At 42.2% G+C, this 72,089-nt stretch overlaps 7 protein-coding genes across 7 annotated transcripts; all 7 read right to left on the minus strand.

Moving 5' to 3' along the window:
- LOC100521285 (olfactory receptor 52E5-like) lies at positions 3,444-4,499 on the minus strand. Its single transcript, XM_003129472.1, has one exon. It carries the CDS (start codon positions 4,497-4,499, stop codon positions 3,444-3,446), a length of 1,056 nt encoding a protein of 351 aa, XP_003129520.1.
- LOC100515042 (olfactory receptor 56A4) lies at positions 14,208-15,149 on the minus strand. Its single transcript, XM_003129438.1, has one exon. It carries the CDS (start codon positions 15,147-15,149, stop codon positions 14,208-14,210), a length of 942 nt encoding a protein of 313 aa, XP_003129486.1.
- Positions 23,275-24,946, minus strand: LOC100521466 (olfactory receptor 52L1). Its single transcript, XM_021102717.1, is given in 4 exon segments — positions 23,275-24,092; positions 24,095-24,193; positions 24,196-24,274; positions 24,911-24,946. Coding segments are annotated over 4 exon segments (1,032 nt in total).
- Positions 30,741-31,682, minus strand: LOC100521636 (olfactory receptor 52E5-like). The gene has a single exon (XM_021102648.1). The coding sequence runs from the start codon at positions 31,680-31,682 to the stop codon at positions 30,741-30,743; it is 942 nt and encodes a 313-aa protein (XP_020958307.1).
- On the minus strand, positions 45,208-46,143 carry LOC100521811 (olfactory receptor 52E4). The gene has a single exon (XM_021102649.1). The coding sequence runs from the start codon at positions 46,141-46,143 to the stop codon at positions 45,208-45,210; it is 936 nt and encodes a 311-aa protein (XP_020958308.1).
- On the minus strand, positions 52,201-53,166 carry LOC100515396 (olfactory receptor 52N2). Its single transcript, XM_021102650.1, has one exon. The coding sequence runs from the start codon at positions 53,164-53,166 to the stop codon at positions 52,201-52,203; it is 966 nt and encodes a 321-aa protein (XP_020958309.1).
- On the minus strand, positions 61,869-62,831 carry LOC100521984 (olfactory receptor 52N2-like). The gene has a single exon (XM_003129476.1). It carries the CDS (start codon positions 62,829-62,831, stop codon positions 61,869-61,871), a length of 963 nt encoding a protein of 320 aa, XP_003129524.1.

Genomic DNA, 72,089 nt, shown 5'->3' on the forward strand with positions numbered 1-72,089 from the left:
GTTTTTAAAAACGGACATTTTAACGCTCAAAAGAGGATGATCAGAAGTCTCAGAATTAAAAAATTCTTTGCATCCTATATACTAGTATTTTTGCCATTCTTAGTATTTTTCGGACACACAGACCTTTGAAAACTTTGCCATAGAGAGCCAGCAATTCATTGTGGGGCATCTGGGTCCCCTGAGTACGAAGGCACAGCAGCCGAGAGGCACCGCAGAGATTCAAACCCAGCTCCGTTTGACTCTGCAGAAGACATCGCTGGTGTCTGGCCTTGGATGTTCACCCTTCCCCCACAGACCAACAGCGTGCGCTCAGAATTACCCATGAGTCTTTGCTGGGGTGCCTGTTCTGGCCTCAGAAACGGCCTTGGTCTGAGACCAGCGCGTTCAGGAAGCGCAGGCTTGTCAATTCCTACGAGAACCGTCCTCAAGCAATGATTGGCAGGACTTGGGTACCCCAGCCTTCCTGCCCTCAAATGAATAACCTGAAAGATTTTCTAATCAGTCTCCCATGTGCTTCCAGAGGGACGGAGCTAGTTGTTTACAGCAATAACTTCCTCATGATGCCTCTGTCTTGTCCCTGAAACTAACTCCCCATCATGAGCAGTGCTGCCCTCCGCTGGCGGAATGGCACAAAGACCAAGGGGTGCAAGGTAGTGGCCCACAAACACACCCCGATTTAATTCACCAGCACAGTCCTTGAATAAAGCATGGCTACGGCAGATAAAGTTGAAAACAAGTAAATTTTATTACGACGAAGCCCCAGGGATAACTGGTGTGCCAGATGTGGCATCTTTAATAATAAAAGGGACGAGGTCTCTAGCATTTACCAGACAGATATTTTTCTGCTGATGTGGTCTCTCCGGTCGAATTCTAGCAATAGAATAGATCAAAAGGAGTTTCCATTCAGGGGGGGTAGGCAGCAGTCACACGCAAAGACTTTCCCAGGGCTGAAGTCATTTTTGCTCCTCGTCACAACGTAGGTGGAAAGAACCTTGACGGTTTCGATGCTTCACGTCGCACGTGGCTGAGCCATACTAACCGGAGTGGTTAAGCAGAGCGCGCCGAGGTCCCTGGATTCTCTGATAGGACACCTGCATATGGTGAAAGTCAAAGTCTCAGGGAGATTCAGGAGCTTTTGCCACATTAAGCACTTCTTTACATTTCCAGTGATTGGGAACATTCTGCCATCACTCCTGCGTCAAAGGGCAACTTGTACCTTGCACCTCCTACCATTAAGGAAGAGGCCTCTCTGGATTTTGGAGACTGCTCACAACACCCTCGGGGATTCAGCCCTCTTGGGGGTTCTAATTGGATCCATGGTCTATAGACCAGGTGAGACTGAAGATTTGATTGGGACCAAGCGTAAGGGAGAGCCCTGCACTGGGTTTAGGATGACATTCAAGCACCCTTGCTTCTCAGAACATAGGATTTGCAGATACAAAGTCTCTCCTGGTATTTTTGGTAGATAAAAACCTGGGCGGAGTCTCTGGCAAGTTGTCATATTAGAGTCTCAGAATCAACCTACGGTATGTGCAGCAGAGAACAAACCAGCCACCATTCAAAACACAGCTTGGGTTACCTGAAGCACGAAGCAGTAGAGTTGTTCAGGGAGAGCTGTGACCCATCCTAGCATGACGACTGCATTCTGGGGATTGCCTGGAGCAGCCACAGAGGACACAATTTACGTTACAGAACCTGTTGTCCAGACATCATTTCACCTCCCTCATTTGCATGAATGCATTCCCCTCTCCTCACATCACCAGCCTCCAGGAGGCCCCCCATGACCAGATAAAACAGGGAGGTCAGAGTTCGGGACCAGTAATGAATGAGCGAGGTCACCACATGGAAGCAAAAATGGGCTGTTGTCGCATTACAGCCTTAGTCATGGGTGAGCCACAAAGATGGAGACAGAGCTGCAAGCAAGGCATGTCGTCATCATCTTGGTATAAAGAGAGAGTCAGCAAGACTTGAAAATCAGAGGCACAGAGCTTGGGAAAGGAGCATGTGAATGCTTCCTGGGATTTGGCATAAAGCACACAGACCTCGCATGTCAGGGAAGGAAACAGGAGACAATAACTGGGCAGTTAGAAAGAGTGACTTCTAAAAGTGCTGACGGCATGTGAGTGAAATCAAGAAGGGGCAGGAAAGGAGGGAGGTGAAGACCAATGAAAAACACTGGACCACCTGCAGGAGCAGGAAGGTATCTTCTTGTCTTAAATCCTTCCTTAGACATTGTCACAGGCCACTATCTTGAAGAGGTAGTGACAGATCAGAGCCAGTATCGCGGGGAACGAGAAGATCTGACAGTGCGGGGGGGGGTGGGGGGGGAGGGGGCTGTAGCCCGTGATCTTGGTGCCCCGTCCCTCCTGCGCTGTCCTCCTTAAACACCCCCGAGGTTCTAATGCAAACACCTGGGGCTCTACCTGGGTGCGCCCTCTAGCGGTGGGAGTGGGGTAGTTTCCTCGTGGGACATGGCCAGTGCCAAGAGATTAAAGACTTGAGAAACGGTTTTTAAACAATGATGGATAGAATTAAGACAAGAGCTTTCCAATGCTTTTGGGTCTGTCCACTCTCACAGCTATATCCTGATGCATTCTGGTGGCTGTCATTTTAATAACTGTGCCAGAAGCAAATTATGCTGCATAGGATCCCTGCATATGTGCTGGAGAGCTATCTGATATTCTTGGGGTCTCACTGGATTCAAAATTTACCTCTATTGCTCTTGAGGTATGTGGATCACTAGGGAGAACTACAGGATGACCAGAGGCCAGAATTGGGAGAATATTAATAATTTAAGACAGTATGTGATGAGGAAACGGGTTCTTTTTCCAGCTGTCTTCTTCCAAAGAGTTGCACAGATCCACTTGTCTCCCCGGTAGAAAAAATTTTTATCTATAAATAACACATAACATAACTTATTATCATCATCACACAATCTCCTGGCACTAAAGTTTCCATCTATCTTTTTAGCTTCCTTGTTGAACTGATGACTTCTTTTAGATTTCAAATTCCAAAATGGTCTGATAGGAATAGAATAACAGCTAAACCTGTTAAATCCAGCCAGTCTCTGACGACTCTGGCAAGTTTAGCCTGTTGGGAAACACGAGGTTAAATCATACACATGCAATACACCTGTACAGTGAGTCAGTGACCACAGATGTGTGGTCAGGGTGGGAAGATAGTAATTAATGTCTCCAGTAAATCTTTTTTTTTCCCTTAAATTTGGTTCAGAAAGTCAGTTGAGCTAAAGCACATAGTGCTTGAGCCAGTTTAGAATACATGCCTTGCACTAGACTTTTAGTTCTCCTTCTAGATGAATCCAAAGAAGAATACCTACATATGTGTGCATATACACACCCTGTACAGACACATAAAAGCATATAAATATGTATATATACACACACAGGTACACATATGCGTATTTATATTTATATATCCTGTTATCATATATCAGCATGATTGGGACGGCTGAGCATCAAGTCTTTAGGGTTAAGAATTCTTAGGACTTGCATTCGAATTTGCTTTGTCCTGACCCCGTAGATAATGGGGTTGAGAGCGGGTGGAGCAACCATGTAGAGATTGGCCAGAAAGATGTGAAGATAGCCTGGGATGCTATGACCAAAGCGATGGGTTAGAAAAGAGAAAAATGCTGGGACGTAGAAGATGAGCATGACACAGAGGTGGGAGCCGCAGGTGTGGAGAGCCTTGGATCGGGCCTTCCACGAGGGCAGATGAAGCACTGTGCAGAGTATCTTCCCGTAGGAGAAACCAATTATGACAAGGTCCACGAACCCCACAGAAAAGGCTACCATCCCAAACACATGATTGGCCCTGATGCTGGCACAGGAAAGACGGGCAACACCCATGTGCTCGCAGTAGGTGTGGGGGATGATCCGGGCCCCGCAGAATGACAGGAGCAAGAGGAGAAACACGAAAGGGATAACGAAGAGGAAAGATCGCACTATGGTGACGGCGCCGAGAATGGCCACCGCCTTGTTGGTGAGGATCGCGGTGTATCTCAGGGGGTTGCCAATGGCAACGTAGCGGTCTACGGCCATGACCGTCAGGATCCCGGACTCCAGGCCTGTGCACAGATGAACCACAAACATCTGTGCAAGACAAGCCCCAAAGAGGATTTCCCTGGAATTGAACCAGAAGATGCCCAGCATCTTGGGGATGGTGGCTGTGGACAAGCTGAGGTCCGTGCAGGCCAGCATGGCCAGGAAGTAGAACATGGGCTGATGGAGACCAGGCTCAGCCTGGATTACAAAGAGGATGGCAACGTTCCCCAGGAGGGCAATCAGATATACGGCGCAAAAGGGGAAACCAATCCAGAGGTGAACATGTTCCAGGCCTGGAATCCCCAGAAGGATAAAGGAGGAAGGATGGAACTGGGTGGAGTTGTGTGATGAGCCGTCCTCATGGTCACTGGACAGCTTTCCCACACTTTTAAGATGCCAATCCCATGCACGTCCTTCTCTCAGGTCACGGAGATACATGGCATCCCTTGGCCTCAATACTCAGGAGATGCTCCTGGAGGGGAAAGGGATAGAAGATTTTGAAAGCTCCCAATACAGAACTCACCAGATTCTTGATATTCTTTTTTTTTTCCTTGTCCAGGACACATCCCAAACTCGATGCTCAGCTGCACTCCCAGGAATGATATAAACTGCACTTACCTTTTAGAGGGACTTCTGCAGTGTCACCATGGAGAGTGGATTGAAGAGGCAGGTTAGAGTGTGAAGTAAGCTGAGTGAGCTCTGGTGCCAACCGGATCTAGATAAATGGTAAAGGAGAGGGCAGGGTGGTGGCAAACGGGAGTGAACTATGTTTGATGTGATTTAGGAATGAAACAGAGGAATAGGTCTCGCTTAATTTCCAGGGTTCACTCTTGGGCAAAGGGGTGATTATTGCGCTCTTCACGGAGAGGGAGAAGAACCATAAACAAGAGAGCTTCATTTGTTTACTTTAGGCGATGCGTGTAGGTGTTGACATCAGTTCTGAAATATGTAGATGGGAGTTCATGCTGAATCAAAACAAGAGTCTCAGCAGGAAGAATATTAGTTGAGCTCCCAGTTTTAGGGCATCCGTGATTTAATAAAGCACGAGAAAATTGCATGCACGTGACCCCGCAGGATCCCTATTGTGATTAAGATTATTATATTTTGGTCTTTTTCCATGTTCAAAATATGTGCAAGGTCCAGAGAGCTATATTGGGAGGATTAGCACAACATTGCTGACTCGCGTTATGTTCTGAGTCTCCAAAAGTAACCAAGGAAGCAAGAAGTAGAGAAAAGAGCCTGTCTCAGAGATGACAAATCAGATGTCTCCGGGGGGGAAGGGTCTCATACTTTTGTTACACTGGCCTTCATGGATCTCTTTATATATTTAGTTTTCTGCCTTTCCACTGTACTAAGATTTATGATAAAATATTGAGTAGTTCAACTAAATAAGAAGTAGGTTGGATATTGTCTATGGGAACTAACGCGTGGACATATTTTAGATGGACATTATTCTGTTTCGCTCACTTGTTGTATTCCTTTCCTCCCTAAGCTACCATTACAGGTTGAGATCCGAATTAGTGCTCAACATTGGATTTCATTTTATTTTCTTTTATTTTCTTTTAGGGGGCTGCGCCTGTGGCATATGCATGTTCCCAGGTTAGGCGTTGAATCTGAGCTGCAGCTGCCAGCCTACACTACAGCCACAGCCACACCAGATCTAAGCCACATCTGCAAGCTACACCACAGCTCACAGCAACGCTGGATCCTTAACCCAGTGAGCGAGGCCAGGGATCAAATCCGCATCCTCATGGATACCAGCTGGGTTCATTATCGCTGAGCCACAAGGGGAGCTCCAACACTGGGTTTTAAAGATCCCAGTTTAATTGGACCTTACAGCACCAAGAAGAGTGTAGTTATGTCCATTACTGACCTCTCTCACCTTCTGCACCCCAAATCCCTCCTTTGATCTCCGTGTCTGCGTGTTCTCCCTCAGAATGGATGTTAGTCCATGGAAATTATGGTTGTGCTTCCTCTTAGATCATTCCTCGGCTGCTGCTATTCCTTACCCCCAGCAGCTCCGTTGCCTGTTTAGTGGAAAACCTGAGAAGTCAAATTCTGTTTCAAAGTGTCATCGAAATAAGCAGGACACAAGATAACAGCAGTGTCGCATTTCTTTTTCTGCTCTCCTGCCACGATAGATGGGCACTGGCTCTTCACTAGTTTGTCTCCCAAACATCAGAACCAGTGGTTTACTTCTCCTGGACATACATACCCCCACATCAGTTGATTTTAAAGGTCTAATTCTTATGGGTGTCAATGTCTTGTTCTCTATGTTAAAGTAAAATTTATTCACATGGAGATTTAAAACATTTATATGATCATTAATGATCGCCCTAGGAAAATTTCTTCATTTCACTTCTTTTTTCCCCCCTGTGTTTATTTGGCATCTATAAGCAGTGATGGTTGCTCTTACTTTCTTACTTTGAGTTGGAAAGGAACCCTTCATTAATTTTAAGACATTTTCTTTTGCGTGTTCCCATCAGCCAAGCACAACCTTTGCAAAGGGGAAATAATATATTGACGCTGAGAGTTACGTAAAAAAGGAATGCTGTGGTTGGAACAAGGATACCCCAAGACACCTAAGAAGGATATAAAACCCTAAGGGAAGCAGGACTTGAATGTTACTTAATTGAACCTTAGCTACAAAAAGAATGAAAGTCCCACAGTTGGGGAAGGGTTGTTTAATGATATAAACACAGGAAGGAGAGCAACCGATCATATATGTCCACCCATACCTGGGTATTGAAAATACACTTTCTTGGTCTCAAAACCGTGCTCCATTTAATGCAGGCGTGCTGATGTGGATCCTGCTTGTTTAGCTATGTTCTGAGATGAACATTTTGACAACATCGTTCTTGTACAAATGTTTAGTGAGCATCCGGTTAGCGGGGGTGAAAATACTCAGCTAGCAAACATGGTGCCTTGGTGCAGAGATCTAGCTTTTGGTAACTCGAATTTTGAAAGTTGATTCCTTTTAGATGGGCTCGAAGCGTGCTCCTGCTAGACAGACATGGGTCTAAGCCAAGGTGACCAGTAATCACTGCCTCACACCACGTTTGGCAGGGAGTGGCTGAACCTACTCCTTCTGAGCCTGGCCATGTTGAAGGCTTTGAACAAATCCATTTTGTCAAAAAGCTCTAGAAATCCATGAAACCCCTACCAATTTTGCCTTCCTGGGAAGTCTGTGGGCACAGGCCACTCTTTCCCAGCATGCACCTCGGGGTTTTTCTCTCCTGTACTTTCTTCTATGCTACTTAGAAATTACAGTTTTACTGACATCACTCTGTCATTCATTTCCATCTGAATTACTCCTTTTCTGTGTTAAGTGACATTTAGAAAAGCCTCAGAAATGAAAATCTAGAGCACAGCAGGAAACTTTCAAGTGGTAGAAAAGCTGTTAACAGATGATACCAAAACTGAGGGTTCTGAAGGTTAAACATATTTGGAGAAAGTAGAGTGAACAAAATTGAAAAGATTGTTTTCAGTAGGTCTTATTATAGCCTTTACATATACAAATATAAGTGTTCAGACGCTAAGAAATGGAATTTCTGTGATTAAAATATTAAATCATAAACTACATGGAAATAGAGTATTAAAATAATTAAAATGAATTCACAGCAGCATATCCTTAACTTATGATAACAGGAAATCCATTTAATTAAACAGCTAAAGTTTAATTAGCTGCGAGCAGAACAGTGTTATTCTAATGGGAAGCATGTATGTCTTAGGTTCTCTGACTCTTTCTGAGATGTAAATGTTTCAATATTTATTTAATTTTTATTATTGACTTTGTCGATGGTGTTGCTGGATGTGGAAATAGCTAAGGTGTATGGTGGTCATAAAGACACAGTCCTGGAGTTCCCGTCATGGCGCAGTGGTTAACGAATCCGACTAGGAACCATGAGGTTGCAGGTTCGATCCCTGGCCTCACTCAGTGGGTTAAGGATCCTGCGTTGCTGTGGGTGTGGTGTAGGCCGGTGGCTACAGCTCCAATTAGACTCCCGGCCTGAGAACCTCCATGTGCTACAGGTGTGGCCCTAGAAAAGGCAAAAAGACTAAAATAAAATAAAGAAACAGTCCTTTTTTCCCCTACTCTTGCATTCTAAGTTAGCAAGAAAGACAATAGACATACAGAAATAATGAACTTATGCCAGACAATGACAGGTGTTATACAAATAAAATTAAAATAGAATTAAAAATCAACAATAATAATAGAAACAAACCAATTTAGAAGAGAAAAAGACTGAACAGACCCTTCTGTAGAAGGTACCCAAATGGTCACTAGCAAATGAAAAGGTATTCAACATCATTAGTCATCAGGGAAATAAAAAATCATATCATAAAGTGATTCCTTTTGATACTCCTTGAATAGCCAAGGGAAAAGTGATTGATATTATCATATATTAAAGACTATATGGACTAATGAAAACTCTCATACATTAATAATAGGCATATGAAAGTTACAACTACTTTTGAAAGCTTTTTGGCATATTTCTTAGGAAGTTAAAAATAAATCTTCACTATTATTCAACAACTCCACTCCTAGATATTTATGAAAGGGAATTAATATCCAGTGGACATACCAAATAGACAATTAGATATATATTCCTGAAGCTCAGGTAAAGGACATGGTTGGTTATAGGTATCTGGGAGTCGTCAGTGTATCACATGCTCGATACATTTAATCTGCATTTGTATATATGGGTGGGAAAATGAAGAGGAAAAACTATTAAACAATAAGTAGCAATAAATATTCTAATTTGTTTTTCTTCTGCACCAATATTTTATGGTCTAGCATTGATAATATAAATCTTACAGGAATACAGATGGTAGTTCAACTCAATTTGAATTTTGTGTGTGTGCACACGCTCATGCCTGTGTGTGTGTGTACGTGTGAGACAGAAAGAGGGAATATGAGGAAAAGAATTATACTATCACTAGTCGCTATGTGTAGGGTGTAGCTGAATTGCATATGACTGTACTCTATCTGTTCATAAAAATTAGGAATGCTCTATGCCACTCTTTCCCTCTCTATTCTCAACATCAATTAAGCATAATTTTCTCTATCCTACCCCATTCTTCCAAAGACCTTGTAATGAATGCTTCTAAGTTATCTTACTGTTTCCATTATGTCTTCCTTGGTCCTGATTTCTCTGTCTTGAGTTTCTACCAGAGTTCCATTACTCAGCGGGGAGCCAACTTACCAACTGTTTCAGCAGCTCTTCCAACTCAAAAGGGTCCCTTGTTCTGATGCTACAACCTCTGGGCTTTGCAGAGTGATAATTTTAGTGAGTAAGAATTTATAGTAAGATATTATTCTTCCCAGATGTATTTGCCCCTTGGGGCTCTCAAAGTCCTGGATGATGGGAAAAGGGCGTTTCTGGGTTACCAGGATAAACCTGATTCCTTCCCCAGTGTTAGTTTAGGCTTTCGTCCAATCATGGCTTGACATTGTATGTGGGTTTTAACTGCCTTAGAAGGTGTCAGAACCGGTCACTCTATAGGAGCAATACAATTGTAGTCAGACCAGAACTTTTTAAAGTCCCTGCAATAGACTCGAGAATATCAAGAGTAGGAAGAACTTACTTTTTTATTTAATCAGAAATGAGGCTCAGAAAACTCATGGGACAGGAACAGGTCACAGCCAAATGATGCCAGAAAAGAAACTTAAATCAGATTCCTTTGAATTCCTAACCCAGTACTCTTTCTGATGAATGCTTCTGAGTATCCTTTTTGTTCATAAGTTTGTACAGATTTGCACTCAAAGTCATGTTACCAAGTACTAGAATAATAATGAAGCAGGGATTGCTGGTTAGACCGTTTCTTACAAAGTTCTAGCTTAAACATCCTTGATAAGTCCTAGCCCAGTGCTAGTATTTACGGTGTTCAGAAAGCCAGTGGTGAAGTCCTCGTCCAAGCCTGAAGGCCTGAGGACCAGGAGCTCTGATGGTGTAAGTTCCAGTCTGAGGGTAGGAGATGCTGGGGGTCCAGCTCAAGCAGACAGTAAGAGAGAGAATTTCCCCTGGTTTCATCTTCATTCTATTCAGGTCCTCAGTGGATTGGATGGTACCCACCTGCACTGGGAAAAACAACCTGCTTTTCTCCATCCGCCAATTCAGATGTTAGTATCTTTCAGAAACATTCTCATTGACACCCCAGAAACGATGCTCAACCAAACACCTTGTGGCCCAGTCAAGCTGACACGTGAAGTCAACCATCACACTGCGCAGAATGAAGAAATTAGGGAAAGAAACTTCAAGATCTTAAATCTGTCGCATACTGATTAACAATTGCTCCAGCACTTAAATACTGAATAGAAAATCCCTTGCAGTATCTCACTTGCCGTACATCAGGTCACGATATAACTACGTCTCTTTACTTCTACTCCCCACTCCAACCACTGCTTTATTGGCCAATATCACACCAGCCTAATCCTTGAAGTGTGTGGTAAAGTCTTGTTTGTGTTTTGGGTTCTTTGCATCACCACTTGAAAATCAGCATTTGAAAATCAGCCTGCCAATTTCCACCAAAAAAATCTGTTGTCAATTTTGTTGAAATTTCACTAAATCTATTTATCAATTTGGGGGAGAAAACACCATCGCATTACTGAAACTGCCAGTCCACAAACATGACATACATCTTGATTTATCTAAGTATTAAAATTTTTTTTTCTCAGTAATGTTTTCTGGTTTCAATGTAGACAACTTGGTCATCTTTATTCCCAGGTATTTGATATTTTTGATGCCATTAAAATGGTACTGAGTTGTGAATTTTATTTTTCATTTTTTTGTAAAGTATGGAAATATAATTGATTTTATGTATTGACTTTCTATGCAGCAATTTAATAAAATTTGCTTATAAATTCAAATATTCTTTTTAGTGGTGCCTTTGGATTTTCTATCTACAGAATGCCGTTATCTGCGAATAATGATGTATTTATTTCTTCCTTCCAGTCTTTACACCGTGTTTCCTTTTTGCTCGGCATTTATTATTTCCCCACTGAGTAGGATATGGGCCATAACATATTTTTTAGCCATAGGAGAGAACAATATCCTGTCATTTGCGACAACATGGTTGGAACTTGAGGGCATTGTGCTAAGTGATATAAGTCAGAGAAGGACAAATACTGTGTGTTTTCACTGACATGGGACTAAAAACCAAAACAAACCAAACTTATAGAAACAGACAAGTGGTTGGTTCTTGTCAGAGGGGAGGGGGGGACCGTGGTGGAAATTGGGGAATGTAGTCAAATGATGCCAACTTCCAGTTGTAAAATAAGTAAGCTCTGGGCTGTAATGTACAGCACGGTGACTATATTTCACAGCTGTGTGTTGTGTACTTGAAGGTTGCTAAGAGACTAGATCCTAAAAAGTCTAACCACAAGAAACATTTCTAATGATATGAGGTGAAGGATGTTAAACGTATCAGTAAACTTACCATCCCACAATATACATGGCTCACATCTTAATGTTGTTCACTTTAATGTGACATGTCAATGTAAAAAATGGAAATAAAATAAATCCACATTAAAATGAGCAAAGTGATTTAAAAAGCATTATGTTACTACATAGAGCAGGAGGATCTCTCTATAACAACCATGTTGGGACTTGTTTATGAGTGTATGATTATTCCGTAATTCAAGCTTTATAGATCATCTCCTACTGGCTCTAAACTTCTGGGCATCAAATTATTTATTTATTTATTTATTTTTTTTTTTGTCTTTTTGCTATTTCTTGGGCCGCTCCTGCGGCATATGGAGGTTCCCAGGCTAGGGGTCTAATCGGAGCTGTGGCCACCAGCCTACGCCAGAGCCACAGCAACGCAGGATCCGAGCCGCGTCTGCAACCTACACCACAGCTCACGGCAACGCCGGATCGTTAATCCACTGAGCAAGGGCAGGGATCGAACCCGCAACCTCATGGTTCCTAGTCGGATTCGTTAACCACTGCGCCACGATGGGAATTCCTGGGCATCAAATTAATATTTATAATGTATCTACTATAGGTGCCAGACACCAAGCTTGAGCCAGGAGTATGAGAAGCTTGGGAAGCTGTCACACAGGTGATGTTGTCACACACCCAAAGTTGGGACCTGTAGTTCAGGCTTCAGGAACCCAAGAGACATTCAGTTGCTGTGACCCTGGAAGTCATTTTCTCCTCTAAGCTTCTGTTTCTTCATCTAGGGGCAACAGAAAACCTTTGCAGGCCAAATGCATAGGTAAAGTAAGACTGCCTATAAAGTGTATGGCACATGATAGGTATTCATGCAATAGGAACTCTGTGGAATGGAGAAATTAGAAGGGCTGAAAGAAAAAGACAGAGCTCAGCCACCGCAATCCCTTGACCTTTGATGAGACAATGTTGCAAAATGTGATATAATAGACCCTACAGAAGGTTCTTTCAAAATCATCACTTTAAAAACGCATTCATGCAGTGGCATTTATATCTCCCAATATGCAAAAGAATATGTCTAGTCGCAAGAAAGACATGCTGAAACTATGTTCTCATCATAAGAAAAAAAATAACTATGAAAAATGATAGATGTTAACCAAACATATTGCGGTTATCATTTTAGAGTATCGCATATATCAAATTGCTATGTTGTATACCTTAAACCAATACTATGTTATATGTCAATTATATCCCAGTAAAACTAGAAAAAATAAAATGATGTACAAAAGGAAAAATACGAGTGGAAATATTACATTTCAGTCAAGTCATTCAGCAAATGTAAGTTTCAATATAAAAGTAAGTAGGATAGACCAACTGGGAAATTTCTTCAAATGAGTAAAAATGATGGGCTTGAACCTCTTAATTTTCACCTTCAAAAGAGACAGGTTGCTGGTATAAAATAATCCTTGGAAACATTGGACTACTGTATGGCATCATTAAGACGGGGATTGCCAAACGGTTTGATTATCTATGAAAATCAAACCCTACGCCTTCCATGTCTGGAAAACTGTTGACAGCTGTACCAGCCACTCAGGACAGAAGCTAAAGCAAACAGGGAAGCAGAAGGAATGAACAGGGCAGCTGATTTGTGACTAGGATGAGCAAGTCAGAGTTAGATAGGGATGGTGCCTGTGATATGATTGAAAGTTCTAAGTCCCTTACAGGTGGGTAAGATGGGATAAAGTGAAGATTATAAAGCCATGAAGATGAAGATGATGAAGAAAAGAACATAGAACAGTTCAAACAATCCAACTTCTTCCTAGGACAGACATCCCTAAATGTCGTCATTCTCCTTTACAAACAAAAAATGGAGGAAGAATTTCAGCAGAGAGAAGGGAAAAAAATAGGAAATGCTGCACCTGCAGAAAATCTTAATAGGTTCTGGGAGGATCCAAGGAGCCAGAAGATGGCACGTATGCCACAGGTGTCAGAGAAGAGAGTCAAGGATGTTCAGGGGAAAGCTGACAACATCAACAGCCAAAGTTCTGGAGTAAACGTCTATACTTCATCCCAATCAACCCTTCAAAACAAAAAAGCCACTTAGGGCTCTGCCAGGCTGAGTCAGGAGACAAGCAAGGAATCCAGGTCTTTTACAATTCAGGGGACAGGCAGACCTCTGTAAGGCTATCATATACATTTTGTTTCTTTAATGGTCAAATAAGCTTACTCTAATCCAGGTCCATTTGGCTAAGGCTTGGCAAGACTTTCTTTAAGGATTTGGTGAGGGAAAATTCTCAAATAACCACAGAATCCAGGAAAGGGAGGTTTCTGTTGAAGCAATAGGAAACAAAGATTCACAGAAAAATGCTTTCGTGGTTGTCAGAGATGTGAAGAATAAGGAGAATCCAAACTTGTTCAGGAATTAAGGTGAAAAAAATTTCCAGCATCCAGCTATTCCATATGTTTATTAACAGTCCAAGAGGTGGATCTGCTCTGAGGTAACTCTTTTTTTTTTTTTTTTTTTTTTGAGGTGATATCTCACTGTATATATTTTTTTAAAAAAATTTTTAATGGTCTTTATTTTTTCCATTACGGTTGGTTTACAGTGTTGTCACAATTTCTGCTGTAGAGCAAAGTGACCCAGCCACACATATATATACGTTCTTTTTCTCACATTATCCTCCATCGTGTTCCACCATAAGTGACCAGATATAGTTCCCTGTGCTATACAGCAGGATTGCGCTGAGGTAACTTACAACCTGCTCAGCAGCTTCTGGATTCCCTGCTTGACCTCCTTGGTCCTCACCCCATAAACAATGGGGTTCAGCGCTGGGGGGATGAGGTGGTGCAGGATGTTGAGCAGGATGGGGACGTCCGGGGGAATCCTCCTCCTGGCCAGGTTGGTGATGACCAGGACCAGCAGCACCGTGCTGAAGAAGAGGATGAGGATGAGGTGGGAACCACAGGTGCTCAGGGCCTTGGCGGCTGCTCCCTCAGCCCTGAGCCTCAGCACAGCTTTCAGGATGAAGGAGTAAGAGAGGACAACAAGGACGAGGTCAGAGCCCAGAAGGGTCCAGCCGGCCACGAACTGGTAGAGCCGATTGAAGGTGATGTCATCACAGGAGAGCTTGGACACGGAGAGGTTAGTGCAGATGCAGTTCTGGATGACGTTCTCTGCACAGTATCTGAGTCGCGAAGAAAGGACGGGAACAGGAAGAAAAAGCAGGCCATTCCGGGCCACAACAAAGATGGCGGCTCTGGCGACAAACTGGTCAGTGATGATGGATGGGTACCTCAGAGGGTGGCAGATGGCCACATAGCGGTCGTAGGCCATGACCATGAAGGTGCAGGACTCCATGGTAAGGAAGCTGTTCATGATGAACATCTGAAGAAAGCAGGCAAAGAAGCTGATGGCCCTGAGGTCAAACCAGAAGATGGCCAGGACCTTGGGGATGACGGTGAGACAGAGCACCATGTCCAGCAGGGAGAGGAGGCTGAGCAGGTAGTACATGGGCTGGTGCAGAGAGGCCTCCAGCCGGATGGTGACCAGGAGGGTGGCGTTGGCCCCCATGGCCAGGAGGAAGAGGAGGCTGAGGGGCAGGGACAGCCAGTGCTGCCAGCTCTGGTAGTTAGGGAAGCAGATGAGGAGGAATTCGGAGACCGGAGCAGAGGAGTAGTTGCTGGGCAATGTCATGAGGTAAATCCTAAACTGAGGAGATTTCCCCTGAATTTATGTAGGATTAGACACAGGAAATAGGACAATAGAAAACAAAACTGTCAGACTATTCACTAGCACTCACCTGCCCAGAAAACTGATGAGGCAAAGTTCAGTAAAGATACATACGAATGGTGGGAGGGGAGCAGATTATCTCTAAGGTTAATTTCAAAGAACAAGTTAGATAAACAAGCCCCAAGATTTGGAAGGAAATTAGTGAGAATTGCTTCATTAAAACGTACTATAAATTTCCCCAAGTGATGCTGACCAAAGCAAATTGTCTAATTATGGGTCTCATAGGCCAGAAATGCTCACTAGTTTATACAATAATCTAGGTTTCATGAAGATGTCATGAAATCATACTTACCTATCGGTCTTTCTAGTGAATATGGCTGATATAATTTGTTAGTTAGTGGTAAAAAATTAGTTTTTCCTCACCCTTTGTCATACTCCAAAGTGAATTTGAGATGGAAAAATTTCTCATATACTCCCAATCCTATGCAAAAGTAGAAGGAAATAGAAGTTGACATTGATGACATATGAAGAAGTGTCCCCAAAACTCCTCTATGATATTCTGACTTCTTGATCCTCAAGCAGAACCCATCCTGGACATACTTAATCCAAGCCTTCACAAGTGCAGTTCAATGTTCCTGCAGAAAATTTAATGCAGGCTGTTTTCATTAATGTTTACAGCCACTAATCTCAAATGAGTACTTAATAGATATATCCACTTATACCTCTGTTTAATCACTTCTTCACTCATTGCCAGCAATTTTTTGAATTCTCTTTCTTTTTCCTTTCTTTCTTTTTTTGCCACCAACATCATGCAGAAGTTCGATAGCTAGGGGTCAAACCTGTGCCACAGCAGTGACCCAAGCCATAGGGGTGACAACACCACTTACCCTAAGCTAGGTAAAATCTCATAGGACCCTTAACCCTCTGAGCTACCAGGGAGCTGCCTATATTGTCCAAATTCTTTTTAAATCCTAAATCCTCTCCTCTCCCAGAAGATGACCTCTCCAGGTGCACAAAGACTAGGAGATGCAAGTTCCTCCCTTTCCCATGGCAGACTCCTAGCCCATCAATACCTGTACCTTCGCTCCCCTTTGCACCAAGGACACACGAGGCTCTCTTCCTCCTCCTACCTCCAGTCCCCCCACCCCTGTGTGGAGTCCATCCACCAGGATCTTCTTAGGAACTCTGACCTATTAGTTCTTCATTCAATTTCCTATGTATTCAATCTCTCCCTCTCTAGATCCTGCCTGTGGATGTTCAAAACGCAAGTCTCTCTTGCCTTAATAAACTTCTGTATCTACCCTGCATCCCAGTTGGTGGAGAGACCATAATTTCAGTTTTGGGCAAAGAGGCTAAATCTCTCAGTCCCTTCTTCCTCTATCTTTCACACCCAAACTTAAGGAACCAGAGGAGGCAGAGGATATCTAAAAGGAAACAAGCCACTGTTGGACTAATAGCCTTGAGAAACCACCATCTGTAAATAATGGCTCCAGAATGATTCTGAGGCTGTAGAAAAGGGGCACCTTTTAAAGACAGAAATATGGTGGCATAAACAGGGATTAGACTGGGTAGATCTACAGAAGAAGAGAGGGTAGCATTCTAAAATTGTATAGTCTCTTTTGGGTTAATGACAAAATTTCACAGGATAAGCCACAGGCTTTGAAAAGATTTGGTGTATGTTGTAGAGGCCAAAGGTGATGGATCCAGTTTTGACGTGTTAAGTTTATAGTGTCTCTAAGCTATCAAAATATACGTGATCAGGAACTGTTGGACTTGAAATTTTGGAGTTAAAAGTAGAGAATGGGTGGGAGTTCCCATTGTGGTGCAGGCGAAACGAATCCAAATGGTATCCATGAGGATGCAGATTTGATCCCCAGCCTCGCTCAGCGGGTCAGGGATCTGGTGCTGCTGTGAGCTGTGGTGTAATCCAGCAGCTACAGTTCCAATTCATCCCCTAGCCTAGGAACTTCCATACACCACAGGCGTGGCCCTAAAAAGCAAATGCAAAAAAAAAAAAAAAAAAAAAGGTAGAGAATTGGAAATTATTAGCTTCGAAGGCATCGTTCAAACCATTATTATCCTGTTTCCCCATCCTCTCATTCTCTTTTCCTGTCTTTTTCTGCATCTTTGAAAGATCCCTTCCTTGGCTCTTTGTTCTGTCCCTGCCCCTCATCTGCCGTCTCCACCACGATCATGCTTTACTAGGTCCCCGTCTCTCATGCATCCACTCCTCTGTCCTCATTCCTTCTGCACCTAGTAGACATCAATTTTCATTCAACGTATCCTTCTGCTACCTGGATTTCACTAAGAAGGATGCACTTGATATAAAGGGCGATGAAAGAGGGGATAAGAAGGAATCGGTACAGAGACAAGGGGGTCTGGATGTACTGTCAGGTGGACCCACAGACATGAATGTAAGGTAAAGTTTTGATATATTCAGTTAAAAAGAAGATTTAGAAGCTAGCTCTGCTTAAAGTAACAGTGATCAGAGAAAAAGTAATTATTCTATTCCAATTTTCTCTGACTCAGCCATGCATAGAATACTGTGTCCAGTTCAGCGCACCTGGATTTAAGGGACAATGTTGAAACCTTGCCACCTAGAAGAAGGTGTCTAGGATAAAGACGGCCTTAATAATTCAAAATGAGGAACAATTTAGGAACATGAAGATAATTTACATAAGTGACAACTTCCAAACGTATGACTGACACAGGAAAAAAAACTAAGACCACCAGGAGAAAAATCACAGAGAAATCTGTTTCTGTTGCGTATGAATCCTGTGTAATTATCAGAAGGGACTGTTAGGGGAAGACAACAACCAAATTCCCTCACCAGCTTTCTCTCTGAGCTCATGGGCTGGGTGCCGAGTGTCACATTAACCTCTAAACAAAGTCCCTGTCCCAGAACCATTCTTTCTTTTTCTAAACTCCCTAGACTGCTTTTCTGGGCACGCCAGATGGATTCCAATCACATACTTGCATGAAATTCTCAGCCATGGGATCCTTTGTGTTTAATGACATGGGATTGCCGAGACTATGGATGGTCGCCCTCTTCCAAGAGGAACTTAGCATTTCTGAATTTTCATCCACCCAGTGCCTCCACGCCTGGCCTTTTTGGTCTTTCAACCTGGGAGCCAGTTTAAGAAGGAGGAGGTCTCCTACTCTGAGTCTTCCGGCGACCCTGCTGCTGCTGCTTCCCTGCCCTTAGCCCTGAAACTTACGATGCTGCAACAGACTGGGTCCTGCTGTGGCACCAGCTGCCTGCATCCAGTAGCCAGGACTGGAACTGCTTCTTTGGCTCTGCTGATAAAAAGGAGAGGGTTTTATAGTCTACAGTCAGTTCTGCACACTGCTCCACCCCCTTCTCCAAGCCAGCTGGGAACAGCAGCAGTTGGAGATGCTGGGACCCTGCGGCTGCTGAGCTGGATCTCCTGGGAACCTTCAGCTTAACTTACATCAAGGTGCTACCAGGTGGGAGTTAAGAGATGGGAAACAGGATCTTGAAAGTGACCTGAAGTTCAAATCTGTGTCTATCTGCCTAACGCCACAGACCATCCTCTTAAACGCTACTTTATGCCACTTTTGACATCGTGAATATTACGTCAAAACTTTCTAGAATTTCCTAACGAAACTATACTATTTACTGCTTTTTACATTATCCTGAATTCTGCTCTGCTGTTTGATATCTGCATGAGTTGGGGCAGCTAACGCATCCTACGTGAACCCCAGTCATTCAATAAATGTTTATTTATTATTCTCAAGCATATGCTCAACACTAGAATAGTCACAGAGTAAAAGGGGCATAAAGCAGTTGAGGTCTTGGAGTTCCCGTCGTGGCGCAGTGGTTAACGAATCCGACTAGGAACCATGAGGTTGCGGGTTCGGTCCCTGCCCTTGCTCAGTGGGTTAACGATCCGGCGTTGCCGTGAGCTGTGGTGTAGGTTGCAGACGCGGCTCGGGTCCTGCGTTGCTGTGGCTCTGGCGTAGGCTGGTGGCTATGGCTCTGATTAGACCCCTAGCCTGGGAACCTCCATATGCCGCGGGAGCGGTCCAAGAAATAGCAACAACAACAACAACAACCAAAAGACAAAAAAAAAAAAAATAAAGAAGAAGTTGAGGTCTCTGCCGTCATCAAGTTTCCATGGTACTATTTCCGTTGTATCATAGCATCAGTAGCCTCCCGTTGTTCATAACATGAAACAAGTTTTCATAATATGTGCCACTCAAGTCTGCACATGAACAGGACTCTTAGCTGTGAGGAGCATCAGACCCCTGTTGATTCTGTTCCTCATTAAAGTGGTGTTTGCAATATTGTAGAATCCACACGCTTCTTACCTGCTTCATTCATTCAAGGTCCTACCTCATCCGTGTATTTGAAACCATTTCTCTGAGCGGGTGATTATTTCAGTGACAGATATTACTGAGTAGCTCTTGGGTGGCTGTGATGATGAAGTTAACGTAAAATCAGTCCGAGTCATTGCTTGATGTTTTTTCTTCTTCACCAAACCGAATAAGAAAGAGGGAAGGAAGGCAGGGGAAAGAAAAGGGAGGGAAGGGCAGGCTGGGCTTTCTCTGAAGGACAGACTGTCCCTTGAGAATTCCTGATCTCTCATCTGCCCTTAGGATGTTTAGGGGCCCGAATTCATGTAACTCATGTATCCTAACATCTCATGGGTAAACTGTTGGCTTTACCAGCTTAAAATTATTTGTATCCTTCCTTTATTATCCTCCATGTCCTAGGGTGGTCTGTGTGATAACGTCTTCACTCAATGTATTGATCTCTTGTGCGTCTCTCTTTTCCTCCGATAAATCTTCCCAGGGCTGTATTAATGCTATTAGTCTTTCCAAAGAGTCAACTTTACTCTTTGCTGATTTGTTGATTTTTCTCTACTGTGTCTGCTTTCAATGTTATTGATTCAGCTCTTAAGTAATTTCTTAGTACTGTTTACCTTGGGTTTTATTTATTCTTTTTCTAACTTCTTAAGTTGTTAACATAGATAATTGATATTACATCTTTGTTCTTGTCAGATAACAGCACTTAAAAGTACAATTTTTCCTCTAATTTTTCTTTAACTGCATTCCACAACTTTTATTACGTGTCTATCAACTAGTTTGAAATATTTTTCTAATATTCCCTATGATTTCATATTTGAGCCATGGATTATTTAGATGTGTTCTGTTCAATTTCTAAGTGTTTGGGACTTATCATGACATGTTATGGTTATTGTTTTCCAGTGTAATTCTATGTTGGTTTTCTTCTCTAGAAATTGAGACATAATTTACTATCCAGCACAAACACGTACCCTCCCCCTCCCCACATTTTCTCGTCTTCCTGTAAGGTTATCGACCTCAGCCAAAGAACGTAAGAGGAGCCCTGTGCTGCCTCCTAGGGAAGAACTTTTTCCCTTCACCTCCCTTTCCGCAGAGGAAGGCTTTTCTCCCTCTCACCCAAAGGGGGAAATAATAGGAGGGAATTCTTCTGCTGTCTTTCCCTCCCTCCTTTCCCTTGCTTGCTTTTCCATATGTGAAGTAGGATCACTAACACAACTGGACAGAAGTTGCTGGGAGCAGTGGGTGGAGTTATTGCATCCCAGGAGTAGGGAATATGTTCCAAGCTGTCTGTTTTACTGTCTTCCTGGAGAACCTGTCAGGGCAGCAGTGGACTCTCTTTGGTTGTATTTGGATATCATAAACTCACCTGTATAAGAACAGCCTGTGGTCTGCTTCTCAGAGAGAAGCCTGGGAGCCAGTCATCTTTTTTCTTTGACATTTGTATTCTTCTAGGACTCCATCCATTTATGGGGATCCTACAAACCTCCTTGCAAATGACTTGTACTTGGAGCCAAATTTCCAAATCAAAGCCCACCATATCTTGGTGGGAGGGAGTAGGAAGGGACCCTAAGATCTAGAATTAAGGGAATAGATCGATGGCTCCTTCTTTGTCTTCTGGTCCCAAGTACATCTTCCAGTCATGATCCACCAGAGAGCCATGCCTGTGACATGTACTGGCTTCTAATTATTATTAATTTATTCCTCGTGAGCCTTGTCTACTGTTAGGAATGCACAGGGGTTGAGGAGTGAGAATGCTGTACCTTTCATCTCCAGCAGCACTCCTAAGCTTCTTTGTTTCTAACAGGCACCCTGTCTCTATCAGGTGAGAACATCTAATTCTGGCATAGGAGATCCATCCTCCTAGCCTTAAACAGAAAGTCACGATAAAAATTAATGAAGAGGGGACAGGGGAGGGCGTGGGATGGACTGGGAGTTTGGGGTTGGTAGATGCAAACAATTACATTTAGAATGGATAAGCAATGAGTTCCAGCTGTAAGGCGCAGGAAACTATATTTAATCTCCTGGGATAGACCATGGTGGCAAGAAATATTTTTAAAAGAATTTATTGATATAGATATGACTGACTTTGCAGTACAGCAGAAATTGGCTCAGCATTGTAAATCAACTGGACTCTAATAAAAAATAAAAAGTTTTAAATTAGTAAAAGGAAGTACTCTTTGCAGAGGTGTCACATGTATGCAGTCATTGAATCTAATATTACAAATAGTAACGTTGCTCTGCCACTTTCAACACAAGTTTCCATCCTTTGATCCAAGGAAGCTTCTTCAGACCTCACCATCTTATCCACTTCCCAAGTAGGAGAAAAAAAATTACTCTTCTTTATAATATGCCAAGCTAAGCACCTCTAGGGTCAAGATTGTTGTTTTCCAGTGGGTGTGATACACCATAACCTGGGCTTCCCCAGGACAACTTACCAGGGTTTAAGCTCCAGACATAGAACCAAGGCAATGAGAAGGTGTGATTCCTACAGTGTGAACACATGCCAGTCCTCCCTAACTCACCCACATGTGCCCACCATACGGAAGTCTTAATACTCAGTCTCTGTAACAGCATACTCTTTGTTAGGAGTACGATTTACAAAGAAAATAAAAACTGGAAGCACTAACCATCTACTCTACCCCTTCAACCCTGTGGAACCCAAGACAGGATTCTCTCACCACCTGAGCATCCTACCTCTCGATACAGTGTCTTAATTTCTTTCAATACTGAACATAATTGCTACTTTTTAAGAACAGGAAATAATTAAGGCTAATCTTAGGGCATCAACCAACAAGCAGGATGGAATACACCAAGTGTACTAATCCTCTTGTAAGTTTTTACCCCATTCCTGTTATCAGAAGTGGAGGGAGGTCTTAACTGATATCATTCTATATTCATTCCAAAAAGAGAAATTATTCTTTCAAGTGGCTTAGCTATCTAAATGTGCACTGAAAAACCTATGGTTACCAACACCAGACTCTCACACGTTTTATATTTCTCAGATACTGACGATTACATAGTTGCTTTGCTTTGTTAAATTAAGACTAAATTAAGACCAACATCAATACTTGGTCTTATTCCCTCTTTACCCTAAACAAAAAAATTAGTAAGTTAAATATACAAACAGACCTTTTTAAAAAGAAATCCACTCTACACATTTATATTCATTCCTAGGAAATATCTTATTACTCTATGAACCTCCTGAAATGCCTTCTCTTCTTGAATTTATTTTAAATAAATGAGCAACACTCACATTGCAGTGAAAGGTGTCATTTCGCTATGCACCTGTCTCACCTGCTTTGAGAGTGACCCAGTGGGTACTCAGGAGCCCAGCGACTTGGAGATGGCATCGCTACCTCAGAGAGTTTCAAGACAGTCCAAAGTTAACATCTGGCAAAAGTTAGGATTTTCCATTCCCACTTCAGACGATGTTGAAAGGTCAGTTGTTGGATGAAGACAGAAAAAAAAGGACATATTCAAGGTTATCATCTTTCTCCAATACCCAGTCTCTCCATCACATGGAGTAGGAAAATGCTGGGATCAGGAGCAAATGAAAGAATCAGGGAAATATTCACAAGTCAGGTTATCCAGACACATCCCAACCCACTGTGGAGCCAAGTGCTCATGATGCTCTTTGCTGTGAGACCACCAGGCCCTCACTCTGCGAGGGCCTCCATCCACATGGCCAAGACCAGCCACGGGCTCCTGGCAGTGCCTTTGGCGGGAGCCTCTGAAGAAAATGATTGGGATGTGTTCAGATCTACCCTTTTATGTAGAACACCCTGTGGACTCGCTGGCGGATCTGCTGAGTCTTCACCCCGTAGACAAGAGGATTAAGTGCAGGTGGCACGAGGAGGTAGAGTGTAGCCAGAAGAACATGGACGTGATGGGGCACCTGGTGGCCAAAGCGGTGCGTGAGGAAGGAGAATATGCCAGGAACATAGAAAACCAGGATGACACAAATATGAGACCCACACGTGCTAAAGGCTTTAAGTCGGGCCTCACCCCCTGGGACCTTCAGCACTGCCTGGAGGATGAGGGCATAGGAAATACCAATGGCCAGGACATCTAGACCAACCACAAGCAGGGCCACTGCCAACCCATAAGCTCGGTTCACTGTGGTTTCTGAACAGGCAAGCTTGACCACGGCCATGTGTTCACAGTAGGCATGGCCTATGACCGTGGCCTGACAGAAGACAAGTCTCTGCAGCAAGATGGGGAAGGGGAGGAGGAGGAGGAGCCCCCGCACCAGCACTGCCACCCCCATGCGCCCTACGATCCCTGCACGCAGGATGGTGGAGTGGTGCAGAGGGTGGCAAATGGCGACGTAACGGTCCAGAGCCATGGCCACGAGTACGCCTGACTCCATGGAGGAGAACGCATGGATGAAGAACATCTGGGTCAGGCAGACAGTGTACCCAATCTCATGGGCGTGAACCAGGAGCACTGCGAGGGTTTTGGGTGCAGTGGAGGAGGCCAGGACCAGGTCAATGCCAGAGAGCATGGCCAGAAAGAGGTACATGGGCTGGTGCAAGGACGGGTCAGTCCAGATGGCGACAAGGATGGTGACATTGCCCCTAGGGCAAGGAGATAAAGGACACAGAGTGGCAATGCTATCCAGTGCTGGCTTGCCTCTAAACCCGGGATGCCCATCAGGAAAAAAGACGGCCGGATCAGCCCCAGCTGGAATTACTCAGGGCCATTATCAATGTCTTGGAAAGGGAAGAAGCTGAAGAAACCAAAATCACGATTTCTTCATTCTTGATGGGGTATCACTTGGTCCAGATCTGGCTACCATCATCATGAGGAGAAGAAAGAAGCTTAAACTGCAGCACAAGGGAATAAAATTAGGTACGAGGAAGAAAAATCTCTTTTCTTGAGATAATTTTTTAAGACATAATCCACATGTCTGAATTGAGGGAAGTCTAGTTTCATTTGGAGATAAGAGTAAGTATATGCTGCTTTCAGAGAAGTGCTGAAACTCAAACACTGAATATCTTCTAGTTTGGAACTGTCTGCTTGCAAGGCTTCTCTTTGCTACCTCCTGGCATTACCGAACACTCTAAATCAGTCTGTCATTTTTTTAAAGTTGTCTCCCCCAGTCCCCATGGCATAGTGCTCTGCTGTATTTTCTCCTGTCTCCTAGTCCCGCCACCTTCCCATCGACCTATTCCTTACATGCTGTCCAGTCTAAGGTCCCGTTCCTTCCTCTCTTCCTGGTTCTATACATTATCTCTGATTGTGTTTATCCTTTCACATGGGTTTAAGTCTTAGAAATACTTTACTTTCTTCCAAATAGGTTTTGGAGTCAAATGTCTTTCTGAAACACAAATCCTCTCTTCTGTGTGCTTCCTAAATATTTGTACCCCACTCAGCATATTCGAGATGAAACTAACCTTTTCTTCACAAATCCGCCCCACCTCCCTGGCCATGTCTGTGTGAACTGCATCACTGTCGACCTCTCCAAATCAACATACGAACCTGAAATTACCGTTACCTCTTCTGTCTCTCTTCCCTTTTACCTGTTCTCCAGTGCCTTGACTGCATTTTAACCCTTCTTGTATTCTCTCCTTTCTCTCAACCCCCCAATGTCCCCGGCTAGGACACACCCCCAACATCTCCCAACTGGATTGTTCCCTTAGATCTTTCTGCTTTTGCCACGAATCCTTCCAATCCACTCTCTGTACTAAAGTCAACTGTTCTAAAATGCATCAAAGATGCAGATGTCATCATGTCACTCCTATGATTAAAATCCTTTAGTTCATTTAATCTGTGGGATAAAACCACACACTTAAGGCTGGCATGCAAGGCTTTCAAAGGCTATTTCTTTAAACTTTAACTTATACTTAACATATTCCTACATGAATATTGTGCTTTAACCATTTTATTGGGTTTAGGAATTATAAGCATTTATGATCCTATTCCATATGTAATTTTTGTGTGTGCTTTCTCCTCCTCTTTATTTGAATTGGTGTTTCTCAACTTTCAAGATTCAGAGTCCCTTGTCTCCTGCCTCATGGATCGTGGTTGGGCCACCGATTGAGTTGGGAACATTTTATTTTATGACCCTTCTTTGTCTATCCACCATTTTCTGTTTTATCTGTACTATAGAAACCCTTTCAGTGTCTTAATGATTAGCTTCATGGAAAGGACCACATCTCGTTAGACTTTATAATTACAAACCAGCTGGTAGAGGCTTCACAGTGAATGGGATAGCACAAGCTTCGCAGGCAACCAGACGAAGATTTTAATTCTGTTCCATTCATATTCTACGTTGCCTCATCTGATGGTTAAGTAAATAACATGAATCTGACAGGTGTTATAAACATGATTAAATGATGTGTGTAAAGTTCTGGTATAGAGGTTATTCTATAAATTATGCACAAACTCATAGCTGGTTCTGTAAACTTACCCTCAAAGCAAGTCCTTTCTTGATACTTTTCCAAAGCAGTCTTGGTGACTGTGAACAAGGCCCTGGGAAGGGAAGATGTTATTACCACTTGGCAGGTCCCAGAGGACACACAGACTCACTGAGGCGGAGCCAAAGTTAAGCTCCAGATTGGTTGGAGGCACACAGAGCTAAGCCCACTGCCCCAGGGATGGCTGATTGGGCAGAGGGACAAGCAGGGCGTGGCACCTGCCCTGATCAGGTGGCCCATGTTGTCCAGGGTTGCTCGTCATCCCTAAGCCTGTACATACTAGGATAGGAAATCTGATGTCCAGGGAGCTAGGAAACCTCATATTGCTCTGTAAGCTCAGACTTTTTATTTTCACAGGTCACATCCAGACAAAATACATTCTTTAGTGGACTCTACAGTTCAGTATGCTCTGTCTTCTACCTACTGTGGGTGTTGGCTGCCAAAACTCATAGTGGAGTCACTCCCTTTGGACACAGAGAGCTGACTTACCCAAGGTCACTCTTCCTTCCTGTGTGCAGAGGTTGCTCAGCAACTGGTCTATTAACAAATACAGAGACCTGGCCCTCTTTCTTCAATGTGATACAATAGCAGACAATACGAGAGGACTTTTTCAGCTCGGGAGCACCCCTCTTGAATCAGCTCAGGCATCTGGGGTAAATGGATCACAGTTTAACTTCTCCCTTTGCCCCATCCTGCTTCCCTCACTCTTGACATGTTATTCCCAAGTGTACTTCAAAAGAAGCTTCCTGCATGCCAGTCTCTGCCTCAGATTCTCCTTCTGGAGAATCTACTCCAAGACAAAAGCCACCTGTCTCGGGTGCATTGAGTGCTCTACTTATCTTTGGGGCTGTGGCCGACTCACAGACACCAACTCCAACACTATAGCCAGTATGGGAGGAATATAGATCCTGAGACAGTCCATCCCAACAAGTTTCTAGTGAGATGAGCTAAGATCTTTTTTTTCATTTTTAAAGTTTTATTGAAGTACAGTCGAGTTACAATGTTGGGATCATTTCTGATGCCCAGCAAAGTGATTCAGTTATACATGTGCACATCCATTCTCTCTCAGACTCTTTTCCATAGAGATTATCTCCAAATTCTGGATAAAACTTCCTGGGCTATACAGCTAGGACCTTCTTTCTTCTCATATCTTCTCATCCTCACACAAAGCCTTCCCTTTTTCCATCTCAGATAGAGCAGCTACCAGGTTAGCCCAGGGGCCACATTTTTCTTTGGGATAATGTCTCAAGCACGGGCCTTTCATTCTTTCATTCAATAAGTATTTCATCACAGTTAGTAGGGAGCCTCATCTATTCCACTCATTCAATAGATAGTAAATAGCTACCAAGTCCAAATGCTCTGCTAGAGGTTGTATTGCTAAAGCTCTTGTGCATTTGCTATGATATCAATTTCTACACGTTAAAGAGTTTTCCCTATGGTAAATGGTATGTTAATTTCCAATATTTTTAGACAATTTTTGCTGGTGTTGCCAAAACCTGGCCTCTGCTGTGGCTGAATAGAAATGTGGAGACAGAGACGGAGTTTTGGCGGAAGGAGCAAAAGAGAGCTTTATTGCTTTGCCAGGCAAAGGGGGCCACAGCAGGCTCATGCCTTAAAGACAGTGTCCTCCTTGGGTGAGATTAGGGGGTGGTTTTACAGTTTGGGGAGTTGAAACTAGGGCTGCAGACGAGGATCAGGGTAGAGGCAAGCTTGCATTGTCTTTCAAAGCTGGTGTTTCGTGGCCCCAGGACTAAACGTTCTCCTTCTTTCTGAGTAAAGAAGCCTTCATCAAGTCGTTCTTCCATTTGTTGGGGGTTAGATCTGCAGAAAAACTTGAAGAGATTGTTACGTATATTCCGTGACCCTACCCCAAGGCTGCACTATTGTCTCTGCACTGCTCCTCTCTGGTCTCTGCATCCCTCCCTTCTCTGATGAGCAACTGCCCTTTGGAACTTAGGGAAGATCATAGAGGCTGAAGCTTATTCCCTAAAAACAAGAAACAGAGAGGAGCTCCCCATTGTGGCACAGAGGAAATGAATCCGATTAGGAATGATGAGGATGCAGGTTCGATCCCTGGCCTCACTCAGTGAGTTAAGGATCCGGTGTTGCCATGAGCTGTGGTGTAGGTTGCAGATGTGGCTCAGATCCCACGTGGCTGTGGCTCTGGCATAGGCCTGAGGCTACAGCTCCGATTAGACCCCTATGGGAACCTTCACATGCTTCAGGTGTAGCTCTAAAAAGACAAAACACAAAACAACAACAACAAAAAAAACCCAACCCCCCCCAAAAAAAAAACAAGAAACAGAGGACCTGGAAAATCTTGTGCCCAGGAGCCCACAGGTCAGTTACATTACGGAGCCCCTTCATGTGCCAAAATTGTGCCAGCTGTCGTGAAGAATGACAGCTGGTGTATTGGTCACAATGCCCTTTATAAGTCCGTATGACCAGTTGGTAGTATCCGTCACCTTGTGCATCCAATTTAAGGCACGTTTCTCAGAATTATATTGCCATTTACGTTAAGGGAATCTGCATTTTCTTTCTTATCTATTTCTGATTTTGTTATCAGGATCACGTTAATTTTCTAAAATGATTTTGAAAGTTACCAATTTTTAATATTGCACAGCAGTTAACACAGTAGAAGAAATATTTGCAAAGTTATCGTGGCCTCTGCCGTCATTGCTGAATGAGCCTCTGTCCACCAGTGCAAATTGGAATGTGGAGACAGAGTTTTGGGCGAAGGAGAAAACCATAGCTTTGTTGCTTTGCCAGGCAAAGGCGGCCACAGCAAGCTAATGCCCTAAAGACTGTGCCCTCCCTGGGGAGAGATTAGGAAGTGGTTTTATAGTTTGGGAGCAGAAAATAGGGCTACAGATAAGAATCAGGGTAGACGCAAGTTTTCATTTTTCACAGCTGGCATTTTTTTGTTTGTTTGTTTTTTTCCCTGCTGTACAGCATGGGGACCAAGTCACACATACATGTATACATACTTTTTCCTCCCATTGTTGTGTTGCAGTGTAAGTATCTAGACAGAGTTCTCAGTGCTACACAGCAGGATCTCATTGTAAATCCATTCTAAGAGCAGTAGTTTGCATCCGTTAACCCCAAGCTCCTCATCCCCCCCACTCCCTCCCTCTCCCCCGGGAAGCCACAAGTCTATTCTCCAAGTCCATGATTTTCTTTTCTGCGGAAAGGTTCATTTGTGTCATATATTGGATTCCAAATATAAGTGATATCATATGGTATTTGTCTTTCTCTTTCTGACTTTTCCACTCAGGATGAGAGTCAGAGTTGGCGTTTAGTGGCCCCAGGACTGGTCCTGGTGGCCCTCCTCCCTGGCTTTCATTTGCTGGCGGTTTCAGTTCCACAGAAGGACTCAAAGATACTATTATGTGTGTTCCTTAAACAGAACCAGGACACTGCCCCAAGGCTGCACTGTTTCTGGGCTGGTTCTCCCAGGTCTCTGCCTCCCTCCCTTGAATTTCAACCATGTCCAATTAGAGCCCAAATTCATGTTTTTGCATCTCCTAGAATACCCAAAGGATCGATTATTGGTCTTCCCGTTGTGGGTCAGTTAAGAAGAAGATGTGATGTCTGTGAGGATGCTGGTTTGATCCCTGGCCTCTCTCAGTGGGTTAAGGACCTGGCATTGCCCTGAGCTGTAGGGTGGGTCACAGACATGACTTGGATCCTGTGTTGCTGTTGCTCTGGCTGTGGTATAGGCTGGCAGCTGAAGCTCTGATTTGACCCCCAGCCCAGGGGGAACTTCCATATGCTGCAGATGCATCCCTAAAAAACAAATAAAATAAAATAATAAATCACAAATCAATTATCCCATCTGGCTTCCATACTCAAGGAGAAATGACTCTATATTGTCACAGAAGGCACTTGATTACATTCTGCCCTAAAACTTGCCCTGACCGGACCTGTAGGCATGGAGTCTTGCGGAGTCCTCAAACCCAGAAAGCCCCCTCACTCTATAATCTGATTGAAAGGCTCTGCCCAAGGTGAGGGCCCAGTCCCTAAAGACCTCCAAACACTGGGGTCGCTTAGAGCTGGAGACCTCACCTCACCCCAGGGACTGTGTACTAGGATTGCATTTTGATTGTATTCAGTAAGTTAAATCTACAGGCACCAAATTAGCAACCAGACAACAAATACATTTGTTTATTTATTTCCAAAGAGTTTGGGTTTTGGAAGCTGCAAGGATGTTCACAACAGTTTGTTGTTGTTGTTGTTGTTTTGAGTTATTTCATTGGCAAGGATGCTGAAGCCCAAAGAACTCTAGGTGACATTCTCAGGTTAATCTTTCACCAAGGCCAGAACCTGAACTTAAACTTGGATTTCATGACTCATTATGCATTTCTCTCACCGCTGCACCCTGCTTGGTTTCCATGAACGTTATTTTTATTGTCATGAACTTCAGCTTCTGACATGTGGAGGAAGAAAATTCCCCATAAGAAAGAAAATGATTTAAGGTCATTAATAGGGACCCAACTTCTTGCCAACTTTTTTCTCCCTTTGGAAATTTTGTAGTGTCCGCGGGGTTTAAATGTGAGCATTTTTTTGGTTGTACTGCTCCTGTGGCAAACAGGTAGTGGTGACAAACAAGGTAGTGATTAGTTTGGAGCCTTCAGGCTATGCCTTCTAGTAGGGAGTGCAGCTTATGAGTAATGGGGAGAATGTGCTTTGAAGGGCTGGTGTGGGAACGGCAGAGGACTTTGATACAAGAACTTCCAGGGTTTACTTCTATTTTGATCTTACTCTTGTCCCGCTGAGCTATCACGGAAGATCCTCTTGGGGCTACATGTCAGTAGCTTTTAGGGTTAAGCATCCTAAGCACTCGCTCTCTTATCTGCTTTGTCCTGACCCCGTAGATAACAGGGTTGAGGGCAGGGGGAACAACCACGTATAGGTTGGCCAGAAGGATGTGGATGGAATGAGGGATGTTGTGGCCAAACCGATGGGTCATGAAGGAGAAAAGTGCCGGCAGGTAGAAGGCCAACATGACACAGACGTGGGAGCCACACGTGCTGAGTGCCTTGAGCCTGGCCTCCCAGGATGGGAGCTGGAAGACGGCCCTGAGGATCTGGACGTAGGAAAAGCCAATCACAGAGAGGTCAATATATCCCACCGAGAAGGCAATCAAGCCGTAGATAACATTGACCCTAATATTGGCACAAGCCAGCTTTGCCAAACCCATGTGTTCACAGTAGGTGTGCGGGATAATGCGAACTTGGCAGAAAGGCAACCTCAGGATGAGAAATATGAAGGGAGTCACAAACACCAACGTCCTCCCCAGGATGACGCCGCCCAGGATGGCCATCACCTTGTTGGTGAGGAGCAGGCTGTACCTCAGGGGGTTGCAGATGGCAACGTATCGGTCGATGGCCATGGCCGTCAGCACCACCGACTCCAGCCCGGTGCATATGTGGATCGTGTACATCTGTGCGATGCAAGCACCAAACACGATCTCCCTGAGGTGGAACCAGAAGATCCCCAGCATCTTGGGGATGGTGGCTGTGGACAGGCCAAGGTCGGTGCAGGCCAGCATGGCCAGGAAGTAGAACATGGGCTGGTGCAGGCTGCGTTCAGTCTGGATCACAACCAGGATGGTGGCGTTCCCCAGGAGGGCGACCAGATACACTGCGAGGAAGGGGAAGCCGAGCCAGACATGCACGTCCTCCAGCCCTGGAATCCCGGTCAGAAGGAAGGAAGGAGGATGGAAGGGCGTATTGTTGGGCTGCAGCATACCTGAGGGCATGGCTTATAGATGCATGTCCGGCAGCGGGGATCTTGCTTCCGCTGGGAGACCGTAACCTCTTTCACAGTGTTGCCTATTTTCTGGAGGAATAGAAGATCCATTTTCTAATTCCATAATGCGGCAGAGGAGACCTAGAGATGAAATACGAGGCAGCATTAAGAAGCCCCTCTCACCACAAAGTATTTGTCTCACGTGCATAGAAACCCTGCAGAAAACTTGCACCCACTGCTATTCTGCACGTAGGTCTTTTTTCCTTCAGTCTCTAAGGAAGAACTTGCTTAGGGCAATAAAATGGCAAATATTTATTGTCAATTATATCTGTTCATCAGGATGTAAAGCCTACACAAGATGAGGAGGAGGATGACGTGTGTGTGTGTGTGTGTGTGTGTGTGTGTGTGTCTCTCTCTCTCTCTCTCTCTCTCTCTCTCGCAGGACTGGCATTCAGGGGGATGGCTCAGGGGAATGACACTTTCTTGCAAAACAGATATGAAAATGAAGAAGACTCTATGTGGGAGAGAACCCGGAAAAAGTGGAGGATTGAATAGCTGGGGTTTGAATCTGAGCTACAGCATTGGACTTACGAAATTCTGACATATTGAGAGACTATCTACAATTTCAGCAAAACAGTAGCGGTTTCAGCAGAATTGCAAAGCCTTAGTACTAGTCTTTTCCAGCTCCAATTTCCAAAATAGTTCTTGGCCTAGATTTAATTACATACTTATTGGCTTATTTTATGATTAGTAATTCTTTTTGTTATTTTCTAGAGGTCTATTTATCTTTGTTATATTAGCTACCCCTGTTTATCGGTGTGTAGTCCCTGGGCCGTGGGTATCAACATCATGTGCTAATTTGCTATAAATGCAAGTTATGGGACACTCGCCCAGACTCAGTAACTCAGAAGCTCCAGGGCTGGGACCCAGTAATAGGCTAATAAACCCTCCAGGTGATTCTGATGCTCTTTCCACCTTGAAAACACTACTAGACATTTACCATGCGGATACTATTTCTTTGAGGTCAAAACCTGTGTCAAATTGATCTTCAGGGTACACTTGATATATACTGATAGGCAGAGATCAGCATTAATGAGCAAACGAAAGTAAAACGCTTAGCGGAAATGATCTTTCCTATTATGATATCTAGGATCGCAGATAAACACAAACCTGGTTCTAGAGTAGTGGAGGGGTTCTCCAAGGAATTCCACTTGTATAGAAGTTAATAATAGAGGATGGGGTCAAAGGAGAACCTGACTCACCATGAGGTCGCATGTGGGGCCTCCAGTGATCCTCTGGGAAGTTCTGCAGCAGGAATGGTCCTGTGTGTTACCCCGCAGCGAGGCAAGGAAGTCAGTAATTTGTACTCGCCTGGCATCCTGTCCTTGGCCGTGGGTTACCCTGTGCAGTAGGCAGCTCTTTGGCTGAGGTAGCTCCTTGGGTCTGAGGACAATTCCGGGGAGAGGTGCAGGTGTGAGCTCCCAGAATCTGACATTCTCCCAGAATCTAATCATTTCTAGGTGCTTAGTATTGGTGTTCAAGCCACTCAGTGGGCAGAATCTAATCCACCTCCTGTTCTGAGGAACCATAGAGTCTAGCGAGTGGGGCCAACATTAATCAAATCCCTTAAACAAATGCAAAGTAACCACTGAACTCCTGGGAAGAGTTCCTGCAGTTCCCTTATTTAACCCAGACTGGGGTTCACGGGGAATGCTTTCCCGAGGAGGAGTTTACTCAGCTGATAGCCGCAGAATAAGAACCTACTAATAAGTAGAGAGAAAAATGAGCAGAGGAAAAAAAACCTGTCTAGTTCATAGGAATGAGAAGTGCAAAGGCGGAGTGGTGGGACATTGCATTGTAAAGAGGAAAAGTCAGCATGGCGAGGGCTCAGAAAGCAAGCACGGTGTGGCTGGGATGAGCTAGAGGTAGGGAGAGATCATGTAAACCCTTGGGGTCAAATTTTTTTTTTTTTAATTTTCCCACTGTACAGCAAGGGGGTCAGGTTATTCTTACATGTATACATTGCAATTACAGTTTTTCCCCCACTCTTTCTTCTGTTGCAACATGAGTATCTAGACATAGTTCTCAATGCTATTCAGCAGGATCTCCTTGTAAATCTATTCTAGGTTGTGTCTGATAAGCCCAAGCTCCCGATCCCTCCCACTCCCTCCCCCTCCCATCAGGCAACCACAAGTCTCTTCTCCATGTCCATGATTTTCTTTTCTGAGGAGATGTTCATTTGTGCTGGATATTAGATTCCAGTTATAAGTGATATCATATGGTATTTGTCTTTGTCTTTCTGGCTCATTTCACTCAGTATGAGATTCTCTAGTTCCATCCATGTTGCTGCAAATGGCATTATGTCATCCTTTTTTATGGCTGAGTAGTATTCCATTGTGTATATATACCACATCTTCCGAATCCAATCATCTGTCGATGGACATTTGGGTTGTTTCCACGTCCTGGCTATTGTGAATAGTGCTGCAATGAACATGCGGGTGCATGTGTCTCTTTTAAGTAGAGCTTTGTCCGGATAGATGCCCAAGAGTGGGATTGCAGGGTCATATGGAAGTTCTATGTATAGATTTCTAAGGTATCTCCAAACTGTTCTCCATAGTGGCTGTACCAGTTTACATTCCTTGGGGTCAATTTTAAGATGTTTTCTTTTCACCCAAGAAATGAAGGGAAGAAATGGTAGGATTTTAAGCTGCAATGTAACGGGCTCCTATTTGCATTTCAAAACTATCCTTCTGGTTGCCCTGTCTAAACTGTAGTAAAGGCAGCTAGTGCCTCTGCAGTCAGATCCGTTAGGAGTTTTCATAGGTGTCTGGGTTGAAGATGATAGCTTGTGTCATGCTCTTAGTGCTGGAGATTGAGGGAGAAGGTCAACTTTACAGCTGGCTCTTTTCTGGCGGAGTCTTCAGAAAGAGCAATCAGGAGTTCTCATCGTGGCGCAGTGGTTAACGAATCTGACTAGGAACCATGAGGTTGTGGGTTCGGTCCCTGCCCTTGCTCAGTGGGTTAACGATCCGGCGTTGCTGTGAGCTGTGGTGTAGGTTGCAGACGTGGCTCGGATCCCGCGTTGCTGTGGCTCTGGCGTAGGCCGGTGGCTACAGCTCCGGTTCAACCCCTAGCCTGGGAACCTCCATATGCTGCAGGAGCGGCCCAAGAAATAGCAACAACAACAACAACAAAAAAAAAAAGACAAAAAAAAAAAAAAAAAAAGAAAGAGCAATCAAGTCTATTTTTTTCCCTTCACATCTGCTGAGCTAATTAAGGCTTCTATAATCTTTAACTTTTTTTATAATTCATCCCTCTTCGCCAGTGACCTTCAAAATTTTTCCTCTTGAAAAACACATGGCTGCTCAATATAATACTATCAATAAAATGTGATTGAGGACTAGTGAGTCAGAGCATGAGCGATGGCAGTAGGGGGCTCTGTGTAGAACGAGGGAAATGGGATGGAGGTTTTACCTATAACCTGGGACGTCCTCTGTTTGCCCCTCCCAGTGGCACTTAGGGGGGGTAGGAAGGTGGGCGTTATTTCAGTGGTTGAACTTGTCATCTTAATCTTGCAATAAAAGGTTAAGCTCAGAAGCTCCCGTTATGGCACAGCGGAAACAAGTCTTACTAGTAACCGTGAGGACGCGGGTTTGATCCCTGGCCTTGCTCAGTGGGTTAAGGATCGGGTGTTGCTGTGAGCTGTGGTACAGCTGGCAGATGCTGTTTGGATCTGCTGTTGCTGAGGCTGTGGTGTAGGCCAGCGGCTATAGCGCCGATTCAATCTCTAGCCTGGGAATCTCCATATGCCATGGGTGCAGCCCTAAAAAGACCAAAAAAAAAAAAAAAAAAAATCAAGTTCATGTATTAAGTTTCTAAAATCTTATGTCTTCTTACATGTGTTAATAACTGCTTCCAATTACTTACATTTCCCGTCTACCGTATTTAGGATCTTCTGCCAACTTACCCTACCACCACCCTCTGCCCTCATCTGTTATATTGATAAGTGACCAGTTATTAAGCCTTCAAATCATTTAACAAGTAGATCGGAATGCTCATGATCTGCCAAGTACTGCTGCAAATGTGGACAGTTCCACGGATTGAGTCTAGGTCCCCGATTTCATACAGTTTAAATTCTAGCGAAGCCAGTATTTTGCTTCTTGGCCTCTTAAAAGGCTTGTACTGTCATGGCTATCCTTACATTTTTAATCATCTGTGTGGGGAAACATTCTAAAAAGTGCTTTGGTGTCTACATTCCATTACGGATTCAGAATGTTTATCGTCGTTGGCAACAGTCTTTTTTTTTTTTTTTAATTTTCCCACTGTACAGCAAGGGGGTCAGGTTATCCTTACATGTATACATTACAATTACAGTTTTTCCCCACCCTTTCTTCTGTTGCAACATGAGTATCTAGACATAGTTCTCAATGCTATTCAGCAGGATCTCCTTGTAAAGGCAACAGTCTTTGTCTTCCTCCCTCCACTGCCTCTGCGGCACCCTCATCCTTATCGGGGCTGTTATCAAGGCTGTGACCTCCGAGGTGTTGTCATTTCCCCCTTTTGTGTGCTTAACATTTTCTTCTAATAAGCGTGTCCACGTGTACTTTTAAAATTCATCTCTGCCGCTACCCTCTGATGCTCTCTCCTTCTCTGCCTTTCTCAACCCCTCTTCCCTTTCAGACACTCAGTTTCTCAGGCAAACTGATGAGCGGCTCCCAGGTACTGTTCTCCATCCTTTGCTGCACAAGGAAATAACTCTTTGCCCAGGTTTTTGGGTTTCCATTCCCTCAACCCTTCTGTGCCCACTGTTCACCTAGGCTGTAGCATCTCACCAGGATGACTGTGCCCAGTGTAAGGGGTTCTCTTCTGAGAGGGCAAAAGAGGAGGATATAGGGAAGGAAGGACTTCATCTGTGCCAGTTAATGGGAGTTACTTCCGTCTTTCACGTGTGCCTAGAACGTTCTTTGTATCTATATACACACTCTGGGTTTGTGGATAGCACTTTGCACCCTTAGCGCTGTGAGTGCTTTGCTTGTGCTTGTGTGTTGGTGACTGATGTGCAGCTATAAATTCAAGTTCTTCTGCCTACAGCTCCTGACTCTTTCTAGCTATGTTGCTTGGAGACGGCCTTCTCTACGCAGACTGGCTGAGTCGCTGGAATTCCACCAGCCCACGAACCACTTTAGTTCCTGTCCCTGTGATCCCTCTTCCAGCATAACCAGAACCTGATTCACCTGTGACAGCAGGAAGATAGCTAGGCATGAGCAGAGAAGGGGCGCATGGGGCCAGATGGCAGGGAACCATGCATCATGCGAACAGTGGTGTCCACGGGCAGGCAAAGAAAAGCTGAATCTCCAGCATCTGAATGTAACCTGTTGCTCAGTATGCCTTCATTACAATGAAATTATAATATGCTGATAAGTCCATTATGCTCCCATGCACCAAAGACATGACACCTCTGATCAAAGCTAAATAAGGACAAAAATCCCTTCTTCCTTTGGGAAGGTGGAGCTTCAGTGAAAATGAAGGAATATTAAATATTAAATATTAAGTGAATATTCCTCCCATGCGATTGGATGCCCCTTATAACAGGAGTGCCAGAAAAATGCAGAGCGGCTGCTCCTCTGGAATATTAAATATTAAATATTAAGTGAATATTCCTCCCATGCGATTGGATGCCCCTTATAACAGGAGTGCCAGAAAAATGCAGAGCGGCTGCTCCTCTGTCTGCCTAACTCTCTTAAAGAGGTATATTTCTCACTTAAATAAATCCTTATTTTTCTTTCTCAATTTTCGTCTTGTTTCTGAATTCCTTCTGTGACAAGATAAGAACCTTCCCTTTGGGGACACACTTACCCCTGGCAAGCGTCTGAGAAATGGTCCATGAAGAACTGGATGCCACAGACTGCAACCTGCATGTGCCTGAGCTCTCACTTCCAGGGCCAAGTTGTTATACAAGAACTCTAGTCCCCTGGGAAGGGTGTTCCCACTGTGGGTTGTGTCCCTGGGCCTGCAGTATGGCACAGAAAACTTCCACGGCCCGAAGTGTAAAGTTCTGTACCTTCTGGTCAGAGATGCCTTCTGGTCACAGATCATCCACAATTTGCATCTTTAGCAAGTACCCTCCTGAACAGGTCCTGGGAGTCTCACTGGCAGAGGCATAATGACCTCTGGTCAAGAATTTAAATCACCAGGTAAACAGACAGGGCAAGAACACTCCGGGGGAAAAAATCCAGCATGGTCTCAAATTCAGCTCAGAAATACAGGTACATTTAATAAAGAGCAGAGTCAGGATTCTCATGTCAGTTCCACATACCCTGAGCTATATCTGCTGTAAGAATTATGCTAATGATTTTTGTGAGGGCATGGTGCCTCTAACACTGTATGATATTAATTAATGAAAAGACAAAGATACATATATACTTATAAAAGGGGAAAGCAGCTTATCATCTACACAAAGAACATGACCTTTTTGTCCGGCTCTTTTTTCCATGACTTTGGTCAGTTTGAATTGCCATTCTAGCCTTGGTTATCTCACAGGGGAAAATGAGAAAAATATCATATGACTTAGGAGAATTTTGTGATGAGATCTAATAAGAGGATGCCTAAAAAGTGCTCAGTAACAGTTTATTAGAATTCTAATTAATTAATTAATTAATAATAAACCCTGGCTGTTAGAATTGTTTTATGGCATCGCTGGAGTCGATGTTTTAGAGTAAAAACTCTAATTTTTTTTTCTGCAATGCACTGGCTGAGAGATGTTATGCACCTTTCTTCTCTGAGCCTCACGTCCCCCAATAGAATTACCAGGGTGACGAAAATGACAATTCACTTGTCACATGCTTTTTCTCTGAATTCAATGAGACAATGCATTTGCCTGGAATAGCAGTGTTCGATAATGGATCCCAGCTATTATTAAAAAGTTATTATCTTTATTACTTATGTTTAAATAGATGTTTTTGATGTAGAATTTGACTAGAACAACTACGCTACTCTTTAGCTCACTGGATTGCTCTTACAAAGGACTCATTTATTTAAGAAATGCACTTCGCATGACTGCTAGATGTCAGCAATGGCCACGTGACAAGCAAATATTCCTTGATTCAACCTACATTTGCTAGGCTCCTCCTATGAGTTAGTTAGCACATTATTTAGGTGCTCAATAAATATAAGCTAAATCAATAAAAGTTTGCTGGTAATTTTTGCATTATATGTACACAAGGGTCAAATCAACTACATTTCTTGAGCAAATAACAGGATATCTCATGTGAGCTATCAGGTAACTGCAATTTTTCAGGGTATTTTACATATATCTTTACTTGTATAACTCCAAAGTGAATAACCATCTTTTCTTCAGGAAGCCTGATTTATTTTCTGATAAAAGAGTGTAAAGTATAAAAACTTAGCGACTCTTCTTGATCATTTATAATATTCTCCACAAAATGTGTTACATCTGGCTACATCATTTCATATCAGTTGTTTTTGAATTTCAATGCTAGTTAACACTTTAGAAAGCAAATGTTTTTTAAATAGTCATGCGTCTTAGAAAACAAGTAAAAGAATACTGCTGGTGTGTCAATTTTTTCTTCTTTGGGCACCAGGGGAAGAGTGATATGAGATTATATGAGAACATTTGGGAATATAAACATAGAACATTAAGACAAATACATGATTATTTTATTCATTCTTTTAAAAAAAATTAATCCTCGGGGTAAACATGGACGATTTGATTTCTAAGCGTATTAGTAGCACGATTTTTAAAAATCAGCAGCATTTTGGATAATGCCTGGTTTGTCTAAAAAGGTAAAAAGAAATTCAAGTTTAAGGGGACTCTGAGAACAGACAGAAAGAATCAGATATCATTGATGTAATCCTGAAAAAAAAGAGTACAGAATGGCATTTGAAAGAAGAATATATAAAGATGCCTGTTCTCAAGGTTTTGTTCAGGATGGTTTTCCAGCTCTTCCTCTCCGTGGCCCCACAGGCTGGATGTCTTCTCCTGGCCTCTCCAGGACCGCTCCGTACTCTGCTCCCTGGAGAACTCAGAGTCATGGTCAGGACTGGTGGCCCCCTTTGCACTTTGGCACCTGGTTGAGTTCAGAAAGTAGCGCTAGCAGGAGTGGAGGAGGGAGGGGAGTCAGGCTGTTCACTCTGGCTTCCACCTGGTCTCTCTTTGCAGGTGACCTGAAGGTCATTATGGGCTGGGTGGGTCCCTCAAAATAAATCCCAACTCCTGCCAGGTGGGTTTCTCCACGACATCTCGGAATCTTTAGATTTTAGGAACTGCTTCTCTTCTGACTAGGAGTTCAAATATTCCTCATGTTTCCTATTTGTACTGTCTCTTGTGTTTTTTCTACACTGTGCCCGTAGCCTACCATAGCTTAGGGGTCCCATCTTGAGTCTGCCAAGTATTTTTTCCAAAACTGACTAATACAGCCAAAAGGCAGCCTTTTCATTTACTGCATATTTTTCTATTTAAACTTACCTTATATCATAATATACTATACATATAGCATATAACCTATACCTATATATATTTTTTACTAGTCTTACTTTTAACGCAGGCAGTTTTCTCTTTGAACTCCAATTGCTCAAAGCCTTTCAAACTACACTTGAATGTATACAAAGTAGCTAATTTTGTAGTTCTTGGAAAAGACACTTTGCAAATGAAAATTTTAAAATGGCCAATAAGCACTGAAACTGTGATCAACACCATTAATCCCCAGGGGAATTAAACTCAAACCTACGATGAGATACTGATTCTCACTCACTAGAGTCGCTAAAATTCAAAAGATCAAAAAAAGAAAAGAAAACCACACTGGTGAGAATGTGGAGCAGCTGGAACTCTCATGCCTGTTGAGAGGAGTACAAAATCACGAAGCCATTTTGGGAAATTGTTGGTAATTTTGTTCAAAATTTCCAGGTTGGCACCTGGAGGATGGAAGTGTCTGAGAACATCTGGAACTTTCCAAGTTTTTTTTCCCTCCCTTAGGCCAGGCTAACATCAATGCTCTGACTAAATAGTGTGAGCTTCGGATTGATGAACCAAGTGAGGGCATCAACATTGGAAGAGATTTGAGAAGAGATTGTACCTGGATTACATATCATGAAAATGTGCTTCTTTAGGTTAGACTGAGTTGTGTCTGCTCTCAAGGCTGGTGAGGAATATAAAGTTGGAGAGAAAGAGCACTAATATTCGATGAAGCTAGATGGGTTTCTGTGTTCTGGGAAGTTCCCTGGGATTCATAAAGGGTTCCCATAGACAAGGAGTATCTGGGAGAGTAAGGGATGCTATGGGAAATGACTTGTCCTGGGACATTTAATAAAACAGAATAGAATTAAATATGGAGTTTTTTCCTTTTGTCAGTATTTCCTCAACTATTTTTATGTTTCGTATATTTTTTCTTCTTACCATATCATATACATTTGCTATTAAGCCTGTGTGTAAATGCACTTAATATTGAGACACTGGCAATTTCATGCCATGTGTTATCATATACAAAGCATGTGGGCACACATGCTATTACACACAGCTTCACATACAAATCAATAGTCAAACTGCATACACATTATTCCCAGAACATTGGGGGTCTGCTCCAAGTCCAAGACAATATTATTCTGACACAGATCATAGGAGTGAAATGGGAAGGTGGAAATTAGATACACGGAGATTGAATGTAAAAATGTACATAGGACCTGACCTATCTCTGCATGCAGTGCCTGGGGTAAATTTTTGGGGGGGGTCCTTGAAAACATAAATTATATAAAAAATGTATGATAAAATTCATGGACCTAGTGATATCTAGTAATTTATCAAGGACAATTTAAGATAATGAGAATTAATTATATATTTGGTTATGGTCCAGGCACTGCACATTAGGATTCTTTGTAGTTTCCAGATACTATTTCTTTCCTTCTTTCTGTTCAGCTCCATGAACTAAAACAGGCTATTTCTGGCCATTTCATTTCTCATGCTACAAAAAGAAGGTACTAACATGGTTATTACTTGCAAGGCCATGGATGTTCAGAGCAAAACAGGTCATCCTGCCTCTAGGGCTTCGCATTTCATTCCTTTACTTCTGACTGCATCGTGCCTTAGGATGAAGCATCTCAAGTACATCATCCACGAGTAACGGCTGCCAGTGACCCTCTCCAAAGTTTTCTCTGCTTCACTGGAGAGCACCACAAATGCCAGGCTTAACCAGATCTGCCAGGAAGATGTAAATGATTATTCTTTTCTATACACATTAAATCATGTTTACATTTCATAGCATGAATGCAGAAAAACAATCTTTCAACCACTTGAAATATTAGTCCCTAATGACTGCATTAGTTGACTAGAAGGCACACTCTTTCAATTCTGAGTGCTTTGCTTCCTTTCACCCAGTGTCACCAGCTTGCTGCAGAGGTGAGGCTTCTGTGGGCAGAGGGAGAACAGTCTCATTCTTCCATGTCAAACCCCTACACCATCTGGAATTGTTTACCATTGACTCAGGATGGCATGTCATCATATCGATTGGATATTAAAAAAGGACATAGATTGAAAATTGTTGGTGGCATGGCAGAACAAAGGCCTTAAACCCTTGGTAGGGGACAGGTGCCCCCACTTGAGGAGGAACGGCGGGCAGGTAGTGTGGAGCCTGTGGAGGCAGTGGGAAGATCACTCTGGGTACCAGCGCCAGGATGAGGAGGGCAGTGAGGTAAAGGATGTCTGTTGATTTCACTGCCACCTGTGGGTATTGTAGTTGGAGGCAGCATGAGAGTTAACACAGAACATAGACAGTGAGAGGCAGTGAACAGCTTTCACACAGGGAACAAGCCCTGGTTTTGGGAAAGGACCGTTGATAGACAAGAGCCCTGAACTCACCATCCATCTGCCATGAGTCATGAGTAAAAGTCACCTCCTGTCAGCAGGTCAGAACACTTCTGGTGGCTTCGTTTCATGTGATTTCCTGAGAGGAGGTCTATGCCATTCAGGAAGAGTTACCTGCTCACCAAGGCACCCTCCTGAAACATGGTTCCAGCTATGAACTCTCAGGAAAACCCTGTAGACATGGGTTGCAAAGCACCTTAATGCAAATGAACGAGCCAGTGGGTACTGGAAAGAGAGAATCTTAGAGATCTCTGCAGAAGAGAGATGAGGGCTGGGCCCAGGTATGCTTGGTCAACGTTCAGGGCACCAGCCTGGGCACAGACAGGATTGCTCTCCCCCAGCCAGGTCCAAGAGCCAGAAGTGGACTTAGACAATTTTGAGGGGACTACTCCAAAGGGCAGAGGTCCCCGGAGAAGGGAGCTTAGGACAGGGTCTCTGGTTATCCGGGTCCAAGCAGGGTGCGGCCGTTTGACAGTGAACCATTTCAGGGCCAGCGATCCTGTGCAATTCGATGCACGTTGTGTACAATATTATTGCACATTAAATTTTCTACATTGAATTTCCCCCAATATCTTAATTAGGTTTAACCTGAAAGTTTCATTTTATGTGCCACATACCACTTCATATCATTGACAGTAGAGAGAAAACATTGTCTTTATTTAGTCTGCTTATACAAGGTGCAGATATGGCCACCACGGAGCTGGCCAGGCTTTCTCACTCAGAATTCATGGACCATCACGAGGAATAGCATACCATTTCAGTCACTCTTTGCTGCTCTGCTGCTTGCTCCTAAATTCAGAGCTTCTGTTGTCTCTTTTTTTCTCTTACCAACACCAATCTCTGTGCCCCACTTTCCTAGCTGTATCCCTACTGGAAGCTAATGCTGGATCTTCACTTACATACATGAGGTATTTTTACCCATTGTCTTCCAAGACTTAAGAGTTCGTGGTCAAAAAGCTGTAGCTGAGTGATCTTCTCTTGTTACATCAAAATGACGGTACATACCTGGTAGATTGCATGGACACAAATTCCCGCCTCTCCTTGAACCTTGGTTTTCTTGTTTGCAAAATACAGGGTTTAGATTAGATCTTTCCATCTTTAAAATTCTAGGTTCCCAGGAAATTTTAGGAGCATGAGGCAGAGGCTTAAAGTAACCCAAAACAGCTTATAACCCATGCACTCAGACCTAAGGATATTCCACAAGGTGTTAAGAGTTTGCAGGAGTTGTACTTAGTCAGTATTAAATTTCAGGGCAAGAGCTACCAAATTTACATAAATTGCAAAAGATATTGCTGTTTTCCATGTCTTCTTGGCTCTCTCTGTCCTCACTCCCTGATGTGCTTGGACCTTTCGCCTGTCTTTGTCCAACCTAGGCAGTGGTGCTAAAATATAGGATGTATTTGAGACTTCCGATTTCTAAGCAAGGGTCGTAAATTGCCTGGTCAGTCACAAACATCAATTTGGTTCCCTTTTCAATTAGTTTAACCAAACCACACTCTCCAGCTATGTCTAGAGTTTGTGAAAGAGACTACATCTGCAAAATCTACAGGATTAATAAATTAGAGTGAGATTATTTTGAGCTTGATTCTACAAGTGGCCTTGTTCTTAAACCGTAGAATGATTTTGATTCCTTTCCATGTTTTCTGAAGCACTGTGTGGCTGAACTGAAACGGTGTAGCAAACAAGGAAACGTTTAAGTAGAATTCATTTGGAGTTAGAATACACAGGATGTACAATAATTCACATCTAAAATGCCTTTGCTTCACGGGGGGGAAACATATCATAGATTCCTTATGTTCACCAGGTGGACGCGCGTATCCGTCCATCCACAAATCTTACTTTATTGAAGAAAGAGAGAGGGAGAGAGAGAAGGAAACTAATCATAAAGGCAAAGAAAAAAAAATGAAAAGATTGAGGGATCATTCAAACAAAACCGAGTCCATGACTCTAGAGAAGGAAGATAACATCTGAGGATGACTGGGAGGAACCTTTATGTGAAACAATGTATCCTAATTCAGGCATCATGACTAAACCATGGCGTGAGTATTTATTTATTTATTTGTTTATCTTTTTAGGGCTGCACCCGTGGACTATGGAGGTTCCCAGGCTGGGGGTAGAATCAGAGCTGTAGACACCAGCCGACACCACAGCCGCAGCAACACCAGACCCGAGCTGTGTCTGTGACTTAAACTACAGCTCGTGGAACGCTGGATCCTTAACTCACTGAGCAAGACCAAAAACGGAACCTGCATCCTCATGGATGCTAGTCAGATTCGCTTCCACTGAGCCGTGACGGGAACTCCTGTTTTCTTGCTCTATACAATGAGATCAGCCTTCCATCAGATTCTAAACGTCCCTAAAGAGAGGACGTGGAGAAATGGGAGGATTCTCCCTTTTCCACCAACATTCCACTCCCGAACCACTGCTGCTCCAGGACACCTCCTTTTCTGTGAGTCCTTTCCCTTTGTCCAGATATATGGGAGGGGTGAGCAGAGTGGGCAGCAGTGGTAGCTTTGCTTTATCTGGTAAACTGAAGCCATTCCAAATAAAAATGAAAAATTTGGTTAGCACTATATAAGATTTGAGAGAGCTGGGATTATTAAAATTTGAGTTGTATATGATTCTATTTCCCAGTCATGTCACATAACTTTTATTTCTGTACAAGTATCTTTACAACCCGCTCTCGGATGTGCTTGGTCCTGACTCCATAGATGACTGGGTTAAGGGCAGGTGGGACAACCACGTAGAGATTAGCCAAAAGAATGTGGACGTACCGGGGAATATGATGACCAAAGCGGTGTGTCATGAAAGAAAAAAATGCCGGTGTGTAAAAGCAGAGCATGACACAGACGTGAGAACCACAAGTGTTGAGAGCCTTTAGTCGAGCCTCCCGAGAGGGAAGACGGAAGACAGCTCGAAGGATCAGCACGTAGGAAGAGGCAATCAGGACCACATCTACGATGATATTAGAGATCACCATGAGCCCATAGATGACGTTGATCCCGATGGGTGCACAGGCCAACCGGGCAAGACCCATGTGCTCGCAGTATGTGTGAGGAATGATGTGATGCCCACAGAAGGGCAGCCTCAGGATGAGAAACACAAATGGAGTCACAAGAATTAAGTTTCTTCCAACCACAACAGAGGCTAAGATGCTGACGGTTTTATTGGTGAGGATGGCGGTGTACTGGAGAGGGTTGCAGATGGCAACGAAGCGGTCATAGGCCATGGCCACCAGTAGAACCGTCTCCATGCCGGTGAACATGTGGATGAAGAACATCTGAGCAAGGCAGCCCCCAAAGCTGATCTCTTGGAGGTTGAACCAGAAGATGCCCAGCATTTTGGGGATGGTGGAGGTGGACAGCCCCAGATCTATCAGAGACAACATGGCCAGGAAGTAGAACATGGGCTGGTGGAGACTGTGTTCAGCCTTGATCACGGAGAGAATGGTGATGTTTCCCACGAGGGCGATCAGATACACAGCACAGAATGGGAAAGCAATCCAGAGGTGGACTGTCTCCAGTCCCGGTATTCCCAGCAGGTGAAAGAAGGGGGGATGGAACGGGGTGTCATTGAGAGAAGGCATCCTCCTGAGGTGTCGCTGAACTCCGGTTGAGAAGCAAGATCTCACTGTCCTTAAGATCCGTTCTTATCAGAGTCCTGGGAAGATGGAAAGACCTCTGCTCAGTACAGTGGCCGTGTTGGTAGAAGCAGTTAATTTAGAAACACTAGAGATTCTTCTCTTTCCAGAGGCTAATTGAGCAGTGCCCTGAATCTAAGTTATTGTTCCGAAATCCATCATAGGTAATGGTATTTGTGGCTTTTATTTTTTTTGCAATATATGAGATCTTTGAAGGAACCGGGAATATTTCAAAAAGAAGTACATGCTTACCTTTCATGGCATTGCCTTCCATTCTGTCTCCAAGCCTCTTCTTGGTTACTTTTGAGAAATTATTGTACACGGTGGTTTTCAAAGTGCAGTCTGGTGTTAAAGAATCTTCCGTCCCAGTTAGAACTGCTAACTTATGCCCTTGTGTTTTGATATAACTGTAGGATCTGCCTCATGGATCTGGTGCAGTCACAAGATATAAGGGAAGTTAATCAGAGGTTCTCTCTTAGAATTTTCCTCATTCTATTTCTCCCAGGAAACCACGTCTATGTTTGAGGCTTGCTAATCTTAACGAAAGGTGAGTTTCCAGTCCCCTGACTCCAGACTCCTTTAATTCTGTGATTCCTCGTGTTCTTACAGTAAGTACAGTATGTTGCCTTTTGCTCATCAGCTGTCATGTTCTTACTCCTTACAACTTGTAACATCACCAATTACATGCAAAATTACACCTCGCCTCGGATATAAATTGAAAAAATATCTAGTAAATTTAAATGGCACCAAAATTAAAGTGCTGTAAATGAATCTTTCCTGATGTTTGAAAGTAATAAAGAAAATTATTTTAAGTTACAATGTCTCTAGAACATTGTACAAGTCTGCAACACCTAATATAACATGACTTTATTTATGAATTTATCCATTCTCTACCAACAAGGAGGCTGCTACTGTGGGCAAGGAACCCTGGGATATTCATTTTTTTTTTTTTTGTCTTTTGTCTTTTTTGTTGTTGTTGTTGCTATTGTTGTTGCTATTGTTGTTGCTATTTCTTGGGCCGCTCCCGCGGCATATGGAGGTTCCCAGGCCAGGGGTTGAATCGGAGCTGTAGCCACCGGCCTACGCCAGAGCCACAGCAACGCGGGATCCGAGCCGCATCTGCAACCTACACCACAGCTCACGGCAACGCCGGATCATTAACCCACTGAGCAAGGGCAGGGACCGAACCCACAACCTCATGGTTCCTAGTCGGATTCGTTAACCACTGTGCCACGATGGGAACTCCCTGGGATATTCATTTTAATATCCCCAACACTGCCGGCAATATAAGGATATGGTTCCCTGTTTTCAGAAATTAGCTTTTGAATAGAATTAGGATTTGTAAATATGCATATCTTTGTGTATGTATGTACGAGAATGTATGTGAGTGTGGGTTTGTGTGTTTGTGTTTCTGTGTCTGTGCATGAGAGAGAGAGTGAGGGAGAGGGAGAGAGAAGGCCTACGCACTGCTCACTGACATGTCGCTCTTTTCTCACCTGTCGTAATCGCATATGCTCTGTGGTGTTTCTTTGTGGCGAGAATGGAGAAAGACACTTTGGAAAACTTCTCAGCAAAGCAGAGGTGACTGTCTCTTCTCTCCTCATTCGCGTCTTCTCTTCTCTCTACACTGTCTCATTTCCGCTGTCCATACATCCTTACTTTTCTAATATATGACCCCCTGCTCAGCCCTCACTTTGGCAATATCACAGCATAGGCCCTGGGACTAAAGAAGGTGATTGGAGTCCCATCGTGTCCTTGGGACCCAGGTCTGTCCTGTCCTACGGAGGAAACTTTATAGTGAGTGAGGGCTTCTCTCAGTATAGGCATGTTCCAGAATCCCTGAGCTAAGCCCTCAAAGTCCTCTGGGCATAAACATGGGCTCCTGGGTCCTTAAACCCATCTAACTATTCAGAAGTCTGTCTCCATGATGAGAAAACAGTCCTACAGAATTGCGTGGCCCTCAGTATTCTAACATGATCTCAAGGGGGCACTTATGCTGTAATACACACGGAATATTGTGTTATAAGATCTGATGAGTCTTCTAATATAACTCATCTTAGGATACATATGAAAAGTCACATTTCTGTGGCGAATGATCCTCTTCCCAGTTTAAGGGAAATACTAGGAAAAAAGTTTGGTTAAGGAGAATCCTGGCTTAAATAACGACGCTATTACTCCTTTTGTCAATTTTTTCCCCCACACCCACAGAATGTGGGAGTTCCTGGTTGCTGCAATGACAATGCTGGATCTTTAACTCACTGTGCCACAGGGGAACTCCATATCGGCAATTTTGATTACTTGTGTAAAGTAATGATATTGAAACAACTTGCATTATTGATCACATCTATGGTTCTCTATAAATGAATTAACATGCACAATGCACATACACGGTATCATTGGCATAAGCCCTAACTGACAAGTTGGAGTTGACCATCAGTCTTACACAGACATCCTACCAGTACAACCTACCTAACAGAAAAGTAATAACCACACCTTTTTTTTTTTTTTTTTGGCTGCACCCACAGCATGTGGAAGTTCCTGGGCCAGGCATCGAACCCTCACTGCAACTGCGACCAGCATTACACTGTGGCAATGCCAGATCCTGCATGGGAACTTCCAAAGTAATCGGACTATTAAGACTTAACACTGAGGGACATGATGAATCCAGGTAAGCACCCACCTGCCACTGAAGGCCCAAATATTTGATCACCGAATGCTTTCTATCGAAAAGGGGACTTGATGAAATAAAATTATTTTTAAGGCGGGACAAGAACAATTCAACATTATCGTCACTGCCATTTGAGCCACCAACCCCTCCCCTTCCGTGTACATTGTTTATCTGATTATACATTCACTAGACCCCCTTAGAAGACACAAGAATGTTTACTCATCGAACAAAAGAAAAAGAAAATCCTTTGGAGATAGCATTTCTCGATTCTGTAGAGTTAAGATGACTCACTACTTGCTTTGTTGGACCATATAAACTATTAATATGTTACTTTGATGAATAACCTTTTGTCTCAAAAACCTTGTGTTGACCTCTTACGGAAAGGACAGTCCCTAGAATTTTCTGAGTGTATCTCCAAAGTTATAATACTCAGGTTTCCGTTTCTTTCTTAGATTGACTATTGATTGTTTTCATTGACACGTGAAAATCAAAGGTTTCGGAACCAAATGGTCTGAGTTTAAATCCACACTCTTTCACTTACTGGACAGGTGACTTTCCCTCAGTTATTCACCTCTCTGTGCCCCAGTTTGCTTGCCTATAAACTGAGCATAAAGTAATATTTTCGGTTGTGTTTAGAATGAAATGAGTATACAGGCTTACAGAAAAGCCCCTGGAAAATGAATGCTAGTTTGGGTTGTGGTTTTATGCTTATTGTTTTCCTGAAAACCATTCTCTGAGGGGAAAAATGGTCAACCTTTGAGAGAGTGACCATGGGGAAGACACTAGGAGTCTCCACTCTGCAGGGATGACTTGAATGTTGAGGCGTTGGAGTGGGGAACTGAAGAAGTGAGTGGAAACTGGGAAAGTGGAGTTGATGTGGAAGAGAGAAGAAAGTTGGAGAAGAAAAAAGAAGCGAGGACACATAGATTCTGCTGGAGAGCTGAGCCTTCTAGGAAGGTAACGAATGGGGCTGCAGCTGCTGGGCAGTCAAGGGTAATTCTGAGAAGAGCGGCACGTGGCAGGCCTGGGCACTATGCCCAAACTCACAGACAAGGCACCTGCTGACGAGGCCTCTGTCGATTCTGCAGCAAATCTTTCACTCCTCCTCCTTCTCTATTACCTCCAATCGTCCTAAAACTTTAGAGCCCAAAACTTGTTATTCTTTGTTTAGTCCCAATATTTAGTATATAAATTTTCATTTAAAAAATAATCCTTCTCCTCTTCTCTTTCTTTTAAAATACTTACATGTATGTTGAGATTTATCTCATATATGATCTTTTCTGTAAAAGGTTTACTTACTGATTCCAATAGCTATTGATAGGCATTCCAATTTCATTTTAATAATCACTTTTGGGGAGTTACCTTGTTATTTTATTTTATTTTTTAAATTTTTTTTTAAATGAGAGTTGCAATGTTTATTTCAGATTCTCTCTTGTTTTTTTTTATTTTTTTTTATTTTTTTCTTTTTTGCCACACAGGCAGTATGTGGGAATTCCTGGGCCAGGGACTGAACCTACGCCGCACAGCAGCAACCAGAGCCACAGCGGTGAGAACGCAGGAGGCTCAACCTGCTAGGCCATCAGAGAACTCCCACCTTGTTATTTTATAATAATGACTCCATTGCATTTTTTATCTTCTATCAGACTAGAAATTTATTAGCGTTTTTGTATCCCTTTATATTTTTCAGTGTATAACATGAAGCCAGTCACATGGAAGGTATCCAGAAAAATAAACTGTTAACTAAATTGATGACAGGTTTGTGAAAACTCAGTGGAAACTTGCCCATATAAAATTGATTTTGTACTGCCTACGCAGGTGGAAAGATTTCTCCTTGAGCTACAATGTTCAAAATGAATCAGAGTTGAACCTTCTAGATGGTGATAATAATAAGAATAATATCAGATTCAATGTATTTAGTGGTTAGTATATATCAGAAATTAGGCTATTTTTGGCATTAGAGTATTTAACCAGCCCAAAAAATCATTATGGCAACTCCCCCCCTATTTAATAAAAAGCATAGAAACTGAAATTTAGAGAGATTAAATAGTCTGTCAAAATCTAGTAGCTAGGAATTAAGACATGAAATTTAAACTTTGGACATATCTAAATTCAAAATTCATTTTTCCCCAACTCTTTCTCACTCACTTTTTGTTCCCGCCCTCCAGAATCTGAATCCATTTTTTGTGATCTCTCCTCTTTCTTTCATGTACATTTCCTCTCATGATCCCTGGCTAGACTCTAGATTCTGAGCATCATGAACCCAGGGGCTGTGTCATACACAACTCTGCTTCTCTTTCATCAAAACTGAGATATGACCAATAATATGACCTAAATAAGAAACTGAAAAAAAAATAAATGAGTGAACGAGTACATGAATTATAAGACATACAAGCAATTTAACCAAGGCATTTGTCTGCTTGACTGGTAATATCACAATTATATTTTTAGGTGCATTTTGAATGGAGGTGCCCTTGATGAAATGGAAAAAGACAGAACTCTTAGGCATGTCCAAAATGAAACGAAGCATATTGAAAAAATATTTAGTGAGTAGTTAAAGTTGGGAGATTTCACAAAACATCTAAATTTAGCTTGCCTTAAAAAAACACTGTAAACTATTGTAACCCTGGGCCCACATTACGCCATGGTGATAATGTGCTTAATTTGAGTGGAATTTGTCCTGTATGGAGAGGGCGTGCTTGGTCCAGAGCACCACAGACTCCGGGTCTTACACGCAATGCACACGCTGACATTAGGCTGCATTCATTTCTTTACCTTCGTGTTCACAGTAGACATGAGTCTGCAGACCCTTAAGTAAAACAAAATCTGTAAGAAATTGGTATGTTATTTCTTTATTCCGCATTCTCTTTTTTGGCAGAACTTCACACAGAAGAAATATTTCATAATATATACTTGAAAAGGCTTCAAAAAATCTGCATATGACAGGACTCGTGTTTTTAATACCATTTTTACAACCATCTCATATCTTTTACAAATGTCTTACTTCTTTTGACTTACTCGTATCTTTTACAAATTTCTTCTTCATTCTATTTTTCTCCCCCCCTTCCCAAGCAATGCATCTCTTTTATTTATTTATTTATTTATTTATTAGATGAATCTGCAGCATATATATATATAAAAGTCCCCTGTCCAGGGAACAAATCTGAGCTGCAGCTGCAACCTATTATACAGCTGCAGCAATGCTGGATCCTTCACCCACGGCACCAGGCCAGGGATGGAACCCACACCTCAGCAGCAACCCAGAAGGCTGCAGAGACAACCCTGGATCCTTAACCTGCTGCACCACAGAAGGAGCTGCTATGCGTGTATTTTGTGATTTATTTGTCTTGAGTAAAGAGAACCTTGTCTCCAAGTAAAAATTTGATCACACCTTCCCGGATCTGTTTGGTCTTGACTCCGTAAACAATGGGGTTCATTGTAGGAGGCAGGAGCAAATAAAGGTTGGCCACAATGATGTGTATGTGGTGAGGGATACTGTGTTCTCCAAAACGGTGGGTGAAAAAAGTGAAAAAAGCTGGGACATAGGTGATCACAATGGCACAGATGTGAGATGTACAGGTGCTGAAGGCTTTGTGCCGAGCATCTGCCGAAGACAGGCTCACCACTGCCCGCAATATCATAGTGTAAGACCCTGAAATACAGAAGATATCAAAGCCCCCAATCAGGAGCGCTGCCAAGAGACCGTAGACAGCATTGACCTTGACATTGCCACAGGAGACCTTGGCCACGGACATGTGGTCACAGTAAGTGTGGGGAATGGAGTTGCCACGACAATAGGGCAGGCGCTTGGTAAGGAAAGTGAAAGGGACGATGAGCATCACACCCCTCAGGAACGTGGCAAGACCAGCCTTGGCGATGACAGGGCTGGTGAGGATGGTGGCATAGCGTAAGGGGTAGCAGATGGCCACGTAGCGGTCCAGGGCCATGAGCATGAGCACCCCGGACTCCATCCCCGTCAACATGTGGACAAAAAACATCTGAGCCAGGCAGGCATTGAAGTCTATCTCCTTGAGGTTGAACCAGAAGATGCACAGCATATTGGGTACCGTGGTGGTGCACAGGGTGGCATCGGTGAAGGAGAGCAGGGCCAGAAAGTAGTACATGGGCCGGTGCAGGGCCTCCTCGTGGCCGATGAGGTAGAGGAGCCCACAGTTGCCCACGACAGCAACGATGTACATGAAGCAGAATGGCAGGGAGAGCCAGACGTGTGCGGCTTCCAGCCCAGGGACACCACTCAAGATGAAGAATCCCGGGGTCAGACTGGAGCTGTTGGCTCCAGACATAATGATGGCCAGGAGGAGGGCATTTTACGTTCTTTAAAAGTGATAGTTTCCTGGACAAGGAAATGGCTTAGAGGTGAGTAGAGTTCTTGGAAACCAAAGGTAAAACAACAACAAAAAAGGTTTTTAGGAATGAGAAGTAGTGTTGAAGTTCCCTTGGTGTCACATTATCTAGATCATACTAAATCTCTGGTTCTTACCTAGTATGTGATGTTGATGAGTGGTTTAGCCATTGTGTACCTTCTTTCTCAACATGAAATGAGCATATTAGTTGTCTAAAGCTCAGTAACTTGTCAATATCATTCAATAAGATAATTTGCATATTGTGCTAAAACTGTGAATAATACACAGTGAATACTCACTAAATATTAGCAGCAACGCTATTGTTGTTATTACTATTATTTTCATTTCTTTCCTCGGTATAAACATCCCATGTGATCAACTCACCTTGATTAATAGATGTAAATTCGAATGGAGCCACTCAGACCTGCTAGAACTCAAGTGCTATTGTGCATTTTAGGGCAGGAGAGGTGGTGTGAGATTTTGAAAACCTCAGTTACATTTGGTGGTTGAGAAAGAAACTTTAGAAAGCAAGCGTAGTTACTAGGGACTCCAAGAGATTCAAACATATTCTCCTATCTTACCTGACCTCACTCCGGTCCGCCAAGCACGGACCCGGAAGAGCTAGCCCATAAAAGCCTTGTGAAACCCTTCTTTGGGGCGCAGGCTCCAGAGAGTCATCTCCTCTGAGCCCACCGACATAATAAACCTGAGTTCCCCAACTCAAAAAAAAAAATATATATATATATATTCTCACATCTTAGGAAAAAAATTATAAATGTCTCAACCCCTGAATGAAATCCAGGGACATCCCATCCAGCTAAAGCCCCACAAGGCTCTCGCTAAAAAGGTAGCAGGTGAGCATGCGGCAATTGGAGCTCCTGCAAAGAGAGCTGGGGTATATGAGATGCCACCTCTGATGTCTGCCTTCTTCTAAGGTAACCAGAGGGCACGAAAGCTGCAAGACTGAAAAGACTGAGATACTAGAATATCAGAGGAGGGAGAATCTTAGGGTCTGCTCATCTGGCTTGTAAACTAAGACTGCTGGTGGAAAATTCCCAGGCTCTTCCAAATGTCAATGTCACATAACTAAACAATCTATCCATCTGCTTTGAATCCTAAACAGAAAAACAGACCAACTCAGTGCCAGTTCTCTCCCCCGTGCTTCAGTAAGATTTCTCTTTACACCCTTTCTGCCAGACAATTCTCAAAGAGGCACGTGAATTCTGCTATTGGGTGAGCTATTTTTAAACTTAAAATATATTCAAAAGAAGAAAAATCTAGATGAATCAGGGTTTTCTCTTGGAAAATGTGAGAGCAGTGTTTTATTGCATCCTTATTTCTAGAGACATGGATGCTCAGATTCCAGGCGTTTCCAGGACTAATTAGCTGGATGGACTTGAACACATCTCAAATCTTTCTGTTTACAATTTTCATGGCTTTTAATAAAGGGATGGTGGTAATAGTACATATTATGGAAGTGTTAGGATGGTTAAATGAGAATTAGTCCTCCAGGTGGTGCCTGGTATCTAGTAGGTAATCAGTACATGTTATCTATTATAATAATAAAAATAATTGTCAGATTATATGTTAAAGTATTATTTATTTAACAGAGATTTATTGATGCCCTTCTAGTTTGTAGAGATACATTAGTGATCCAAATGTACAAAATCCTCTCCACCCACGGAGCTAATATTCTGATGGAGGTTAATTTCCATAGTCAAATTTATATTAATGCCAAGGATATATGCTACTGTCCTCATTTTATATATGAAGAAATGTTAAGTTCAGGGTAGCTAAATAAAAATTGCATCAACAAAATTTAAAAACTGGTAGAGTCAGGGTTCAAATCCAAGTTTGTCTGACTTTGTAGGTTTAATCAATCTATATCCATTGCCTTAACTTACTGATTTTTGAGGAATTGCATAAATGGGGCATAACTAGCTTAATTTATGATGACATGGGAAGAAAGAAAAAGCTTTCTCTTAATAGTGTCTTAGAGAAGAGACAGAATATATGTGCAAAGTTACAGAAAGTCAGTCTTTAGAAAGGGACCTTTGGAGAGAGAACTTACTGGTGATATAGCCAGATTCTTACTCCTGGACTTGCTTTCATAGACATCATATGAAACCTAGTAGGGGAAGGCTCTTGGAAGTTCCTTACAAATGCCTTGTAGGAGTCAAGTCTAGTCTTCAGTCATATCCCACTGCCCACAAGGACCATCCCAGTGGAAGCAGTTCTGAATGTAGACATCTATCTGTTAAGGCAGACAACACCCTCCCTTTGGAGCTCGCTCTTACCTGGGCTTCTCTATCTTCAATCAACTCTAAGATAGTTTTACATTTGGTCTTCCCATCGTAGCTCAGCTGTAACAAACCTGACCAGGATCCACGAGGATGCAGGTTTGATCCCTGGCCTCGCTCAGTGGGTTAAAGGGTCTGGCGTTGCCATGAGCTGTGGTGTCGGTCAGAGACAGAGCTCGGATCTGACGTTGCTGTGGTTGTGGTGTAGGCCAGCAGCGGCTGCTCCAATTTGACCCCTAGCCTGGGAACTTCCACATGCTGTGGGTGCGGGCCTAAAAAGACAAAAACGAATTATTTCACAATTAGGGGAATGTTGTTTCTTAGTCCCAAACAGATGGTCCCCTATTCTGGCTGGAGTTAGGAAGAAATGCTGAGCTTCCAATCAACTATGTCTCAAACACTTGCCTTTCTTGTACTAAAACCTTTACATTTTTTGGAAGGTGCAAGTCTTTGGGCATAACCCAAACTCACCTCAGTGTGGGCAAAGATGAGACTCATGAACATGCCTGAGACTCCTGAGTGTCAAATGGTTCTACAACAACCAGCTTCCACCTCTACATAGCATCTCTGTATCCTCTGAGGATTCTGCGGACTTGAGGGTTTACAGCTAATTGGAGTTCCACATTTGGTGTCTCAGAGGGCTCTGGTTAGAGGAAAGATCCTTTGGGACTTTTGAAATTACTTCTATATTCATCAACTTTTATATCTATATTTATCAGCAGAAGTGAAGATACAAAACAATAGGCATATCAAAGTTAACTATCTTTCCTGGCTGTGGATTCTAACCAAGAGACCTAATAGTCATTAGAATTTTTGTTTTTCATTTATCTTACTTTATAAAATAATGGCTTAAGTCAGTAATCATAAAATTCCAAAAATACTAAAACTTATTAATGCATGTAAAATATATTGCAAATATGCTCATGATAATATTTTTAATAGAATTGTTTCTATATATATGTATTTATGCATAATAAATTTCATGAGAGAGAGAGAGACAAAGAGAGACACAGAGACAGAAACTGAACTGCACCTGAGGCATGTGGAAATTTCCAGGCCAGGGATTAAATCCATGTCACAGCTGTGACCTGTGCTACAGCAATGACTCTAGCCATTGCAGTGACAATCCTGCATCCTTAATCTGCTGTGCCACAAGGGGGTTCTCAGGAACCTTTATAGATGCACCATCATTTCAATTGCCTTCCAGTTATTTCAGGATCAGTCTTCTTCACAGAAAAATAATAATAGGGAAACTCAGGTAAGACAATATACGTAAAATAAATGCAAAGCTGTTCTGTCACAATCTCCATCCAAACACTCACATACACACACCCTGTGTTTGTGTGTGTGTGTTAAACTCAGAGCAGTTGTGGAAATCCTCTTAAGTAGTCACTGAAAGTGTATCACAAAACTCCCCTGATACTGTAACTCTAACACAGTTTTAGGGAAAGTTTAAAACTGTACCACTCTTTTGCAGAAAAGTTCATTAGTTTCTAATTAACTTATGTATGTACCAAGTCTATGACCCAGCAATTCCATCCTTAGGTTTATCATGAAGATTAATAAAAATATACGTTCACGAAAGACTTACCTGCCAATGTTCATATAACCCAAATGTTAATGAAGGGAACTTGAATGCATGGTATGTTCCTTATGATGGAATGCAATGCAGAAATCATAAGGAACAAACTGTTTTTTCATACAACATGGATGAATTTCCAAAACATATTGAGCCAACAAACCCAGACACACAAAAACAAATTTTATGATTCCAGTTGTATGCAGTCCTGAGCAAGCAAAATTATAGAAATTGCCCTCTGGGGATTAATAATGACTCATAGGAGGAAAAGGGAAATTTCTAGGGTGGTAGACATCTTCTTTACCTTGTTTCCTGTGGAATTATAGGGGAAATGAATGATGAGAGGGTTCAAACACCCAGTTTGAATTTGCAGGATCTGGTGAAGGCATATAAATTTAAGAAGGCATATAAATTTAAGAATTACCCCTGAGAAGGAACAAGAAGTACGCAGCAGTGAAACCAAAAAAAGATCTGAGAAAGCCACCAAATTCTCCACCAGACTGGCTGGTGCAGGTTTTTCTCTCCTGAAGTCAGTGAGTAAAGTTAAGTTGTTACCAGCTTAAAACAGACTGCTATAAAACTATAAGGTGTTTTTTGTAAGCTTCATGGTAACCACAAGCAAGAAACTACACTACATACTCAAAAGATAAAGGGGAAGAAAGCAAAGTATTTGACTATGAAAAAACTTTTAATCACAAAGGAAGACAGCAAGAGAGGAAGAAATTAACAAAAGGACTAGCAGGAAAATGATGAATAAGATGGCAATGATAACTCCTTACCTATCAATAAATGCATTACATTGTCCAATCAAAAGACACACCTAGGAATAAACCTGACTAAGCATGTGAAAGACTTATATGCTGAGAACTATAAAACAGTGATAAAGGAAATTGAAGGAGTCAAAGAAATGGAAAGGTATCCCATGCTCTTGAATTAGAAGAATCAATACTGTTAAACTGAACAAATTACCCAAAGCAATGTACAGATTCAATGCAATCCCTAAAAAAATACCAATGGCATTTTTCACTGAACAAGAATAAATAATTTAAAAAATTGTATGGAAACACAAAAGACTCCAAAGAGGCAAAATAATCTTGAGAAAGATGAACAGAGATGGGGGATGTCATGCTCCTGGACTTCATACTATACTACAAAGCTACAGTAATCAAAACAGTGTGGTACTAGCACAAAAACAGACACATAGATCAATAGAACAGAATAGGGAGCCCAGAAAAAACCCACTCTCTTATGGTTAATTAATCTACAACAATGGAGGGAAGAATGCACAATGGAGAAAATATAGTCTCTTCAGTATTGTTGCTGGGACAATTGGACAGTTACACATAAGAGAGTGAAAGAACATTCTCTAACACCATATAGAAAATAATAATTAATCATTTATCCTTCATTAATCATTTATCCTTCCATCCTGTCTTAATTTCATCTTAAAATTTGGGCTTTTCAGTACCCTATTTATAACATCTCTGCCTTTTCCAATCCAGTTCAGCACTAAGAAAACCCACAAGAGGCAAGGAAGTTGGCATTTAGATACCAACAGTTCTATAACATACATTAGGGAAAATAGGATTTAGATCTTCAGTCAGAAGGGCTTGTTTATATTTTGCCCCCAGTTTAGGCAGACTGGATCACCCAGTCTCTAGCACAGAAACATGCAAACCTCTAAGGGGGTGGGGCTGACTACCAACAGCACCCATGTGGACCGATCAGAATGCAAGGTCTGTTTAGACGGGGGATTGACCAGTAGGAGGGAATCAGGGCTTGGCGTATATTGCACTCATATCAGACACCAAAACCTGAAGCTCTTCTTATTCAGATGAATGGGAATAAGAACAGAAAGTTAAGAATGTTGGTCCAATGAGGTCCCTACACTTGAAGTAATAATAGTAGAGAATAATTGTACCCCCCCCCCAAGTCTCCTGTCTTCCTTTCCTTACAGTTTTTGCTATTTGCTCTTTCCCACCCTACCATGTCTTTTGTACAATACTCAGATTCTGCTAACCTTCCTTAAATTTTCTCCCTCCCCTTCTTTTCTTTTTCTTCTACTTTTCCCTCTTTCTTTTTTCATTGTGCTGGTTTTTCCTCTTTTACGACCCTCAAATCCCAGCTTTAAAAGCAACTGGAGTTCTGATCACTGCCTAGGGTTGTAGGGCTTTCCTCTCGGGAGCAGTACTTTGCAAACTACCCCATTCCACACACAAAACTCTCCCTAGACAGAACATCCAGTGCCACTTTGCACCCTCAGCCCCATGCACAATAGCCTATAAACTATTTACGCCCTATTGTTATCTGGGGGCTTAGGGTGTGTTTTGGTGCATGGAAATAGCATTGCTTGGATAAAGAAATCTGTGCCTTGATCATTTAACATGTAACTACCCAACGTGTACACAGATATGCACAACTGTCTAGTTCCTATGGACACGCATTGCTCCAAAGGAATCAGGGGAAATCCTAGACCAATAATCAAACCTCTTTTCAATCTATTAAAATGCCTTTGACTCCTTATCTCCAATGTAGTAATGTTTCATCTCTAATTATCCCACAAAATAATGAAGCCACCTTTGTGCAATCTCGTTCATTTTTCAGCACTTCTATAACTGCTTTGGAAATGGCTTAACGTTATTTTGAAAGACAAGGTGTGTCTGTGGTATTTTTCATTTCAAAGAAAAATGAACATGTCATTCATTGTTCCTGAGAGACAGAACTCAGGGAAATTGAACTGAGCAAGATTTTCTTCCATCACCGTCTACTTTAAAATTATTTAAAAATCTCTCAGTGATTCTGGCCTGCTGGCTTGAATTCACTTGTGAATCTCAGTGTTCAGAATTATGCTGTTGTAGTTGTTGGTGGCAGTGGTGGTTTCTTTCCGTGAAACCCATTTTTGAGTTTGTAAAGGGAAGATGATGTAAAATTAATTGGAGATTGTTAGTTGAGTGCCTTGAAAAATTTATTTGTTGTATTTTATTTTTCCAGATTTTAAAACTGATGCTCTGGTTTTACTTTGCAGTAATGGTTGCCTCCCTTGCTCTGTCCCCACAGCTTAGGCCTATTAACATTATATTTAAATTTTAATTTAAATGTTCTGAGATTCAAACAGTCTGGCTGTCTGTGTAGCTCATGTGCCTCATTTATAAATTGAAGATAACTGTAGGTAGGTCATTTTGAAGTAAAAGTTCAGTGAAATATTGTATATGAAGCATTAGTATAATACCTGATATATTTATATTTTAAAATGGCAGTTGAGGTGATGTAATTTCTTGATCTGTTTACTAGGGCTTTGGCGTGATTTAAATAAAAATATCTAATGAGTAAAATTTACCAAATCCAAAAACATAAGTCCAGGAGAAAGAAACTTTTCTGATTATCAGCTTACAATTTTTATTACACAGAAACACTTTTACATAATGTTCCTCTTTTTAAAACTCAGGTTTTGCTTCCAAGCATGAAAATTTCTTGCAAAAATACATGACGTGATTAATATATTTCACCATGATTTAATAATCCATAATGTGATATTAAAATATATTCTTCCTACTAGCAGACAGTAGGATTATAATGCTAATATTATTAGTATCTCTACCTCCTTGTTTGTATCCATTGCCTGATCACTTCTATTGCTCCAGTTTTCTCTTGGGATTTCTTCACTCTTCATTTGATATTGCTGTTTCGGACCACCTCACTTATTATTCCTCTCTCACTTCTATTTTCTCCTTGTTTTTTTCCAGATATCTAGATGAAGTACCTCTCCTCATCATTGTCCCTGATCATTTGTCTGTTACTTCTTCTATGCTAATGCTAAGGAAAACCATTAGCCCAAACATCCTTGGTTGGCAGAATATATAACTTTTCTTTAGGTATCTTTTGCTGTACTTATAAAGCCTTTCCTCAAATAGCTCTCAAGTATTGTTTTGCGTACCTTTCAAAAATCCTGCTTGAAATCAACTCAAAGGAGTACATTCTAGATTATGGTGAACACCTGCAGTCACATTCTTCTGCTTCATTTATGTCTACATGGTATAGTTATAGATAGCCACATAATTTCTGAAGAACCAGGATGCAAAAAATAAGTTAACAGTCAAGGTTTTTTTCCCTTAAGATATGCAAATTTCACATAAATATGGTATTAAAAGGATGACAAAGACCTCTGGAATTCGGCACAATTTGGGTGCTTCTGGCTTCCCTGGGACTCCGAGGACGGTCTGCTTCTGTGCCTTCCCCAGTCTCCCGGAGCCTCCCCGGGCACCACACTTCCCTGGTCTTTACCCTACACTCCCTCCCAGCGTCTAGACCAGTGCCTTCATCCTCAAGAGATGACTTCCAGTTGTATATTCCCGGTATTCGACGCTGTGTGTCCATTCAACAAGGTCTAACGAAAGTTCAACTATGTGGGAGAAGTTCTCACTGTGGCATAGTTGGTCAAGAATCTGACTTCAGGGGTTCAGGTAAAAGCTCTGTCTCGCCTTCAACCCCTGGCCCAAGACCTTCCATATGCTAGGGAGAAGCCATCAAACAATAAAAAATAAAGTTAAACGCTATTTGGGAAATGGACTTGTTTCCTGCCTATTTTATTTTTCCAGTAAGTTAGAAGTCTCAGATTAAAAATTTTGGAATGATTTCCTAAATATGACAGCAGAGGATTTTAGGTATTTCTTCTGACATCTGGGCTGCTGAATTGTGCATTTATTTTCTTCCTTCCTATAGCTGTCTTTGTCTTTGGGCCACATGCAGAATTCCACATCGGAGATTTACCTCACACGGAAAGCATCTTTCTCTCTAGTAAACAGTTTGATGACTCCCTCACGGATCTGCTTGGTCTTCACTCCATAGACAATTGGATTCAAGGTGGGAGGCAGCAGCAGGTAGAGGTTGGCTATTAAAATGTGGACGTGGTGAGGGATGCTGCGTCCCCCAAAGCGGTGGGTGAAGAAATTGAAGAAGGCTGGGACATAGGTGATGACAATAGCACTAATGTGGGAGGTACAGGTGCTAAAAGCTTTGTGTCGGGCATCCGCAGATGCCAGATTTATTACAGCACGAACAATCATGGTGTAAGACAGGGAAATACAGAACATATCAAACCCTCCTATCAGTAGGGCAGCTATGAGACCATAGACAGCGTTAATCTTGATGTTGCCGCAGGATAACTTGGCCAGAGACATATGGTCACAGTAGGTGTGTTGAACGAGATTGCCCCTGCAGTAGGGAAGCCGCTTGATCAGGAAAGTGAACGGCATCATGAGCAACACACTTCGTGTGAAGGTGGCCAGCCCAGCCCTGGCAATGGTGGTGTTGGTGAGGATGGTGGCATAGCGTAGAGGGTAGCAAATGGCCACGTAGCGATCCAGAGCCATAAGCATGAGCACCCCGGACTCCATGCCTGTCAGCATGTGGATGAAAAACATCTGCACAAGGCAGGCGTTAAAGTCAATCTCCTTGAGGCGGAGCCAGAAGATGCACAACGTATTGGGGACAAAGGAAGTGCAGCCACTGATGTCTATAAGGGACAGCAAGGCGAGGAAGTAGTACATGGGCCGATGCAGAGCCTCCTCGTGGCTGATGATGTACATGAGCCCACAGTTCCCTGTGACAGCAATGACATACATGAAGCAGAACGGCAGGGAGATCCAGACGTGTGCCGCTTCCAGCCCAGGAATCCCACTGAGGATGAAGTGTGTTGGTGTCAGGCTGGAGCTGTTGGCTCCATGCATGGTGGTCAACTGCAAAGCATGTTATTTTCAGGGTCAATAAAGATGTCCTGTACAGGAAGATAACAGTGAGACTGCTTCCGGTCAGAGCAAAAGATGAATGAGGATTTTTCAAAACACAAAAATAAATTTAGGGGAAAACATCTTTTGGTATCCAGATATCCAGACTATGTTATTGACTCCTAACGAGTGGTCCCAAGTCTGTACCTGAATCAAAAGAATGCAAACATAGTTCAGACATAATGACAACGACCTGGTCTTGCTTGGTTTTATACTCTAGGCTCTTTCTATATCTACCTGCTCATAGTCCCTGGCTGTTTGCCTGTCTTTGCTTTTGTCCCGTTGACCTAGTTCCAAATGATGGACCTTGTTTTCACATGATATTCTTCTTCACTCATGTAATTTCCCTCCTTCCAAGATGGCCTTTCCTTTGTGCCACTGGGTTTTCATCAAATTACGTGAGCATCCAATTATCGTATACATACATTATGAGTTTAGACTTTCTATAAAGCTGGATTTTCCAAGTCAGAATAATCCTGGACATAATATTTGAAAAACCAAAAAGTTACATAATGAGTCACAGCTTACAAAGCACAGCCAGAGGCATTTGCATTATATCTGCAATTGTTTCTTCTTGATAACAACCAAAGATTTCAGTTTATATTATCCAATTGCATAGTTAAGCTCTAATTAGTTCTCATGGTGTCTATTGATTCTCTCAAATCTTTATGTAGATAAGCAGGGCATATATATGTATAAAGGATCATATTTTTATGTCTTCTTTTAGTATATTATTTTCTGCTCTCAAGTAACTATGAAGAATTATATTGGTGGAATATAATTTATAATTTATAAGTAATTTTTTTTTGTTTTGGGAACAGGCAGCTTTCTATTTTTCTTCCATGTTCAGGGACATGGATCTAGCCTGAAAGCTTTTTGATTAAAATAAAAAAAACTTTAAGATCTCTTTTTTAATTTTTTTTTTTCTTAGAGCGGCACCCATGGCACATGGAGGTTCCCAGGCTAGGGGTCCAATCGGAGCTACAGTTGCCGGCCTACACCATAGCCACAGCAACGCCAGATCCAAGCCACATTTGCAAACTACACCATAGCCCACGGCAATGAGAGATCTTTAACCCACTGAGGGAGGCCGGGGATTGAACCTGCAACCTCATGGTTCCTAGTCAGATTCGTTTCCACTGCACCATGAGGAGAATGCCCCCTTTTTAATTTTTTTAAGAAAAAATTTTCACTAATACTTTTCAACATTCTTTACTTATTTTTAAAAATCATTCACCCGAGTTATTCATTTTCCCGCAGCATTATATTGTATATGTTATTTCATGTTAAAATTATTTTATGTAATTTTGTTACATTTTAATCTTCTCCATAATACAGATTTTTCCAGAGTTATAATTTTGTGTGTGTGTATTGCAACTTTTATTCAGAATGAATCGCTTAGTAAGATTAACCGAGCCCCATCCCTTTTAGAAACTACAGCAATGAGGCCTTCCACAGAAAGAGTAGAAGTTTTGAGTTCCCGTTGTGGCTCAGTGGTTAACGAATCCGACTAGGAACCATGAGGTTGCAGGTTCGATCCCTGGCCTTGCTCAGTGGGTTAAGGATCTGGTGTTGCAGTGAGCTGTGGTGTAGGTAGCAGATGTGGCTCGGATCCCATGTTGCTGTGGCTCTGGCGTAGGCCGGTGGCTATAGCTCTGATTAGACCCCTATCCTGGGAACCTTCATATGCCGTGGGAGCGGCCCAAGAAATGGCAAAAAAGACAAAAAAAACCAAAAAACAACAACAACAACAACAAAAAGAAAGAGTAGAAGTTCTACTAAGTGGACAGACACCAAGACCCAAGCTGAAGTGAGTTTATTAGTAGTTGGAAAGACACAAGTACACACATCACTGAACATTTAAAGATTAGTAGAGAAAAGCAGTGCTGCCCAAATTGCTCTTTCTCTCTCATTTTGTGAGATCTAGCCTAGGGGTCTCTGTAGGACTTTTTGAACCATTACTCTAACTTATGGAAAAATTTTTAAATGATGCTGTAGAGATAATATCCATATATAAATCAAGATAAAAGCAAATTTTTCTAGAAAGCCTAAAGGACTAGAATGGCAGACCTTTTTTTTTTTTTGCATTTTTCGGGCCACATCCACAGCATATGGAGGTACCCAGGCTAGGGGTCAAATCAGAACTGTAGCTTCCAGCCTACACCACAGCCACAGCAACACAGGATCCGAGCCACATCTGTGACCTACCCCACAGCTCATGTCAATGCTGGATCCTTAACCCACTGAGTAAGGCCAGGGATCGAACCTACATCCTCACGGATGCTAGTCATGTTTGCTAACCATGAGCCATGATGGGGACTCCCAGAATGGCAGACTTTTAAAAGCAATTTTCTCAACTGTAAAATCTTTTAGCATTAAGAAGAGTAAACGTGGGGATTTTTTTTTACCACAACCTGGAACAGTATCAGCAAAATACTATCACAATTATTGTTAGTATGAGTGCCATTATTTTGCTTTATAAAATACATGTGCGTAAATCCACGTCCAACCATCCCCTTAGCCTCCGATGCATTTCCTTCTGACTCAGATCAAAAGCCAATATCCTTATATTTGTGTACAATCTCCCATGCAATTAGGAGGCTTTTAAATCTCTGAATGTGTCTCCTATTCCTCTGACTCTCTCAGTCCATCTATACCTACTGAAGGGGTCTCACACTCAACAAAGATGCAAAATTCAAGGCATTTTCACTGCCTCTAAAGTTCTTCCCCAGGCAATATATTCATGGCATGTGTGTTCAAAAAGCTTAGCTCTTTACTCAGGGTCCACCTCAACGTGAAGTTTTTTTAACCTTCCAGTTGAAAATGCAACCCTCAGACCCCTGCCATTCTCGGCGTAACATCTCCCTTTACCAGCTTTTCCCTCCAGTACAGCAGTTGGTGCTGCCTGCGACCCCTCAGCAGAAGGTAAACTCTGTACGCACAGGAAGTTCTGCCTATTTTATTCATGGCTATGTTGTCTCTTACACTTAAAATAGTGATTGGCGCAGAAAATAATTGCATTTTGAGTGAACAAATGATTTTGAAAATCTTTTTTGGTTGATCTTCTTGCTTTGCATAAATACCTTAACAAAATAGCATATTGAAAAAGAAGCATGTTTCTAGAGGAAGAAAAACATGGTTTCGAGATGTCTGGAGTGCTAAACATTTTTTTAAAAATAAATAGAAGATATTTAGATTTGGGACGTATCCATGGGATAGATGCAAATAATTGCCTTTGTATTATATTTATTCACCCTAAAGGCATACATATGGTGAACAGGGAAAGTTATAGGAAAGCAGATTTGGGTTGCATGTGTTCCTTTATGCAGATGGAAATATCTAGAAAGATAACAAGATCACTGTCATCAGATATATTCAAACAAAGGGAGAAGGACATGTATCAGGAATGTTGTCAGGAAGTTGGGCTACGTGGTTACTGGAATTCCTTCCAACTTTCTTTTTTTAATTGAAGTATAATTGATTTGCAATACTATATTCAGGTGTACAGCGTAGGGATTCAGTATCTCTGCAGATAATTATACATTAAAATTTATTACAAGATGATGGCTGTAATTCCCTTTGCTTTACAATATGTACTTCAGCAAAAGTCTTACCATTTCCTAAGGAAGACTCCTCCATCTATGGAGCGCAGAGGTTTCCATTATTGTAGAGAAACATCCTTGCCTGTAACATGATCAATATGATCGTTGATCTTTGTCATGTCAGCATCGTGTAGTCGTCTTCCTCCAGGGCCCAAACTACATTTAAATCTTTCCCCCCACTTCTGCTTTCTCTTCATGGCAGTTTGCAAATCCATTTGGTGTCAGAAGTCTAAAGACGGAGATAATCCAATCTTCCTCATTCAACCACCCTCGCTGGATTTAAATCTTTCATATTTAGTAGCATCTGGGCATAGTGTATTTTTTTTTCTTCTGAATCACCCAAACTCACTATAATGCCAGATGTCTTTATGACTCTACGTATGATTCATCTTGCTCAGAATCACTGAACTGTATTGGTTGGTGGTTTCTCTGGGGATTTTCCAAGCAAAGAGAGAACATTTGTTTTGGAGCTTCACAGACGGATACTCCGTAGGTCTCTGATGAGAGAGGAGGTCCATTTAGTTTTGTTGAAACTAGATCTATATTTAGAATATAGTTGAGAAGGGAGAGGGGAACCTCAATAATAACTTTTAATTTTAACATCTTTTCTCTGATGGGACATATGAGGTGTGTCTGTTATTCACTGAAATATAAACCTGGAATTGTATCTGACTTCCCAATGTGCTTCAATTCTACCTAGCCTCATAGCTTTTGTCATAGCTTTAGCTACATGACATGCATGAGGCTCAAAGCTTTCTCACAAATGTTGAGTGAACAATTCTAGAATGTTCTGGGCTAGAGGCTCATTAAAATCTGTTTTCAGGGAGTTCCCGTCATGGCGCAGTGGTTAACGAATCCGACTAGGAACCATGAGGTTGCGGGTTCAGTCCCTGCCCCTGCTCAGTGGGTTAACGATCCGGCATTGCCATGAGCTGTGGTGTAGGTTGCAGACGCGGCTCGGATCCCGCGTTGCTGTGGCTGTGGTGTAGGCCGGTGGCTACAGCTCCGATTCGACCCCTAGCCTGGGAACATCCATATGCCGCAGGAGCGGCCCAAAGAAATAGCAAAAAGACAAAAAAAAAAAATCTGTTTTCAGTAATAAGGCACATTATGTTTATTTGAGATACTGCACTCTTCCTATCATTAGAATAAGAAAATAGTTCTGTTATTTCAATTCTTAAGGTAAAATTTACTTTTTGAGGATGGGTTTATTTTTCTCTTTAGTGTTGGCCATGAAAACTTACAATTTAAGTGTAGTAGACATAATTACTATCTATGAGCAATTTCTCTTATATTGATAATTTCATTTGTACCAAATGTAGGAAATCAATAATTATAGGCATGAATATTTAATTGAAGAACTGATTATAGAGGCTTTCCTACTTGTTTTGAAAAACAGAAATTCATTCTAAGTATTTAAATACATTGTAACATGGAGTTCTTGTTGTGGCACGGTGGTTAACGAATCCGACTAGGAACCATGAGGGTGCGGGTTCGATCCCAGGCCTTGCTCAGTGGGTTAAGGATCCAGCGTTGCTGTGAGCTGTGGTGTAGGCCGGCAGCTACAGCTCTGATGAGACCCCTGGCCTGGGAATCTCCATGTGCCACAGGAACGGCCCTAGAAAAGGCAAAAAGACAAAAAAATATATAAAAATAAAAAAATAAATACATTATAATATGAATCTTCTCAGGCTGTTGGTAGGATGTTCCAGACATCATAATACTGTTACTTGCTTGAAAAATCTTGTTCTTGGCTATGGGAGCAAATGAAACACGTTTATCAGAATAATGTAAAAAATCAGCTTGTATTGAAACAGGTTTCCTTACAACCCAAATGAACTAATATTAGATTGTAAGTGGCTCAGTTCACACGAAATATCGATCTCTTAAATGCATTGCTTTTCATTCCTGCTCCCTCTTCCTCACTAGGAACAGAGCACTCTTTAAAGCTGTAATTCCATTTAGCAGATAGACCTTTATCCAATCTAAGGAAACAGAGACTGGATGAAATATCATACTTGGATTTGTAAAAGGAGTGCAGAGCTAATGGAGGTTGAAACAGGAAGTGATCTGGCACAATGGCACATCTTTCTTCTAGAACAGGCAGCAACAAGGTGCAGAAACCCAGCACACTGAGGCTTTTCATTGGCAGTGAATGAACCCACTTTCCAAAGTCATAAAACAAAAAGAAACTCTAAGCATGCGCCCAGGGCTGTTTCAATTATTAGAAATTTGGTGAAGTGTAGCTTCATTCCAGAGCAGATAGCTACAATAAATGAAAAGCTTAGAGGCAAAATTTCCTCTTGAAATATGCTGTTACAATATTGATAGTATTAGGTAAAATTACATTTATATAAAATGAATAGTAAACTGGCAGGTGGCAGAGGTGCTTCAAGTCTTCGGAAGTCCTAGGCTCTACTAGGCAATTTCTGAAGGTAGGAAATGTTTGAATGTCAATATATGCATTTAGGAGTTCCCATCATGGCTCGGCAGAAACAAATCTGACTAGGAAGCATGAGGACACAGGTTCGATCCCTGGCCTTGTTCAGTGGGTTTAGGATCCAGTGTTGCCGTGAGCTGCGGTGTAGTTCACAGACGCTGCTCAGATCTGGCTTTGCTGTGGCTGTGGTGTAGGCCAGATGCTACAGCTCCGATTCGACCCCTAGCAGGGAACCTCCATATGCCTCCAGTGTGGCCCTCTAAAAAATATATATATATATATACATATATATATATATGCATTTGAAGACTTTTTAATTTTGTTTTGTTTAGTCTGTTTTACTGATTAAAAACTATATTAAGCAAGTATACATGGTTACATGTATTATGCATATGTTATAGTTTCTTATATTCTTATGATATAAATGACGCAGGTGTGAAAGTTTAAACAAGGTCTGTTTATCCACGTAGGAGTTACTACGTACATCAGCCGGGAGGGGGTGACAGCACATGGCTTGATGTCTTGTAACCACGATTCTTCTGTGTTTATGGGTGGACTGAAAAAGAAAGGAGTGGACAAGAGATCCAAGTGATGAGAGGAAACTAGACAGGCTTTTTTTTTTCACGTCGTATAACCGAAACTAGGCTTACTATTAGGTAAATGAGGTAAGACTCCTGGAAGAGAATGGGAAAATGCTCCCCAACGTTGACCTTGCCATTGCTATTTTGGATATGGCACCAAAAACATATTCACATTGGAAATTCCTGTAGTGGCTCAGTGGTAACGAGCCTGACTATTACCACTAGTAATAGTATCCACGAAGATGTGGATTCGATCCCTCACCTCATTCAGTGGGTTCAGGATCTGGCCTTTCTAGATTGGCAGCTGTGGCTCCAACTGGACACCTGGCCCGGGAACTTCTATATGCCACAGGTGTGGCCCTAAAAAAACAAAAAAAAAAAATCACATTATATATAGTATATGAAATCGCCATGTTTATTTATACTTTAAATATATACCATTTAATCAGTCAAGTATACCTCAATAAATTTGGAAAAAATAAACATTAAAATAAAATGCTGATTACCTAATTTACTTTGAAAAACAACATGGCACCAATAGCCTGCACAATACTTTTAGAGCAATAAAAGCAAATGAACAGAGTAAGGGCTGCAGAATACACAACTGTAGGAAAATACCATAATTTAGTTATTCTTTGGTTGATAAAGGTGAAGTGTGGGCTTTGCATTTTTGTATTTTTGGGTTTTTTATGTCTGCACATTGTCATACTGCTTTTTGAAGAGAAAAATCATACACTGATTACTTTATCTACTGAATATTGAGGTTCATTCTAAAATTATCATAATTAATATAATGTAGACCTGGAACAAAATAAACCCTTTGAACAGAAGTAGTGTCCTAGAAAGTAATTTACACATGTGTGAACATTGAATATTCTCCAGATTAGTACTGCTAAGTGGAGAAAGAATGTTTTACAATAAATGGTGCAAAATCAACTGGATACTCACATGCAAAAAAATAAACTTTTCCCCTGACTCATGTTATACACAAACAAAATAAGCTGTATGGTAGTTTGTAATTAGAATGATAAAACAATATTCTTAGGCAGTAACATGTATTTGTGCACTTGAGAGTTTTACCCCCTAAAACTTTTCTTAAAAATGACACAAAATCTAAGAATGTGTAATTTTTAAAACTGTTTCCTTGTTTTTATGTTGACAAATTGGTATGATTTTTTTTTTCAAAATTTCTTTTAAGCTTGAGTCCACACACATTCTATTTTTCCTACCAGTTCTTCTGCCTCTATATCATAGAGGAATATTTATTTTAAGTTCACAAGAAATATTTACAGAAATGTTCCTAGAAAAATTTTTTTGGTATAATAAAAAAAAAGCAGAAAAGTGAACTACAATAAAATTAAGGAATTTTGTTCCTAAAAATACAACATTTTATGATATAAATGGAAACCACAGATTAGAAGAAAATACATGCCAACATATGTAACTGACAAAAAGACGTCTAAAAAACATTAAAAAAAGAAAACCCTATATGGAGTTCCTGTCGTGGCGCAGTGGTTAAAGAATCCGACTATCAATCATGAGGTTGCGGGTTCAATCCCTGGCCTTGCTCAGTGAGTGAAGGATCCGGCGTTGCCGTGACCTGTGGTGTAGGTTGCAGACTCTCTCGGATCCCGAGCTGCTGTAGCTCTGGCGTAAGCCAGTGGCTATGGCTCCAATTCGACCCCCGGCTTGGGAACCTCCATATGCCGAGGGAGTGGCCCAAGACATGGCAAAAAGACATAAATAAATAAATAAATAAATAAATAAACCCCTATATGCTAATAATGAAAATAAAATCTAAAGATAGATGGGCAAAAGTCTTTAGGTGCCACCTGCTCCCCTCACTAAAAAATATTCAATAGCCAGGAATTTATGAAAACGAATTCCATCTTCTTTATCATTAGGAAAATGCAAATTAAAACGCTAATGAGTTCCCACTGTGGCTCAGTGGTTAATGAACCAGACTAGTATCCATGAGGATGTGGGTTTGATCCCTGGCTGCTCAGTGGGTTAAGGATCCAGTGTTGCTGTGGCTGTGGCATAGACCAACAGCAGTAACTCTGGCTCTACCCCTAACCTGGGAACCTCCATATGCCAAAGGGCACAGCTCTAAAAAGACCTAAGTAAATAAATAAACAAACAAATAAAATCCTAAGGGGATGCCATAGCTCTGATAATACAAAATATTGGGAACAATGTAGAATACCTAGAAATCTCATACCACTGATGAAGTTTAAAGTTCACCTTGGAACCCAGTAGATCCTATATACTGAAAGTGGATACCATAGGATCCAGAAATTCAGCTCTTCCGTAGTGAACTAAAGAAGTGCACAAATATTTGCTTCAAAAGATACAAACAAGAATGTTCATAGTAGTCTTAGTCATAGGCGTTTACCCCCCAAAAACCCTCAAGAACATACGCGTGAATTGCTGTAGATTCACAAATTAGATTATTATTTAGGAATGAAAACGAACCAAGTAATGCTTCCCAGAGCAGCATGGATAATTTTAAATACGACTGTTGCCATTTAAAAAAATCAGAACAAAATTGACTCTCTTCCGAAGTTGGGCATTGCAA

This window comes from Sus scrofa, chromosome 9 (genome assembly GCF_000003025.6).
Source record: "Sus scrofa isolate TJ Tabasco breed Duroc chromosome 9, Sscrofa11.1, whole genome shotgun sequence".
Lineage (NCBI taxonomy): Eukaryota > Metazoa > Chordata > Mammalia > Artiodactyla > Suidae > Sus > Sus scrofa.

Excerpts from the sequence above, each read along its gene's own strand:
- LOC100515042 (XM_003129438.1), bottom strand. The coding sequence starts at position 15,149 with ATGACATTGCCCAGCAACTACTCCTCTGCTCCGGTCTCCGAATTCCTC.
- LOC100521285 (XM_003129472.1), bottom strand. The coding sequence starts at position 4,499 with ATGTATCTCCGTGACCTGAGAGAAGGACGTGCATGGGATTGGCATCTT.
- LOC100521811 (XM_021102649.1), bottom strand. The coding sequence starts at position 46,143 with ATGCCTTCTCTCAATGACACCCCGTTCCATCCCCCCTTCTTTCACCTG.
- LOC100521636 (XM_021102648.1), bottom strand. The coding sequence starts at position 31,682 with ATGCTGCAGCCCAACAATACGCCCTTCCATCCTCCTTCCTTCCTTCTG.
- LOC100515396 (XM_021102650.1), bottom strand. The coding sequence starts at position 53,166 with ATGTCTGGAGCCAACAGCTCCAGTCTGACCCCGGGATTCTTCATCTTG.
- LOC100521984 (XM_003129476.1), bottom strand. The coding sequence starts at position 62,831 with ATGCATGGAGCCAACAGCTCCAGCCTGACACCAACACACTTCATCCTC.